Source organism: Myotis nattereri (assembly GCF_964212035.1).
Source record: "Myotis nattereri genome assembly, chromosome: 10".
Classification (NCBI taxonomy): Eukaryota; Metazoa; Chordata; class Mammalia; order Chiroptera; family Vespertilionidae; genus Myotis; species Myotis nattereri.
The window spans coordinates 47498968-47562698 of NC_138085.1; the positions used below are offsets into that span (position 1 = coordinate 47498968).

At 38.8% G+C, this 63731-nt stretch overlaps 1 protein-coding gene across 1 annotated transcript; it reads right to left on the reverse strand.

The window, feature by feature from the left end:
- Positions 1–9157: 9157 nt before the first annotated feature.
- Positions 9158–28883, reverse strand: MDH1 (malate dehydrogenase 1). Its single transcript, XM_081100590.1, has 9 exons — positions 27601–28883; positions 22393–22491; positions 21732–21828; positions 19479–19654; positions 17220–17342; positions 11638–11814; positions 11037–11150; positions 10368–10457; positions 9158–9500 (listed from the first exon to the last, which is right to left on the reverse strand). Exons 1-9 carry the CDS (start codon positions 27601–27603, stop codon positions 9375–9377), a joined length of 1005 nt encoding a protein of 334 aa, XP_080956716.1. The 5' UTR covers positions 27604–28883; the 3' UTR covers positions 9158–9374.
- Between the last annotated feature and the right edge of the window lie 34848 nt (positions 28884–63731).

The window sequence follows — 63731 nt, forward strand, 5'->3', positions numbered from 1 at the left end:
GCTCTTTGGCCCCTTGAGTGTGGCTCTTCCTAAGCCTTAGGAGGACCCTAACTAAGTTAATAACAATGTACCTACCTATATAGTTTAAGTTTAAAAAATTTGGCTCTCTAAAGAAATTTCAATCGTTGTACTATTGATATTTGGCTGTTGACTAATGAGTTTGCCTACCACTGCCTTAAGAGAAGGAACCAGTCCTCTCTCTCTCTCTCTCTCTCTCTCTCTCTCTCTCTCTCTCTCTCTCTCTCTTGTTCTTTCCTGCCTGCACCTTTCCTCCTCTCCTTCTTAGCTGAACTGAAGGACTGAGGTCTAATATCTGGTCCCATTTTGCTGTTAACAAAAAGGATTGACATTTGTTTTTCACCTACTAAGTGTCAAGCACCTATGTAAGTATTATCTAATTTAATTGTACCACAATCCTATGTAGGTATTATTAACCTTATGAAAACTCAAGATGCTATAATAGTGTCAATACAGCTTATAAAAAAAGTACCAGCCATTTTTTTTTTAGACTATTTTTCAAAGTGTGGACCATGTGCGTTTCTGGGTGGTCCAAAATGCAGGCAAGCTGTGTCCCAATAAACTCATATCTTGTATCAGGATAAGGTGAGGATTTAGCACAAAGTGGTTTCCGCTTACCTCCCCAACTCCATTTTTTTTTTAAAAATATATTTTATTGACTTTTTACAGAGAGGAAGGGAGAGAGATAGAGAGCTAGAAACATCGATCAGCTGCCTCCTGCACACCTCCTACTGGGGATGTGCCTGCAACCCAGGTACATGCCCTTGACCGGAATCAAACCTGGGACCTTTCAGTCCGCAGTCCACTGAGCCAAACCGGTTTCGGCCCCAACTCCATTTTGAGCCCCTTTATCCTACTCCACAGTTTGCTCCAGGTCTATGGCCTTTTCTTTCCTGGAAGAGGAAGAGTTCTTTTCAAGCAAAATGCTTTTCCATTTATTTCCTTTGTGGGGGTGAAGAAGGAATTTCCCCTCTCTCCTCTTATTCTTTAGGTCTAGGCCTGAAATATCAACTCCACAGAAAGTCTTAAAGAACCATTCCTATTTTAGTGGATCCTCACCCTTACTTTCTTAACATTTGCACTATTTCCTCCAAAGAATGTATTGTAATTTTAAGTGTGTTGTTTATAGTACGTTAAGCAAAAATAGAACTGAACAGTGAACCTGGGACTCACACAGTGCTTTGCACTGACTAATTTCTCTGTTGAACAGGGGAATATTGACTCTGAGAGGTTTTATTCTGGAAATTTCCAAGCTCAAGCCTGAGAATATTATTGTTAAGGCAATTCCAAGCCTGAAAAAAGGTAATGTCATGAATTCAGCTTTGTACTGACATAAATAAGGAAGCTTATTCTCAGGGCCATAAAACAAGAGAAGAAACAGGAGTGGAAAAGCATGCAGACATAAATCATGTGCAGAACCAGGTTTAATGCCCTCTCCCTTTGAGCATAAAATAATAGTGCTCCTCTGGGCTTCATTAGAACTCAGTAAGGCCAAGTGGATGAGTAGAGTGAATAACAATGATACTCTGCCCAGATCCCTTTAGCACCCACACTCCCACCCCCTTAAGCTTTCTTTTGCTTCCCAAAGTCAGCACCTGGGGTTCTTTTATGGAGGACTGAGCCTGGGCTGCTAGAGGCTGTCTTGTGGCAGCACAGAGAGTGGGAGATGTCTGGAAATAACCACCACCCATTCCTTTAACCCATGACTGAGAGGTTGGGGAGTATGAAAGCACTGGGCCCCTCACCTCAGGACAGGAGTCCCTGACTTGATCAGGTTGGAGTCATAATGGCTGGATGCACCATTGCTTGGCTTCCTCCTTTTCTCTGCCCCTGGTCTTCCCTCTTCCTTAGGGATTTCTCCTGGGAGCATTGCCCTATTAAGTTACATGCACTCAAATTCTGGAGACCTCAGCTTAAGATCTACTGCTGGAGAACTAATCTTAAGACAGTGGGACAGATGTTTTTAGAATTTTCCCTCTTAATCAGTAAGCACAGATTGACTATTTATAATGCACTGTAGAGAAATAGAGATCATTAGAAGAACAAAAAATATAGCAAAATAAAGTTATGTAACCATGAAAGTTAATAGCTGTCCAAGTAGTTTAATGCAGCAAGAGTGAAGGCACATTGGGGACAGGGAATGGCAGTTAAAGATGGGCTAGGAAGTGTCACTTGAGGCCAGATTATGATAGGTGTTGAAGTGATGCTAGGAAATTTAAAAGAGAGAAAAGGAAACTAACAAAGAAATCAAGCCCTTACAATTGCTCTCCATTTAATCCTCACAAAAACCTTATGAAGGAGATACTGTTATTATCCTCATTTTGTAACTAAGAGAATCATAGGGACACCTACAAAGAGCTAGGATCTAAACCCAGGTTTGTCTGATTTCCAAACACATGGGTTTTCTGTTCTACAGAAAATGGGAAGTAAAATATCATCCTTAACCAATAGCTCTAGTGCAAAGTCTGGATTGGACTGGGGAAGGAATAGACTCCAAAATGAGCTCATTACCATCTCTATTTTTTTAAAAAAATATATTTTATTGATTTTTCACAGAGAGGAAGGGAGAGGGATAGAGAGTTAGAAACATCAATGAGAGAGAAACATCGATCAGCTGCCTCCTGCACACCTCCTACTGGGGATGTGCCCGCAAACAAGGTACATGCCCCTGGCCGGAATCGAACCTGGGACCCTTCAGTCCACAGGCCAATGCTCTATCCACTGAGCCAAACCGGTTAGGGCTCACATCTCTATTGCAGTAGTCTTTTTGAAGTGATGATGGGGACCTGGACCAGAGCAATGGTGGTAGGGATATAAAGAAACTGGATGATTTAAACACATCTGTGCTGCTTGAAACTCAATTGCGTTACCCGGGTCAGACTGTTGGTTTAATTCAGCTCTAGGTCACAAGTATATTCCTACTGAGTTAGAGGGCAATAGAATTCATTCATTCAGTAAATATTCAACACTCACTATATTTTTAAGAAACTGTGTGCTGGGTGATACCAATTAGGGGACATTAATGGGAAAATGTCTCAAAGCCTACATACTCCTATTGAGTCAATAACCCTTTTTGTTTGTATCAGAACCAATGGATATTCAGAAATCAAAACATGGTTACATTTCTTGTTCTGTTAAGGATGTTTAAAGCCAAGAAGATCATAAAAATTATGAGTTCTTATCCTAATTTCAAAGGGACAACTAAGAACCTTGTGGAGAGCGGCTATAGCGTTTGGACAGGTTCAAGCCTCGGACTGATGAGAGGGCATGGTCCTCTCATGGCAAAGCCACGTACAGGTCCCCCACAATTATAGCCAAAGGCTATGGTTCAGGGGTGGGCAAACTTTTTGACTCGAGGGCCACAATGGGTTCTTAAACTGGACCGGAGGGCTGGAACAAAAGCATGGATGGAGTGTTTGTGTGAACTAATATAAATTCAAAGTAAACATCATTACATAAAAGGGTACGGCCTTTTTTTTTTTTTTTTTTTAGTTTTATTCATTTCAAACGGGCCGGATTCGGCCGTTGGGCTGTAGTTTGCCCGCGGCTGCTATGGTTGTAAGCTTGACCTTATGGTCCGAACCTGTGGTCCCAGGTGGCTGAGTGATGTGGGCTGCAGGAAGTGCAGCAAGTGCTGCCAAAACAAAGCTTGATAGAGTTCTCAGGTGCATGCAATTAAGTAGATTCAAAACTGGCAAGAACATTGTAAACATCTTGACCATGCCCTTGCTTTGCCTCATGGGATCTGACTATAAAATAAAGACTTGGTTTTCAGGCTGTGGCACTCTCTCCATCCGAGAACAGTGTCCTACCTAGCCCCAGCTATATTCTCTTGTCTGTTTTCTTTAATCCTTCACCGCCCCTCCTTAAGTTCACCACTGGCTGTGCTGAGTGCGGTTCAAACCTGTTCTGTTGCTTTTTGTTTTTCGTAGCCAAATTCTTAAGTTTATATACTAAAAAGGTACTTTTGTCTGACCAATGTGGCTCATGGTTGAACATCAACCAATGAACCAGGATATCACGGTTCAATTCTCAGTCAGGGCACATGCCCACATTGTGGGCTCAAACCCCAGTAGCGGGTGTGAAGGAGGCAGCCAACCAATGATTCTCTCTCATCATTGATGTTTTTATCTCTCTCTCCCTCTCCTCCCTTTCCTCTCTGAAAGCTATATATATATATATATATATTTAAAACACCTAGTTTTAAAATTTTTTTATCCCACATATACACGTAAGCATGTCTGAAATAACCTACTTACAAATATACAGTGGGGCTTTGACTTACGAGTGTCCCAACTAACGAGTTTTTTGAGATACCAGCTGTCTCTCGGCCGATTTTTTGCATTGAGTTGATAGAGTAATTTGAGTTAACGAGCTCTTTAACGAGCTCAGTCTCGGAACGAATTAAACTCATAAGTCAAGGCCCCACTGTAGTTCAGCATCTTTATAGTAGTAAAAAATTGTAAAGAACCTAAAAATTCCATTAATGGGTGAACAGCTATATAAATATGATATAGCCATTCAATGGAATATTATACAGCTGTTCAAATGAATGACGCAGCTCATTAATATAGCTCTAAGATATATTGAGGGGGAAAAATAGCAAAGTGCAGAATAGTGTATTAAATATGATTTATGTACAAAAAGATTACAAATACCCAAATACATACATACTTGGGTTGTACACTGAATATTTCTGTACTGTAGACAAGGAAACAAAAATGGGGTATAAGTGGGTGAGATTCAGGTAAGTAAAAGAAATTTCACTCTATATCTCTTCACTATATATTCATTCCTGGAAGGATTTAAAAAAAAGTTTCAAAAGTGTTTATCCTTGGGAGGACGGTTTTTAGTTTTCATTTAACACAATTTCACTGATTTTCTGACATGTATGTATTTTTACATAAAATGATTTAACTGGCAGTATGGTTATAGGGTTTTTCTCTCTATGCTTATCATTAAGGAAACATATCCACTTTTTTTTTTTTTAAGCCATCGCTGGCCATTTTTGTCTGTTTAGGAGACATTAACCGGGGTCATGATCTGCATAGGCCAAGGTTTATTAGCCTAAGGTTTATTTTATTCAGATTGCACCTTTTCTGGAACATTTTGAATCCAACTTTATTGCTTTAAAATGTAAGATCCTTTGCTCTATAATTCACCCATGTGCCATTTCTTCAAGTTCTAGTAAAATGCTTATGAAAGGCCTGGGCTTTTCACAAGCATTTTTCATGCTGCTTAAGGGCACGATTCCCTGGGCCTGGACTCTGTTCATTAGGAGAGGAGGCAATAAGATGCTTTGTTCTCGCCCTGACCGGTGTGGCTCAGTGGATAGAGCATCAGCCTGCGGATTCAAGGGTCCCGGGTTCGATTCCGGTCAAGGGCATGTACCTTGGTTGCGGGGCGCATTCGCAGTAGGGAGTGTGCAGGAGGCAGCTGATCGATGTTTCTCTCATCGATGTTTCTAACTCTCTAGCCCTCTTCCTTCCTCTCTGGAAAAATCAATAAAATATATTTAAAAAAAAAAGATGCTTTGTTCTCTTTTTACGGTGACAGAAGTAAATAGCATAAAGAGATAATAAATTTTCATGAGGATTCAAACACAAAAGCACAATTGGTGAGAAATCACATTTCTGTAAGTAATCTACCAGATCTCCCCGAAGTGTATTACCGTTTCGTTTGTGTATGTGATCCCTGATTTTGAAGGATTGGTGAGGTTAATTTACAGAATGAAATTAATAGGCTATTTTACACAAATGGATAATAAAGTAGAGATGAACACCTTTTGGAGTTAATTTAGCTTATACTGTATCTTCATGTAACATTTTCTTCTTACTTTTACATGAAATTACCTTATCTTTATGCTTCCAATTAATTTCTCTTCTCAAGATATGCTTAACTTTTCTTCTTTTTTTGGCTTATATAAAAAGTGAAGAGAAGGTAATGACAGGAAGCCAACGGAGAGGAGCAAGCACATGTTCTTCCTCAGCCTCCTCGTCTCCCTCTAGCATCCTTCACTGGCAGACTTTTAACAAGGAGCAGGGAGGGGCTGGAGGAGAAATGCTTGCGGAGGCCCAGTCCCAGTGTCATAAGCAGAGTGTGGAAGAATGTATTTGGAACCGAGAGAATATACAATTTTTAAATTAAACCTATATGAAATTTTATTTTTAATGCATCTAATTAATAGGAGTTATAAAAGTACTTTCCACTCATTTTTTCTTTTCTACATATGGAATATGAGATATAGGTAATTTAAAATAACATCCAACCAACTTTTTGAGCACCCACGCAGCACTATATATTAGGCCCTGGGAGATTTATATTGTCTACTAGAGGCCCAGTGCACAAAAATTTGTGCACTCGGGGGGAGAGGGGGACCCTCAGCCCGGCCTGTGTCCTCTCGCAGTCTGGGACCCCTTGGGAGATAACAACCTGCTGTCTTAGGCCTGCTCCCAGGTGGCAGAGGGCAGGCCCAATCCCTAGGTGCAGCCCCTGGTCGGGCTCAGAGCAGGGTTGATTGGGGAGTTGGGGTGCCGCACCTGTCATGCACAGAGCAGGGCGGATTGGGAGATTGCGATGCCACCCTCAGTCACGCTCAGGGTAGGGCCGATGGGGAGGTTGCAGCGCCACCCTGTCAGTCACGCACAGAGCAGGGTCGATCAGGGGGTTGGGGCGCTGCCCCCTGTCATGCACAGAGCAGGGCCCATCAGGGGATTGGGGCTCCGTACCGTCACACACAGAGCAGGGTCAATCAGGGGATTGGGGAGCTCCCCCGTCACGCACAGAGCAGGGTCATTCAGGGGATTGGGGAGCTCCCCCCTGTCACGCACAGAGCAGGGCCAATCAGGTGGTTGGGGCGCCGCACCCTGTCACACACAGAGCAGGGTGGATCAGGGGGTTGGGGCGCTGCAGCCTGTCACACACAGAGCCGCAGGGCGATCACGGGGTTGGGGAGCTCCCCCCTATCAGGCACAGAGCAGGGCTGATCAGGGGGTTGGGGCGCCTTCCCCTGTCACGAACAGAGCAGGGCCATAGGGAGATTGTGGCCCCGTCCCCTGTCACACACAGAACCGCAGGGCCATCAGGGGGTTTAGGCACTGCCCCGTCACGCTGATCCGGGTGCTTGGAGGCATATTACCCTTTTACTATATAGGACAGAGGCCTGGTGCATGGGTGGGGCTGGCTGGTTTGCCCTGAAGGGTGTCCTGGATCAGGGTGGGGGTCCCCACTGGGGTGCCTGGCCAGCCTGGATGAGGGGATGATGGCTGTTTGCAGCTGGTCACAAACCCTTCAGGGTGGGGGTTCCCACTGGGGTGCCTGGCCAGTCTGGGTGAGGGGCTGAGGGCTGTTTTCAGGCTGAAACTCCCAACCACTCCTTTTTTCTTTATTCTGGGCCAGCTTTAGCTCTGGCTCCAGCTCTTAGGCCTCCGCTGCTGAAAGCAGGTATCTGGTTTGTTTGGGTTCTATAATCGAAACTCTGTATCAACTCCAGCTCTGAGATCCAGGCTTGCTGAAAGCTGGTTTCTGGGGTTTTGTTTAGCTTCTATATTTGTTACAATGTTTCAAACTGCAAGCTCAGAGGCCAGCAAGGCAGGCGGGGAACGTTGCAGTCCTCCGTCACTGAAGCAAGCAAGCCTCATGTTAGCTTCCAGCTGCCTGGCTGCCGGCCGCCATCTTGGCTGGCAGTTAATTTGCATATTGCCCTGATTAGCCAATGGGAAGGGTAGCAGTTGTAAGCTAATTACCATGTTTCTCTTTTATTAGATAGGATTATGTAAAAGTTAAATACAAGGACAAAAGGATGGACAATTCCTGTCCTCATGGATTTTTTGGGGAAAAAATACCTTTTTTTTTTTAACAGCACTCACTGTGTTTCGAGTAATAAGCTTAGATTGAGAACAATCCCACGACCATAAATTCCTGGGCAGCTATTGGTTGTGAGATGAAAAGATTCCTTATGTGCTTTAGAGGAATACCTCAAGGGAAGACTTATTACCTTTTTCTTCTATCATGAAAATGATTCTTCTAATTTCATGCAACGGTATTAAACTATTAACAGAGTATTATCTGCAGCCTATTTAACAGCTAATGTTAAAATCAAATTATACACAAAGCATGAACTAACTTTTAAGTTTTTAAAAATATAATTGAGCGACGCCCCACCAAAGGTCTTCTAAGCCATTCTCAGAACCTATTGCACTGTGTTCTGTTGCAAACGTCTTTATATGGGAGAACATGTTTTTCCTTTCATGTGACTCCTTGGGATTGATTCTGAGATGATGTGTTTAGCACTTTAGTTCCTGTCATTTTACTCTTTTCTATTTCAAAACGTAAGCTAAAACTGGTCTACTACGTCTCTAGATATAAGCACAAGGACAAAAAAGTTGCTCATGACTGTTGAGACTTTGTCCCAGTGTACAGAATTCTGTAATTCTGACACTCTAGCTGTCTGTGAGGGGTTGCTGCCACCAGCCTTGCCCACGGTAACTTCTCCTCACCAAGGAGCGGCTAGATCGGGATGCCCAGCCCTGGTCAGAGCCTCTGGACGTTGCCATGAGAAACCAGAGGGCAGGTCTCCACAAAAGCCCCAGGCTCCCCTCTCTAGGGTTGGGAGACGGGGGATGCTGACAGCCCCTCTCACTGCAGCCTTTAGCACTTTGTTCCCCCTCCTGTGTCAGAGCACTGAGCTCCACCCTTTTCTGAGAAAGCATGTGGACTGAAGGTGGTTTAATGTTTTTTTAATTGTGTATCTTTTTGTATGATTAAAAAAACTATATTTAGTACTTAACCAGATATATTTTCACCCCAAGTAGGGGATATTCTTTGTAAAAAATAAATAAAGTTTTTTAATGGCAAAAAAATAAATAAATAAAAAATATATAACTGGTGCTTAATTAGCTAAAAAAGGTAAAGTTTAAAAATATATTCTGGAGTAGACTGATTCATTATCAAAGACTGACTTTTCTGTTCTATTTAAATATAAAAGAATTATGCCTTGCCTTGTGACATTTTTCATCTTTATTGCCTTCCTCTGGCTTAAAAAAAGTCACAACCCCTTCAGCAAGATAGGAAACATACAAGTTTGTTTTCTGAATGAATAGAAACAAAATATTAGTTAAAAATTAGAGTCTGAATCATCTTCACTTGAATATATATTTTATTTAGGATGTTGCAACACTAACACCATGTTAATAAACCGTCACAAATTTGTACCGAGAAGCACACAATCTTTAAAATGTGCTGTTTTTTCACAAGTGATTTAAGTATAGCATTATTATTACTTGGTACTAGAGTCAAAGACGACTTTTAGCTTCTTCAGCTTTGGGGTATCTAGTAACATCGAAATGATTGTCTAGTCAGGCAGAGGAAAGAAATTCAAAAGCAGTTTCTTTTTCTTCTGATAGTTCCTTTGCAGTAAGATCCATCTTCTCACGTGAGAAATCATTGATAGGAAGACCTTCAACAATCTTCCATGTCTTATTCTGTTTGAAAATAATTGCAAATAAGAGATTTACAATTACTGATCCTCTAGCAAGTAACAACTTAGTTTGAACTTCAATCTGTTTTAAAGTCTGATTCTAAAGAAGCAAATCAAAACCCAGATCTTAATTGACAGATAATTTTGATACAAACTCAACACTTGATTTTAAAACTTACTGTCTGTAGAAAAAAATTGTTTAAATGAGGATTAATTAGCAGACAAAAAAACTAATGATTTTATAACTGTAATAAACAGCAACAATATTGAGAACTTTTGTAGGTATCCAATATTAGAGGCATAACAAAATGTCTAGTGGGAGGAGTTGAATCTTGCTTTCCAGATTAATTTCAGTCTTTTATTGATCTGAAGTTGTGCTTTATACGACTTTAAAGCTGAGAATATTTTCTAATTTAGTAAAGGAACAATTTTCTAGATTACATTATGCCATTCTATATAATAAAAGCCTAATATGCAAATTGACCAAACAGCAGAAAGACCAGTGGAAGGACCAGTCACTATGATGCACACTGACCACCAGGGGGCAGACCCTCAATGCAGGAGCTGCCCCCAGCCCGCAAGCCTCAGGCCAGCCAAGGTGGGGGCCCCCAATTGCCCCACAAAGGAAGGCAACTGGTAGGGGGGTGGGAGTGGGGAGTCTGGAGGGCGGGGCTGGCGAGTGGCTGGCCAGGCACCGCCCACTTGCTGCTCTCCCCCTCCCCCCCAGTCGCCCCACAGATTGGCCCTGCCAGCCAGGCCTAGGGACCCTACCCATGCAAAAATTTTGTGCATTGGGCCTCTAATTATTAATAAAAACATACAATTACTTTCCCAGTAGGGAAAAGGGGGAAATAATTCCCGAATACCTTACCTTGATTGTAACAGGGAACGAGTACAGCAGATCATCGGGAACACCGTAGGAGTTGCCGTCAGAGATAATGCCCATGGACACGAACTCTCCCTGAAAAAACAACAATTTTTACATTCTCATGGTGCTTAGGAATTAGTTTATATAACCAACTAACACATGGACTAATGAAATTAAAACAGGTGACACATTCTTACTATATGCATAACTTCATTACTGTATAAGGAAACATCACCAGACACTTCTATGACAGGGTAACTTTCTTGGATATTATCTCATTCCACTCTTCCAATCAATGTATGAAGTAGGTCCAAGAAACAAAATCCTCATTTCATAAATGATGAAACTATGACCCAATATAGGCTTTAAGATGGAAAAATGTCTCCCCTACCATGTGTGCTAAGTACTTTATAAATATGTGTGTGTGTGTGTATATATATATATACATATATATATATATAAATAATCATCTCACTTATCCCTTACAACCCATGTAAAAGATGACAAGACAGCTCAGAAAGGTTAGATAACTTCTCCAGGGTTACTCAGCTAGTGGACAGCTAAGCCAGGATATGAACCTAACCTGCCTGACTGCTAAGGTTATGTGCTTGCACATTACAGCATAGAGGACAAAAGTGAAAGAAAGGCCTGTGCAAACCACTGAGTCCTCACCTCTGGGGTCCCAAACCAGATGTCCCTGATGTGGTCACAGATGGCTTTCGCAGCAGACATCGCACTGGATAGTTTTCGAGCCTTGATGACAGCAGCACCACGCTGCTGCACAGTCTGGGTAGAGTGGACAAAGACAGCAGTGTTACTTGATCATGACAGCAGCATTTTCCTCAATTCCAAACTGATCCTGGGGTGAAAGACTGCAACCATAGCTTAATGTAGCCCCTCCAAAATCAGGCAACTACCCAATGTTGGCCTTACTAACCCATTTTAGTTATAAGTACCAGTCTTGTTAAAAAAGAGAAAACTACAAATCTCCACAGAGAGTTTACCATATTTCATTCAAAAAGTTTGATCTCTGTATAAAGATAACCAGATGACTATCAATGCTGGCTACCACACAACAGATTAGATCAGAATGGATCATGACTGGCATAGTAGGACCCCAAAACAAAGTGTGCAGTCATTAGACAACTGAAGAAGACCTGCTCTCCTTGTGTCCCTCCCTCCCCCGAGCCCTGGAGCACAGCAGGTCAGTAATGTGGCGTCTCTCAGAGTTCTTTATGCTTGGCTGTTATGCAAGCTCCCAGATTTTTCTTACTGTGATGAATTCTCCCTTGAGCCAGCTGTCATTTTTCAGAGCTTCATAAACACCAACTTCCTTTCCTTGCAGTTTCACTTTGGCATGGTTGACATCTGGATACTGAGTTGAGGAATGGTTTCCCCAGATAATGACATTCTTTACATCCTCAGAAGTCACACCAAGTTTAAGAGCAATCTAGTTAAACAGAAAACAAATACATTACTTACATAAAGCTTTTCATTTCAAACTGTGACCTGTTTGTTTAGGAGTAGAGAGCATCATACAGTTTGTGGTTAACTTATTAGTATAGTGGGTTTATCAAATATAAAACACAAAGCAAGAGGTGAATATTGCTTGAATATGTAAATGTGACCCTAGTTTTGTTGTTATTACTTACTTAGAGACTTGCCTTAGCACTTCTGAGCAATTAGGTATTTAGAAAGTTTCTATTTGGCTGAAATGTTTATTATACACCAAATATAAATGAACTAATTTTCAAAAATTCCTAAATACGAAAATTTTACAGTTGGAAGGGACTTAGATGAACAAAGTCTGACTGTCCTGGTTTTACAGACTAGGAAACTGAAGGAAAAGAGTTTAAAATAACAAAATGCTAAAATTATAAACAGATGTAACAATCTCTAGCTGTAAGTTCAGAAAGCACTTTAGAATCCCGTGGGCCTTGTGGTTACATGAACATCAATTATATAGTACAGTGACCACAGAAAGGGTTTAAAAGTTATGTTTTGAAAGATTTAAGTAAACCCAGTTGTTTGATTTCCCTGATAAGGTAATATGCAGAAAAAACATTATGGTTAGTTATGTGCATAATTTGTTCCTAATTAGACAGAAGAATTTATGATGAACCAGAAAGAAATGTTGCAAAAAGGAATTTTTAAAAGCTGATGTGTTAGGGTGACACTGTGGGTGATTTTTCTTTCCTTATTATAATCATGGGAGAAAAAAAACAGTTGTGTCAGAGTCCATAGCTTTTGAATATTAAATAAAAGCAGCACTGCATCAAAGTTCCTTTTGAGCATTAACCATATAAGAAAGGGAAAACACTCTCGTATTTTAAAGAAATTTTAAAAACAAGGATGGTAATAGCCCCAGACTGGAAACAACCCCAAAGTCTTTGAAGAACAGTTAAACAAACGGTGGAACCTCCACACAATGAAAGAAACAGAGTAAATGGAAAAATAAGTGTAAGTGGAACATACAACAACTTGGATGGATATTAAAGGCATTAAACTGAGTGAATAAAAGCTAATCTCAAAAGATTACTTGCCCCATGATTCCATTTTTGTAACAGTCTCAAAATGACAGTTACAGAGATGAGAACAGATAAAGGTTTTCTGTGTTTTTAGGAGTTCTTTTGTGGGTTATGGGACAGTTCTGTGTTTTGATTATGGTGGTTATTTATAGTAATCTATATATATGATTAAAGGTCATAGAATCATTCATAAAGACATACAAAAAGGTAAGCACGGCAGAAATCTGAGTAACTCCTTAGCGGTAATGTGTGTAGTCTAGTCAATTTCCTGCTTTAATAATGCTATAGAGTTATGTAAGATGGCACCACTGAGTAAAGCCCGTGATAGGTACATGGGATTCTCTGTACTATTTTTGCAACTTCTTCTGCGTCTATAATTATTCCAAAATTAGAAAGTAAAAAACAATAAAAACAACACAAACAACCAAACAACAAAATAAGGATGAAAAAGGCCATTACCTAAAATGTTTGCAATGACTTTACTCATCTCACACTAATTTACTAAGTTAAGAAGTAAATTGTTTTTACTTTCATTATGACCCTTAAAATAAGTTGAGACTGCTTTAAAGAGATGTTTTTTTAAATATATTTTTATTGATTTCAGAGAGGATGGGAAAGGGTGAGACAGAAACATGAATGAGATAATCATTGATTGGCTGCCTCCTGCACACCCCCTACTGGGGATTGAGCCCACAACCAGGCACGTGCCCTTGACTGGAATAGAACCTGGGACCCTTAAGTCCGTAGGCCGATGCTCTAATTCACTGAGTCAAACCAGCTAGGGCTTTAAAAATATTTTTTAATTGATTGATTTTAGAGACAGAGAGGAAGGCGGGAGGGAGAGAACGGGAGGGGGCGAGAGAGAGAGAGACACCAATTGGTTACCTTCTGGAGACTGAACCCAAAACCCAGGTACGTGCCCTGACCGGCAACCTTTTGGTGCATAAGACAACACTCAACTGAGCCATTCTAGATGGGCTCATTGGTTGATTCTTATATGTGCCCTGACTGGGGATCGAACTCACAACCCTGGCATATCAGGACGATGCTCTAACACTAACCTACCCCACTAGTGCAAGGAGCCTGTTTTGTTAAATCTTAAAATAGATAATTTTAAGAATTAACTTAAAATCCTTATGGATTTTTTACTTTTTAAATTACTTCTGATCTAAACCCTGCTTCATCTAGAGTTCTGCAAGTATTACTATCATATCAGTCTTCACGAATTAGCTGGATGGTTGGTTTCTGGGGTACCCAGCTACTGACCTGCTTCCTGGCTGGGGTAGAGTGGTGTGCCATGCAATGAGTACCATTTTCTCTGTGTGCCATGATCTGAAAGGACTTGGGACGAACTGCCCTATTTATATTTAGCTGTCATTGTAGAGAAAAAGGAAAATTTATACCTGGGCAAGTAACCCAAGATGTATATTCTCAAGAACTCAGAACATTCTGTTGAATGTCAGCTTCAGCTGCTCCGAAGTACAGTGAAGACCCACTGCCTCTAGGCCCCTCCTCCCCACAGGAGGCTCCTCTTGCTTCTTCTGCCCTTTTGCCTGCCTGCCTCTTGTTCTTTTGATCTCTTGAGTTAATCCACTTCTGTCAGGACAGCAAAGTCCAGTACTTGGCACCCAGCAGATGTAAATTCTGAATATCATTCATGTCATGTCAGAGCTGGTTTAAATTAACACGTATGCAGGACAGCAGTTTCTTGTTCCCTTACACACTTTTGTACCTGCCACACAGATCTATTAAATAGTTTTTTACTAATTCTCCAGCCCTAGCAATTTTCTTCCTCTGGTGCCAGCTACCTGGTTTCACTGCCAAATTACCTTGTCAGCAGACACATAAGCAGTTCTGGGTTGCAAATACACAGGGGAGTTCTGCAGGTGATAAACAACTGCTGGGAAGCTAAGTCCTCTGAATTCCAAAACAAATCATGTATGACTAGTAACCATTCACGTAAGAAAAATTCCTCTTTGGGTTTGTTATTTGTCACTGGATTAAAGAAGAAACTGCTTCTTCAGAAACTTTCTAAAAGTCGTCACTGTGCCAGGCTGGCATGCTGAACACTTGCCAAAAGTTAAAGTTTGATGAGACAGCTTCTTCTTCCCTCTTTCCTCATTCAGACTTTCACCCCTACAAGGAAAATGGTTTCAGCCACTGGGACAAAGTGTCACTCAGTAGTACCTTTGGAAGCAGTATTTTCCAGAGCCTGCCTCCATCAAGGCCTCAGGTGAAACAGCAAAGATGGGAAATTTGTTGGTGGTGTCATTTTACCTTTATCTCCTTTTTACAATGAAATTAAGTAGCCATCCAGAATCTACAATGGCAACACCTATCTTTTCCTTAATTGTGAAATAGTACATGTTCTATAGTACCCAAATTAGAGGCCATGCCACTCTTCTGGGCTAGTGTCTATAGTACCTGAATCCCCTGCCTCCAGTCATTCAAATGCCTATTCCTTCCCAGCCACCAGACACTGGCTAAATAATAAGGAAAAAGACCCAGCCCACAGCCTAAATCTTCTCAGGAATTATTTGCAATTTAAGTTTGTTATCCAAGAACCTTCTAAATTAATTGGAATATTCAGGGAGATATTTCTGAGGTATGGCTCTTCTCAACTCTTGCATATATCCCTCTTAATAATACTAAAAATTAATAGCAGCCAACCTTTATTGTGTTTTGCAATGTGACAGGCACCACCATAAGGGCTTAACATAGATCTTATCTCATTTTACCCATATAACTACTCTGAGATAGATACAATTATTATTCCATTTTATGGCTTGAATATACTTTCTCAAGATGACACAGCTAGTAAGTTGACATAGGTCACTTGATCCCATTATGTAAGAATACACACAAGGGTTTGAACTTTGGCAAATCGAGGTGGCACCATCATTTATTAGCTATATGACTTTAAGCAGGTTCCCTGACTTTCCTGGGCTTCAGGTTTCTTATCTGTAAAATAGTGATAATAATGGATATTTCATACGGTTCCTATAAGAATTAAATGGTTGTGAGGGGATGGGTGGGAGCAGGGTGGAGGGGGGCCCATGAGGGATAAAGAGGGAACATCTATAATACTTTCAACAATAAAGATAAAATTTTAAAAAAGAATCAAATGGCAAATTACATGTAAAGTATTTAGCTTAGAGTAGAAGTTTAACAAATTATCTTCTCTTTCCCTGGTCTGAAAGATCAATTCTCAGCATACAGCAGATCTCACATCATCTTTTGGTAAAAATAGTTTTCTTGAAACTAAACAAAGTTGTCTTCTCTAGAAGAGGACTACACTCACAAACCTACCTGGCAGTGATGACCTGTGGATAAGGAGGGATGGCCAGAAAATGACTGGGGAAGAGAAAGAGCTTATGTCCCAGAACTAGAATTTTGCCATGACTTCTAGGCACCAGCATCGTCTAGATCTGAGAAAGCCCAGGAAACCAGCACAGATGAGTGGCATGGCCTTTAATTTTTAAAAAAGCTATGGCTAATACCCAGGTTACTGGCCCCTTGGCATAATGTAAGGCTCCAAGGGGTAAGAAAAAAATGATAATTAAAACTTAGCGAAGTAGTGAAAAGTAGGAAATTTTATGGAAACATATAAATATTAAAAAGACATAAAATTAAAAATGAGAATATAAAATTAACAATTAAAAATCTGAACTTGATTGCTTGGTTATAGGGGAAAAGGAAGCAGAACCACTCAAATACATAAAGCTAAAGATTTCATTTTACAATCTCCTTTATATCTGACAAAAAACAAAACAAAACCCTAAATATGTACCATTATGTGAATTATCTATACTAGTGAATACTTTTAAACCACTATCTTAAGAGGACATTAGCAACAACATTTAATTATAGGTAGCAAATGAGATATACTTGAGAAAATTAAGTAGGAAGTTCAGCTCTGGTCTTTATAAGACCAGATTTAAAGACTCCCTAACAAATTGGAATAGCTTCCTACTAAGCAAAAACAACAAAAAAGCACAAACTAAGCTTCATCGCCTTTAAAAGTGAAAGAAAAGCCCGGCCAGGTGTGGCTCAGTGGTTGAGCATCGACCTATGAACCAGAAGATCATGGGTCCATTCCCGGTCAGCATACAGGCCTGATTGCAGCTCGCTCCCCAGTGTGTGGTGTACAGGAGGCAGCAGGTTAATGATTCTCTCCCATCACTGATGTTTCTATCTTTCTCTCCCTCTCCCTTCCTTTCTGAAATTAATAAAAATATATTTTAAAAAATATAAAAAGACATAAAGTGAGAGAAAAAGGTTTTATAAAGTTGAACATTCATGAGACTTTAAAAGGCATTTTTCTTACCTGAGCTTTAGCTCGGTTATGATCCAAACGAGTCAAGCAACTGAAGTTCTCCTTGGGGATGGATGGTGCCGACTTAGAGGCAGTCAGGCAGTTGGTATTGGCTGGGTTTCCCACCACGATGACCTAGGATATAACCCATTACAGCCGTTATAGACCATATTCTGCTTAACTAAACTGTCTCAGCATGACTGACAAACGTGTAACATGTTGCCTTTGTATCAAGTTTGTGCCAGCTAAATATGTAGTTAACAGTTTAGCTTCTTGTAGGTTTCTATCCTCCCTTCTGAAAACTTTCCCCCCCCTTGTTAGGATACCCTGTGACTACTGAAAACATTTCTTTAATAAAACCACCATTATATATATAAGTCACTTTTCAGGTAGCGCTGCTGTCCAAGATCTAAGGTACATGTCTTTCTGTTTTGTTTTGTGCCAAAATAGACAGCATTTATCTACTTGTCATAAAGAAAAAGTAATCTGAGGCTCTATCTCTGAGTTTGATTTATGGATAAAATTTTCCTTCTTATAAAAGTAGTCCAAGAAAGAAATTCTACTCAAGCAGTTTACTTTCGGACAATGATTTGTTTTTATGAATGAAAAGTGTTTTTCCATCTTGCTAATCCTATGAATTAATGGAGATATTTGCCAAAATACAGATTTCCAAGTCCCATCCATTCTATATCTACTAAATCAATCTTTAGGAAAACGCATTTTAGGCTTTTTTTTTTTTTTTTTTAAATAGGGGAGACATGGGATATAATAAATTACAATACAGTATAGGAAAATGTATACAAGGACTTTTAAGTTTTAAAAATCTCTAATGAAATGATCATTTTTAAAAACGGTGGCCTGACTGGTGTGGCTCAGTGGTTGAGCATCAATCTATGAACCAGGAGGTCATGGTTCGATTCCTGGTCAGGGCACATGCCCTGATTACAGGCTCGATCCTCAGTAGGGGGTGTGCAGGAGGCAGCTGATCAATGATTCTCTCTCATCATTGATGTTTCTTTCTCTTTCTCCCTCTCCCTTCCTTTCTGAAATATATATATATATATATATATATATATATATATATATATATATATATTAAAAAAACCAAAACTGTGAAATAATATCAAACTTAAAGAAAAGATGAAAGTATATTAAAGAGACTAACTCCCACATCTCCTTTACCCAGATGCTCTAATTTGCTCTATTTCTCTCCCTCTCTTTACCCCATCCCCATCCCTTAGTGTTTTATTTTTGGCCCACTTGAGAGTAAGCTGCAGACATGATATCTTATGCCCATAAGTATTCCATATCAGTGTGTATGCCCCCCAAAAGGACACTTGGCTGAAGGGCGACTACTGTGCAAATAGTACTACAACTCCAAGCAGCCTAGATTTTAGCAATCCAAACAACCTTATAATTTTATGAACCAATGTCACCCCAATAAATTAAATTAAAAAACAAACAAACAAAACAAATAACCTTGTAATTTTTTACTAAGAGGTCTTTGGATTTCTACTCAGCTCATCTCTATTATTTTCTGCTAATGATTACAGAAAATAAAAGTTAATTATTTAAAATGAAGTCTACAGAAAGCAAACAATCAGATGTCTATGAAGTATTATAATAGAATATTATAACTCGCAACTTTAAAAATCTTATAAATTTATTTTACCTTTCTCTGAAGTCAGAATACAGAAGTAGCAGTATATCAAAATCCACAAAACCTCTAACCAGCAAGCCTTCTGCTGTTGGTAAAAGGAGGCTTCCTTGCAATATCAAGACAAATTTAGGAACTAAAATAGTTTGATCATAAGGAGAACAGAAAGTCATACTGACTCAACTCCTCGAGACAAGCATATCACAGAATGGAGAAAATCTGAGCATTCAGAAGCTACCATCTCCTATTGCTAAGAACGCAGTTTACAGCCACCTCCCTCTACAATCACATACAACCCAAATGTCTGAACAAATATTCCCAGTTAAAAGGCACCAGAAAATTCTATGCCTTGTGGATTTATAAAATAATATTAAAGTTACAAGTAACGGTAATAGGCAAAATATTTTCAAGCACCTCTAAATACAGATTTCTGCACCATCAGAGGAAAACCCAGAAAGGGAGAGCTTGTCAAGCAAAACTCTGTATCTGTATTTACTGGCTATTGCATAGACTGGGGGTGGGAAGCAAATAATTTTGTTGAACTTAAATGCTGAGAGCAGAAGTTTCAAATGCTAATAATGAAAAGCTCTATCAAATACTACTGCACTGGTCACCTTAACTGACTTCTTGGCATATTTGTCCAAGGCGGCACCCTGGGATTTGAAGATTTTCACATTAGCCTTGAGTAAATCTTTCCTCTCCATGCCATCTCTTCTTGGCATGGAGCCCACAAGAACAGCCACATCCAAGTCTTTGAAGGCAACCTCTTCTTTATCAGTTGCGATGACATCTGTGAACAACATGGCAATAAATATGCAAATACTTAAACACCAAAGTCTGAGGTTCTCTTTTTCATATTGAATCTATCCAGTAACTCCTTCACTCTGTAGCAAATGTTTCTTTTACATGTCACATTGATAAAAAGTTTTAGGGGCCTAAGAAAGACAATTTAGAATTCAACAATAACACCAGCAGAAATGTCAATGTTTATTTTATTTTCCAATGTCAATAATTATCTCAATTTCAAAAATTATGATACAAAGGTATAGTATGATAAGTTTCAAGGCAACATTTGTTATTCAGGCTAATAATCACAGATAACACAAAAAAAGAAATTAATTCACCTAATCTGTAAGTTAAAATTGCTTTAAGTATTAAAAGTAATTAAAAAGGTCATGACTAGAGTTATTGACTGAATGTCTGTGTCCTCCACAAAATCCCTATGTTGAAACTAGCCCTCCTGTGATGGCATTAAGAGGTGAGGCCTTTGGAAGGTGATTAGGTCATGAGGGTGAAGCCTTCACGAACGGGATTAGTGTCCTTAGCAGTGCCCCATCCCTTTCACCGTGCAGGGCGGTGAGAAGATGGCCATCTATGACCCAAGAATTGGGCTCTCATCAGACACCCAACCTGCTGGCTCTTTGCTCCCTGACTTCCCAGCCTCCAGAGCTGTGAGAAATAAGTTTCTGTAGTTTAAAAACCTCTCAGTCTATAGTATTTTTGTTAAAACAGCCCAAATGGACTAAGACAACCAGTATTAAGCATACATTTTTAGATTAGTGAACACTTGTCACAGTCAGGCTGCTAGAAGCCCCTAAAAAGGTATATGTATGAACTCTAGATGGAGAAAAATAAATCCATCTTTTTCCCAGCCATACATTTTTATTTGCTGAGCCTTCCCTTCCTGTCATACTCACAGTTGAGCAAGGACAAGCTGACTGTAACCTGGGCCCATTAGAGAGCAGAAGGAACTCATCAGAGAAAGGAATAAAAATGGGAAAAAAGCAACAGAGGAAGTTGATTTGTAAACAGGTGAAGAAAGGGAGCCAGTTGAATAGCTTGGGTAGGGTAATGTACTTTCTTATATAATTGTGCAACCTAATGATTTAGATGGCAGTATCCTTTCTAATAAATGTTTATTGAACATATACATGAATTCTGAACATGGCTTCCTTGGGTATATATTTTGCTTTGTGCAAACTTTTAGAAGAGTATTATTAATTAAATCCTCATCAAAAGAAAAAGATCATGATAAAGGTAAAGCTAAACAGTCAAATTAGTTTATGATTTGACTTAATATTTTAATAAACCTTTCAATCAAATTGAAGATTTCTGTCTTACATTTATATAATAGTTCAATGATTCTCAAAGGCTCTTTCTTATCAGAGCCTTGGTGGACTTTTTCAAACTATGTAGTAGATGATTATAACAATTTATACTATGTCTCATCAGATGACTGGCAGATGGGATGGGACTATCTATATATGAGGGATCAACCCATTTCCAGCCACATAGCAGCATATGGCTCTGGAAGACAGAGTTAAAAAAAGTTCTCCATTACAGGATGCTACTATTACTATTTAAATAGACTTTAAATAACAACACAGTGTAGACAATTTCAGGTATACAACCCTTGTGCAATACTATAGTTAATTAGTAAAATCTATAATAATAAAAGTATAATATGCTAATTAGACCTGACGCCCTTCTGGATGAAGCTGGGGCTGCGAGGGAAGCCGGATCCCAGGTGCCAGAGGGAAGCCAGCAGCCAGGGAAGGAAGGCCTACTCTTGCACGAATTTCATGCATCAGGCCTCTAGTAAGTTATATATAAGCATGGTGGATAAAAGTATAGTCTTTTACTTTACACTGGTTATTTCCCGCTTTTACCCTTATTTATTCTTGGTATATAATTATACTTACTTATTTTTGATATACATCTTACCAAGTAGTTGAAATTTCAGAAACAAAACCAAACGACGTTTATGAAATAATTTCTAATTGACAGGTTAACAAAAATCTGAAATCTAGTTTTTGAAAGACATAAAATACTAAAAAAATCCCTCTCTCTTCCACTCTCTAACGTACCTTTCAGGAGGGGAAGGGCACAGTCTTGCAGTTCCATTAGGACACCGTCCAGGACACCCATCATGGGAGTGATATCCAACAGCACAAGAATTATAGGCTGTCAAATAAATAGCAAGTTCAGTATCTGTCAGTGTAGGTTATGTCATTTAGTCACAAAAAAAGACCTTTTAAAAAGTTTTTGCTTATTTGTTGTGTATATGTGTATAATTCCCACTAATTAGTCATAATTATTTTAGGTCAGGTATCCAGTATGATGCCACTTTTGGAAAAATGAATGCTATAAAACCAGCAATGGCTGCTAACAGATATAGTAAGAGGAATCACTAATACTGAATTTTAAAGGAGAGATACATGGAATACATAAATACATGGAAGAAATATCAAACTGAAGTGACATGGCACCTGTATCTGTAGATCTGATTTGAGTTTATGAAAAGCTAAGTACAGTATTTGGCATGAAGGAAAAATTCACTATCCATGGATGAAGAAAATGGATAAATGAACACTTTAGAATGTATAAATACACATTTATAGCAGTGTGCCTAGTACATTAATTGGGATTACCCATTCCTTCACCATTTAAAACTTTCTTTGCACTACATAAATGCAGGGCTTTATTGACAATCTTATTAGTTTAAGATTTATAGGCAGTTGCCCTTACCTGGTCTTTACCAAAGACAGATCCATTTCCGATACTGTACAGCAGCGAATATGCGATTTGACCAGCTGCTCCAGTCACAAGGACTCTGACTGGTTCAGGCTGTCATGAAAGAGACCCATGAACATCTTATTAAAAAGTGCTATTTTACCCTAAAGATATTCAGGAGTTTCTCTATAGTAAGACAACAACATACTTTAAAAGTTAATGCAAATTTTTAAGTCTCTTTGTGTGTGGATTAGTAGAAAACTAACTTATCCCAGACCTGTCCCAGGAAATTCAGTGTACACAAATTAGCTAAGCAACTTCTTGAACCTATGTCCTTGGCTGCATATTTAGGTGGCATCATTTAACTCTCACTGTTATACTGGATTTACTTACGTAATCTCATCCATCTTTTAAAGGACATTTTACCACTAAAATAGGCCTACCAATGCTGAAGTGCATTGTGTGGTGATACAAACCCTGGCGGCCATTAGAACCCTACATATTCTCTTACGTAAGTAACTCCCCACTTCTATCTGCTCAACAGAATCTTTTACACCAGGAAAAGGAGTGACAGTGGTTAAAATTTTCCATTCACAATGAGCCTAAAAGTTTTAATAAAATTATTAATCATGATTCAACTTATCTACTTGGTAGAGGAAAAAGAAGCCTTTATTTTTTGAGAAAAATGAGAAAATAATAACATCTTAATTATTAGTATAATGTTTTAATATTAAATAACAACAGCAACATGTAATGACAGTTGACAACCTGATTCCAAAGGGAAATGAATTTTAAAAGGGAGGAAGGGGAAAAGTACAAAGAGCACACCTGTTACGAGAGAAGTTGCTTTATAGATCTCAACAGACCCCAAACAAAACAGGAACATGTGTACAAAAACAACTAATATTCAAAGTGATGATCCCAAGTCATGAAAATAAATTACGCTCAGAGAAAATTAAGCTCAAAGAATTAAAAAGAGAAATAGTTCTATTAAAAAGACCTAACAAAAATGTTTGGAAACAATGGGTAAGTTTAAGTAGATGGAAAGTTCAATCAAGTGGATTATTCCTTTGACAATGCTGGGTAAATGGACGTCTACTTGACACCTCTATTTCTACTTGTATGAGAGAAGTGGCCTACTGACTGGGATAGAAGCATTTGATTTTTTTTAATATTTAGAATTCCCTCTTCCAGAGGAGACATGCCTCTGGGATGGGAGGAGACTACCACCTTGAAGAATCTTTCTAACTTTCCAACCCTCACCTCTAAAGTTCAGGAAATAAGGGCCAAGTTGTAGAGAAATGAATCTGATCATAGCAAACTATGAGTGCAATCTCTTCCTCAAACATGTGGCCAGGATGGGAATGGAAAAAAAGGAGAAAACTACGGAGGTTTCTCCCTGACTCCCCATGTCTCTTTCCCATCCATATCTCTAAATATAGAATACGGTAATTCCCCAAATAAACAAATTTTAATGCAAACACACATCTATGTTCCCAAGTAGATTTTAGATTCATAAAGAACATTGTATATGGTTACTTTGTATAATATGGCATTCACATGTTTTTAATTTTGTCATTTCCCCTTCTCCACTTGGAGTAGGTGAGAAAAAGGGAGTGAGAAATTATTCCTCTTCCCTCTTTAGAATGCAAACTCCTTAATGACAGGGGCCTTGTCTATTTTATTTATTGTTGTATTCCAACTACCTAGAACAATGCCCTGAACACAACTGGAACGCAATTACTGAAGGAATAGCTGGATCTTGTAAAATTACTACCAAAAACTTGGAACTGTAAAATAATTGTTTGGAAGCAAACCTAACACACTTCAAAAGGTATTTAAGATATTTTATTACTTTATACTTTGAATACAGCATTGAGAAAGCTGGAAACTTAGTGACCACCGTAGTCCCTGGTATAGTTAGCAAAATTATTTTAGGTCACTAGTTCCAATGATATATATAGTCTTTTAAATCAATGGATGAACTGTTCTCACTTCATTTATTAAGCAATATACCACTGAACCTCTATTATGTGCCTGGTACTATTTTAGGGTTAGAGAGGCAGTAGACTGTAGTAAAGAGATGGCCTTTAGACTAGACTTCTGGATTCAAATCCTGACTCCACAACTCATTAGGTGTATCGTTATGTTCCTGGCAAGTTCCCTACAGTGAAATGGAGATAATAGCAGCTGCTTAACAAATAAGGTAGTTTAAGGATTAAGAATTAACATACAAAGCATTAATAACTGTGTAGCAAGAGCTATAATTACAGATCTCTGTCGCCACAGAATTTTCCTTTAAGGACTCTCATAGCCTGTGGTATCCTATTTACATGTCTGTTATTTTCTACTAGACTGTGAACCACTTCCACCCCCCACACCGGTCCATTTCAGACTGTGAACTGAAAGTGGTCCAACTTGGACTCAAATTTGCAGTCCATAGAGTGCTCAACAAATATTTGTTGACTGAATGAAAATAAGCATTAAGAAAACTATGAACACATACTACTTCAGTGCAAAGCAAGTTGGGATAAGAAATGAGGGGGAAGCCCTAGCTGGCTTTTGGCTCAATGGATACAACGTCAGCCTGCGGACTAAAGGGTCCCAGGTTCGATTCCAGCCAAGGGCACATGCCTGGGTTGTGGGCTCAATCCCCAGTAGGGGGCGTGCAGAGGCAGCCAATCAATGATTCTCATCATTGATGTTTCTATTGCTCTCTCCCTCTCCCTTCCTCTCTAAAATCAATAAAATATATATTTAAAAAAAAAAGAAAGAAATGAGGGGGAAGTAAATATCACTATCTGTAAAGCTTAATCTCTCAGAAAGTCAGGCAGATGGCTATAACAGAATGATGCAATCAATTTTAGGTATTAATTTTAGCTATTAAAAAGATGTGTTCACAGTATCACAGTCCTTAGTGAAGGCTCTGTAGCCAACTAATGAACAGCTAGTAATTCTACCTCAGCAGTTACCTTCTTCTGTATCTTTGAGTAAATTATTTTCACAGGTAGGTAATTCCATCTTGTTAAGAGTAGCATGAAGCCTAGTTAGTGTCTGAATGTTTGATGATCAAAAGGGAAAGAACAAACTGCACATCTGGTTCTTTCTGCTCTTCGGAACATTAGTGTTGAAAAGCAGGAGGGTGGGAGATTCCCGCGGACTTTTCACAAAGTTACAGTGTGAAGACAGGTTACTATTCTTTGCTTAGATATCTGGGCAGTTTGCCAAGATCCAAAGAAGAAATGTCTTTGCTCTTGGCAGGGCACTAATGACCTTCCTACAGATGCAGGCTCTGTCTACACATGTGTTCAAGTCTCACTTGTAAAGCTTGAATTTAAGTGTTCCTTCTGTTATTCTACAGAAACACCCATGTATTCTTTTGCTTTCTAATTTATATATATTTCTGTAACATAAAAGACAAACAGTATTATTCTGATTTCTTTATATAGTTTATTCTTACTGTCACTTCCTATGGAGGAGGAATGCAAGCAAAGAATTGTCTCCTTTAAAAAATTTTTTGCTTTGAATAGCTTACAGAAGATGGCTCTTTTCTAGCTCAGTGATTGTTCATACACTCTCCTGGGAAGGCAAGGAGATTCTGAGTCATGTGAGAATTTGCTGTCAGTTTCGGCAACTGGACAGGAGGATTGGTCCTCATAGAGGTCTCTGCGTTATCTGGTGCTCAGTGACCTTCCAGGGGTGAGGCTGGCTTGATCTACCGCATAGCAAATCAACACAAGAATGGGGATTTAAGATCTCTCTGTGACCTTGGGAAAATCATTTGACCTCACCAGGCTATATTTTAAGATTAAAGAATCTCCAAATTCCCTTCCAATTCTAGAATTCCAATATTCTGAATTGCAAGGAATAAAGCTATCAGGTAATATAAATGCTGATACCATACTTTAGTTTATATTTGCAGCATGAGCTTGCACCTTCATCTAGAACCTCAGCTACTAAAAACAAAACTTCAGAATGACCTGCTAAGTATCTGTATGACACAATACGGTAAAATGGAAAGAGTGCGAGACCCTTGAAGGCAAACTGTTGTGTGACCTTGAGCAAACCACATTCTCTTTGGGGTTCAATAAACTCAATTTTAAGATCTGAAGTGGGGAGATTTGTCAAAATAACCTTTAAAAGGTTCCATCAATTTTAAAATTATAAAGTCTGAAGTTCTCTGATAATAAACCTCTGCTTTCTTGCCAAGATTAGGTCAGGAACTAATGGGCCATTATTTAAATGATTAATTACGTTATTTGATGAAATAAGTAAGAAATCTAGGTTTAACTGAGAATTAGTAGCTGTCCCTACTTTTCAACTTGGTCTATCAATAGCATTTTCAGGTTCTGGAAAATTTCCAATTCATTCAAATATTTTCCCACACTCCCCACCCATTTCAGTATTTTGAGATAACGGAGGAAAAATAGTCTCAACTATAAATACAAGTACTGAAGCAATTTTTCAGTGTGATGTCAAATGTCACCTTCAAACAGCGGGCAGATCATTACTACGTCAGAGTTCCCTCACCATCCCCCCTTCTCCTTTCAGCAGAGACAAGGTTACGCGGTAATCTACGCATCCAGATCTTCATGACACGATGGTTAAGTTGTGTAACATTTAAAAGTAGTAGCTCTCGATTTCAAAACATACAGAGCAGTAAAGAATATCTGCACCAGTTATTGGGCTACTGATGCTGTCACTGCAGCACGTCCCAGTATTACACAGGATCAATGAGCAGGTTTTAAATGACATTAAATTAGATATGGCTGAAACTCGTCTCCCGAAAGCGTAGATCGTAATCTGGAGCACCAGGTAAACACTATCTTTACAGTCGAGGGTCTTCGGCTTTCAAGGGCTTTCTGACAAAAGCCCTTAAAAACACTGTGGGCATAAGAGTAGAAAAAAGGTTAGGGAACCTCCCCCCCCCCCCCCCCCCAGTATCAAACCCCATTTCTTGCTTGTAGACAATCCACCGCTTCATATTTTTGTACCCCCGCCATGCAGTAGGACTGAGATCACACCTTCCGAAGAACCCCCGCCCCAGGTGGAAACCAACCCCTTCCCAATTACTGGGTCACTGCGACAGTCCTCAGAAGATGAGTCGGGGTTTTCCAAAGGGCGCGAAGGACAGTGCTTTGCACAGCCATCCCCCAAAAGTCCTCCAAGCGCAAGAATCACCACATAAGGGAATAAAGGCACAATCTAGGGGCCCACACTCACCATGATTGGAAACTGCGCGGACAATTCCAGCACCTGCACAATGAGACTCGGGGAGTCAGGTCACCTCTACGGTGGGGCTGAATGGGGAAGAGCGAGCGCCGAGAAAGAGAGAGAAAAGGCTCCGCTCCCGACCGCGGCGCCCTCTGGGAATTGTAGTTTAGGCTGCCCCGATTCCAGCGCAGTCTCCAGCCGAATTTCTTCAGGTGTTGGACTACACTTCCCGAGGCCACAGTGACGTCTCACGCTCTTCTCTCTGCGCTTCTCGCCGGTGGAAAAGTAGTCCCCGGGGGCGAGCCGCTGTGATTGGAGAACCGCGGCCGGCGGATGGTTTGGGCAGCAGATGGTGGGAGGGGCGGCGTGCGTAAATGGAGGGAGTGGAGTCAGACCACTGAGCTACCTCATGCACACGTGCGCCCCTGAGACTTTATCCAACCCCCGAGGTCAATGTGGGAGGTAAAGAGACCTTCCGCTACGCACGGCCCCCCTCGACCCGGAAACACAATCTTTTAAAAAACTATTCACACTCTGGAGGGGCGGGAGGAATTGACGTGTCCGGAAGACTGGACGGCTTCTAGTGTTGCTAAGCGACGAGGCGGGGGAGTAAACGCATTCACCCGCCGCGGGGGGGAACCTGAGGAATCTGTGGCTGCAGCTGCTTGGAGATAGACCAAGTCAGCGCGCCGCGCCCTCCCGGGTCCTACTTCCCCAGCCAGGGGACCCTGCGCCCCAGGGAGTGTCCGGCGACGAAGTGAGGGGTTTGCGGGACGCCCCGTCCGAGGCTCCGGAGCCACGCGTCTTCCCCACTCCGGAGGCAGGTGAGCCCGGGACGGAGGACAAGGGGTTTTCCTTTAAACTTTAGGGTCCGGGATGCAATTGTGCGCCGTCCAGCGTTGCCTTCTCTCCCCGAGTGTTGATACACCGGGCGGGTGCCGCTCGCCGGTCCTCCTCCGCTCAGAGTTCCGTAGGGTCCCCTCTACTCAGTTCTAAGATGCAACTCTTTTAAAGTTAAATGACAAAAACTGAACGCCTGGTTTGTGGGAGGTGAACCCCTCGGGTCCTGGAGCTCATGGTCCACGGATCTAACTTTTTCTCTACGCCCTTTGTGGATGTTGACAATTTTGCCCATTCTCTTTTGGAAACTGTTATGTTCTTTAAACCATCTTTGCCTTAAAATGATGCCACACCTGCATTTCTGAGGAAAGCGTGGGAGTGGAATGGGAGACACTGATTGTTTCAGGCAGTCTCAGCTGGTGAGACAACTTACGAGGTTTTCATTTATAATTAATGCTGCCCAAGAGAATTGCTGTGCTCGCCGAAACCCTGCTTCACGTGGATTTAAAAATGAAGACGTATTGTTCTGCAATAGCATGTATGTAATGAATATGAATGAAATATCTATACCAGATAACAGTATAACTTCTGGTTTTCCTTTATCGTTGGTGAATGAACTCCAAGTGGTGTCTTTCAGTTTTTTGTTCTTCAGTTTTGGAGGGTTTGCTGTTGTGGAAAAGAAAAATAATACCTTACTTTTCAACTTGATCTATCAATAGCATTTATGGCCGAATGACTCTCTCCCCCTTGACTTGCTTTCAGCCATACTTTTCTGGTTTTCCTCTTACGTTACTGCTTGCTTGCTCCTTCCCAGTGTTCCTCGCAAGTTCTTTTTACTTCTGACCTCTTAACACTGCAGTGCCTGGATTCTTTGCATGAGTTGCATGGTCGTGGTTTCAAACGCCACTTCTATGTCAGAAAACTCCCAACATGCAAACATATTCTTTTAAGTTCCTGATTTTTTTTTAAAAAAAAATAGGTTCTAGAACTGTGTTGCCCAAGACTGTAGAAGTGGTTTTTAAAATTTTAATTAACAAAAATGAATTAAAATTAAAAATCCATTTCATGAGTCACACTAACTACATTTCAAGTGCTCAGTAAGTAACCCGTGTGACAGAATGTGGAATAGTTCCCTCATCACAGAAAGTTCTGTTGCACAGCTGCTAGAATTTAGTGGAAACAAGGCATCCACCAGAGCAGGAGCAGCTGCAACATGTTTTTGTTGGGGCATTTCTTTTGGCATGTGTTCCCGATAGAGTGCATAGCTGTTTCTGATACTGACTGACTACACAGGAAGAGCCCTGTCAAAGGCAAGAAAGAAACCCAATTCTTGTCGCAACCACTAACTTTTTATCGTGGAAGAACACACATTAGCAGTCTTTGTGTGTCAGTTCGAAAGAATGTTTACAAACATTACATTATCTTGGATCTTGAGCAAGCCCAAGTCTTCAGGAGGTTTGGGAAAGAAGAGTCATTCCCTGGGTAACACTGAGCATCATTTGTCCACTATTTTGGAATACCTTTGTCACTGGAAAAGCATGTGCTATATGTAGAGGCTTGAAATAGCGTGACAGGTGTAGACTCTATCAGTAATGGGGGTTAGGAGAGAAATTCAGTTGGGTGTCTATATTTTAATGTGTGTAACATCCACGGTGCAATGAGTACCCTTTTTGTAGTCTGAGTTCAGTTAAGAAACAGAAATATAGGTTATTTGAAAATTGAATATGGTGAATTGTTAAGCAGAACAAGAGAAGGAGTGGTTAACTATTCACTGGAGTAAAAGAGCTCTCAGTCTCAGGGTCCAAGCAGTAGCAGATGCAAAGTGTAGTTTCTCCTTTTAGGATGTGGAAGCAAAATCCCATGGGAGAGAGCTCTTCTTCCTAAAATACGGAAACAAACGTCTTCGGAAAGGGCATCTCTGCCATGGCTACATGGTCTGTAGAAGTGACCACTGTCAGGGGATACTGGGACCTGAGGCCACAGCTGGAACCTGTCTCTTCCCAAAGCCCTTGGCTTTCATGTTGAATAATAATAATGGAGGGCCGGATTCTGGAAGGGGAGTGTCTCTGCTGCTACCTCCTTACAGGGTCATTCCATTGCCCTCTCTTAAGGTGGTAGAGGAGAAATGTTTAGAGTCTCATTCCAGAGTCACAAAGCAGGGCAAAGGAAGGTAGATTTAGAGCTGAGAGATAATCAATTGATAATTGGCACACCCATATGCCCAACACCTAATTTCTACAACTGTTAGGCATTTTGCCATATTTACTTTATCATATATCTATATATCCTTTCATTCCTCAGCCTAATGATCACTCTTAGTTTTAAATTTTGGATTTAAAAGTTATCTACAAAACTAATTTTTGATTTAAAAAAATCACAGTAGTTGGGATGAGGATTGACTGGGAATGGGTATAAGGGAAACTTTTTGGTGACAATGTTCTCTGCCTTGATAGGAGTTTGGGTTACAGAGGCATAAGCATTTGTACAAATCTGCAAATGGTACACTTAAGATTTGTGCATTTCATGTTTGTAAATTTTAAGAACCATTAAAATTTAAACTCTAGTTAATGGTAGATATGGTAAAGTATTTAGGGGTGACACATACTTATGCCTGCAACTTTCTTTGAAATTTATTAAAAATATAAGATGAATTGATGATGTATAGACAGGTGAATAGTTATGTACATAAAAATAAAATATAGATAAAGCAAATATAGTAATAAGAGGAAATACTGTATAGTAAAATGTTAATTGTGCTAGGTGCTGTTCACTGTATAGTACACTGTATAGTGTTCCTGTATCAATGATAAGATTGATAATTTCCTTGAGTTCAGAGACTGTCTTATACATTTGTATATACTTCATAGAACACAACATGATATCTTCACAGTGGGTATAAGCAAAATGCCTTTAAAATTTCCACTGTGGAAGTTGGAAAAATAATATCAGCTTAATGAACCTAATCAGTTTCAAACTTTCCTAGCTTAGCAGAAACTTTACAAATATAAATTAAACTAAATATTGGAAAATGATTGGAAGAAGTTGCAAAATACTGAGCATATTAATAACTTTATAGATATAATTGGACACTTTAATAAAATTTTATGTATTATCAATTTTTTGGTAAATACCTTATTATTAAATTATTTATCAAATCATTTAGTTAAATTATCAGGCTGAACCTTTAGGCAGGATTAAGCACAGTTTAGAATATAAAATATATACTTAGCGAAATTATCTTTTATTCCAGTATGATGTATTATCTAGTATGCTTGGTTTGCCTGGAGAATATTCAGTAATTGGCTCCATCTAAATGGACTTACTGAGAACTGTAGATAAAGGCCCCCCAAATGGGCATAAATTTCATAATCTTGCTACAGGCCTTAGAATTTATGTTGCAAAATGCTTATTATAAATTTAAGAAGTTGCAAACTGTCCCCCAAACATGGGATTGAGTGGGTAAGGATTGCCCTTCAAAGATTGCTTCTGAATCTAAATTCCCTGCTTCTTTTTTATTGAACATTTCAGTGCCTTAGTTCCCAAATCTGTTTTTGTAATACCCTCCCATATTTGCTGCTTAATTTTAAAGAATTGTGGCACATAGGGGATTTCATTATTTATGTGTCCGATTTAAAATATAGACCCTGGAAATGAATCAGGTTTTCATGACTGACAGCTGGGGTTTGTCATTTGACATCTTCCTTGGTCTGTCTAGTTCATATAAAAAGGACTTAAAATTAAGGGAGGTGTTATTTTTCTAGGCCCTCATAAATTTAATTATATTGTATTACATTTTACAAAAAGCATATATATGTGTGCGTGTGTGTGTATGAGTTTATAGTATCTAGTGAATACATATTGAACATATATGTAATTTACTCTTGAAGTAGAATGAATATTATGCTCATTTTACAATTTAGGAAACTCATTTTCAAAGGTACAAGCTCTTCCAGCCATGTTTAGGAAACTAAGACCTTCTTATTCATTTTTTAAAACCACATATCCCCTCTCACCTTTTTAAATTAACATTTAAAATGCATCATGTTTATACAGTTGTAAAGGTTCTAATTTTCAACTCACTATAAATTATTGAATTTTTAAACAAAACTGTCCTTCAAAAAATATCCAATGTAATCTAAATATCTTACTATGACCATCCATTGAAAAAATAGGTAAATATATTTTCTTTGACATTTAGAAGTAGAAGTTTCTATTCATCCTTAATCTCAAACTTCCAATACATTTTCCTGCATAATTTTATTTTACTTTAATAGATTTTCATACTAAAAAACTCTTTTATGATCATACTATCATCATTTTTATCACAAAAATATGAATATAAATTGAAATCAAATTTTTGTTTTTTTAATCTGTCACAGCTATAAGTGTAATGAACTTTGTATCATTAGAATTCTTAGTGTAGACAATCTATCAAAACAAATACATTACAAATTTAGATACCTCCTTTCTCCTAACAGCTTCATATGCCTACCAGTGTGTTTTTTAGTTCCTACTTTCTTTTTGATAAACAGAATTTCCTCCTCTTTCTTGCAAGCTCACCTATTTTAAATTTACTGCAGAATTGTTAGAATAGTCACTTCTGACAGCAAATATATGGGTTTTCTATACCAAACAATGATCCGGTTTTCCTCAGACACCAACTGGATGTTCTACAATTCACTTCAATTCTGACTGTATGGGAGTTAGCAGGACCTCCAAGTTAAGGGCTCAGTCCCACAAGACTGCCATCATTTCAGAGCCATCACAAGTCCAGGTCTCCCTTCCCTTACATCTTGACCAACTGGCTATAAATTGGAAGTTTCTATGATCCCACCTCAGGTTCAGTAATTTGCTAGAATGGCTCACAGAACTGAGAAAACCGTTTATTTGCTATTGCTGTTTTATCATAAAACGTATAACTCAGGAACAGCCAAGTGGAAGAGATGTATAGGGCAAGGCATGGGGGAGGGGTACGGAAACTTCCATGCTTTCTCTGGGCGTGTCACCCTCCCAACACCTTGATGCGTTCAGAAACCCTTCAGTTCTCCAACCCTGTAGTTGAGAAATTATCTCATTATGTCGGCATACTTGATTAAACCATTGGCCATTATTGATGAACTCACTCCCCAGCTGCTCTCTCCTCTTCAGAGACCCTGAGGTGCAGCTGAAAGTTCCAACTCTAATCAGGCCTTGGTCTTTCTGGAGACTAGCACCCATCCTGCAGGTACCTAGGAGCTCTTCAGCCAAGAGTCATCTCATACCGAAGGCACTCATCACTCAGGAAACGCCAAGCGTTTTAAATGTTCTTGTGCCAGAAACCAGGATGCAGATACACATTGCCAGCTAGACCCTCTAGGGCAGCGGTTCTCAACCTGTGGGTCGCGACCCCTTTGGGGGTCGAACGACCCTTTCACAGGAGTCGCCTAAGACCATCGGAAAACACATATATAATTACATATTGTTTTTGTGATTAATCACTATGCTTTAATTATGTTCAATTTGTTACAATGAAAATACATCCTGTATATCAGATATTTACATTACGATTCATAACAGTAGCAAAATTACAGTTATGAAGTAGCAACGAAAATAATTTTATGGTTGGGGGTCACCACAACATGAGGAACTGTATTAAAGGGTCGCGGCATTAGGAAGGTTGAGAACCACTGCTCTAGGGTAACCACTTAGGGAACCCACCCTCTCCCCCAGCCATACTGACAAGGGGCGCTGGCCACAAGATCTTCCAATGAAAAGGATTAATATGTGTTCTGAAAACCATGATTCTTCTCCAACTACCTGCCAGAGCAGAGCCTTACTTTGTCTTAGACAATGTAAGCTAATTGATTTACTTTGAGTTATTTTCAGAATATTAATATGTGGCATTTATTTTGATTTATTTTAAATAATGGTAATGCTGAAAATTGGTATAAAACTAGGACAAGGATTTCAATAATTTAATATCTTGCATTATTCACTAAAAATATTGTGAAACCATGACTGTTAAGTCTGTTGTATGAATTTGGCCTGATTAAGTGGTATAAACATAACTCAGAATATTTTCTTATAGTTTTATATTATCACAGCATCATCGTTTAGTATTATTCTTGAAAGAGCTATTCAGCACTTTGTGAATATCTGTGTAGACTAGCAGTTCGCATTTTCCAGAAGCCAGAACTAGACTTCCCACAATGTACAATTTGCCTTTGAAAATTTCCTGCATTGAGTATCAATTTTTCATGTATTCTTGTTATTTAATATGACTGAAATATTAATAATTGCTTAAAGTACAGTATTTCAGTTAATTCCATGTATAATTAAAAAATTTAAATACATTAACATTTCACAACATAGTCTGTGATCGGGATTAGGACTGTTTGTGTTTGCTGTTCAAATACTCAGTATAATATTTGATATTTGGATAAAATGCCGCTTTTCATATCAAGTATATTTGTTTAAAATTTTAGAGGGGATATACTAGGGATCTTGGAAAATTTGCATTTAACATAAAATTATTTGATTATTTTCAGATATTAAAAATACAGGGCAGTTGTTTGGACTCTCACAGGTTTCAGTGACCATTAGATTGTGCAGGTTTGCATCCTTTAATGATATGTTTCTTTTTCTGTCATAGATAAAACATTTGATCTCTAGGTCATGCTGGAAATGAGATAAAGGAAGGGAAAAGTTAGATGAGACATCCTCTCAATTATTTTTTAGAGAACATAAAATTATCCCATTTCCTTTAAGCAGACACCCAAATGATTAACTTTATTTCACAAGAAGAAAACATCTTTATTTTAAAGTACAATACTTTCCTTGTACATTGTGTGAATTCTTAACTGTGTTGGCATTTTAAAAGCTGTCTAACAGAACCAACTATTTACAACAAGCCCAGGCCAGCCAGAACCACTTTAGAAGGGCACATAGACTCACTGAAGTTAAAACTACCACAAGGTAAGATTATTCAAGAGACATGAAGTCTGGCTTTTGACTTCAGGAAATATCACTTTGGAAATTGTTCTCTAGGTAGGATTAAATATGAAAGTTTGAAATATGCACTAAAATGAATTAAGTTACCATACTGAATAGAACTGATTACAAAGGAATTTTTAAAAAGCACTTTGGTTACTATTATTTGAAACTACTTTGAAATGCTTTAGAGTAAAAGCTTTAAAAGATCATGGTCTTTTCTGATTATGAAAATCTGATATTATTATTTTAAAATCTTTAAGTATTACATATGTCTCCCCCTCCCCATTGACCCCCTCTGGCCTGCCCCTGTGATTTTATTATTATAAGTTGATTATGAGAAAGCTATTAACTTGTGGTACGTATTCAATCTATGTCAAATAAAAAAGATAAAAATTGCTTAACTGCATGCCTATGAAAAGAAAATAAACTCTTAATGCCAAATTAATTGTGCTGTTCATTGTAATACACAACTAGGTGAGAGTTAAAATACAGAAGTCAGGATTCATAGTTATTTTCTGGATTCTTAATCTAATTGGTGGAAATAATTATCCATTTAATATTAGGATAGTTCTCAATTTTATGCCAACTATAGCATATATATGTGCATATACACATATGCACATTCTGTATGCTGTGTGCTATGTATGTGAATAGTAATGTAAGTTTATATATACTAAGTATTGTATAAGACATATAGCCTACAGTATATGTATACTGTGTACTATATAGTATATATGTGTGCACATATATACATATATATAGTGTGCATGTGTAGAGGGACAGACATAGTGTCTAGTAGAGAACACTGCATTTCTAGGTTATTTTTGTCATGTAATATAAAGAAATAATTACTGTATCAGTAATACTAAGTCTCTTTAGTTAGAGCAGTTCTAAGCATCTCTCCTTTGTCATATTTTTAAATATTGTATTATAGAATTATTGGTGGCAGTGGTATATATTCGTCTTTTCATTTTAAAGAGAATATGATCATGACTTTTATACAAATATAAAATGAACATGAGTCAAATATTTTTTTTTAGAATATATTTTATTGATTTTTTACAGAGAGGAAGGGAGAGAGACAGAGAGTCAGAAACATCGATGAGAGAGAAACATCGATCAGCTGCCTCCTGCACACTCCCCACTGGGGATGTGCCCGCAACCCAGGTACATGCCCTTGACCGGAATCGAACCTGGGACCCTTCAGTCCACAGGCCAATGCTCTATCCACTGAGCCAAACCGGTTTCGGCTGAATATTTTATTTAACTCATTAATTATGATATTATGATATTGTTGCCAGTTTGAAGTACCACATATTTATAGTCTAATAAGGAATGCTGAAATGAATTTACAAGTCAATGTAGAATAGGCAAAATTGATTACTATGCACTAGACAATAATCAGGACCAATTTGCATTTCTGTAGACAGGAATCATTTGTATTATTATCAATTTTCTACAAGTTAACCTCTCTCTTTACAGACTTATTTAAAAAGCCTTGACAATGACAGACAAATGGCTGGGCTAGCCTAGGCACCCATTAAGTTTCAGTCTTTCACAATTTTCCGTACTATCAGTACTGATTTTTTTCTCTGGTACTTATATTAGCTTGATTTTAGTAATTGCAAGAAAGAAACTGTTTCATGTCCACAGAATTATTTCAGTTTAATCATGTAAATTCTCTGAGGGTGTGCACCCCAAAATGCATAAACCTATAAATCAATAATATGTTCTAGGTATACATACAAAAGTTGGATAGTTAAAGCCTGTTTTCTGCTTCAGGAAGTAGAAAAAATAGGGATTTTTATCAATTTAATCTTATTTTATTTGCAGTGGAGGAGCCAACTATTTGAAGGAATCCAAAATGAAAACTTTTCAAAAGCACGAGTCCTCTTCTAATGCAATTAATTCCTCCTTGCCTTATTTGTTTTGTGAGAGCTTTGTACATCAGATTTTAAGTAAGTTATAACTAACTGCAAAATAATTAGAAGCACTGAACTATAAGAGAATCAATAATGTTATTTTTGTGAAATCTTTATATTGTACGATTTTTTTCTGATGTTTGCTCCCTTGCCAATCATTTATGCTCTCCATTTTATAATAAAAATATAGTAGAGCTAACAGTTGCATATCCTTCTTATTTGGGGGGAATATTAAATATGGTGAGGTAGGATCTACCTGTCTACTTTTGGTAGTTAGACTGTGAATGAATCAGACAATCTTGCCCAGGACACTGACTCTTAAGGAAATGATGTTAAATTGCTTAGATGACGCAGCTGTGGAGAGTATGCCTGTATGAGGGTGGAGAATGGGGATGAGTATTCAGTGGGTTCCAAGGCTATGGGATCTGAGTATATGATTTAGAATTTTCATCATACTTTGCCTACTTTGTTTTTTTCTGGAGCCTGATTCTCTAAGTTTCCATTGATTCTGTGATCTACCTGGTTTTCATGCAATAAGTTTCTTTTCAGTTAAAGTTAACTGGAGTTGGTTTCTCTTTATTAAACAAATGAAAAGAAAAAAAAGAAAACTCTAGTAGAAGAAACAGCCAATTACATGGTTATTTTTCTAGGTGTATGACCATTATCACATTTACATAAGACAAAGTGAAGTGTATTGTATGTGAGGAAAAATAGAAATAATGCTGATACAATTTAGCTTGCTAAATTATAATCTGATAGACTACATGAATCAACTTATGGAATAAGAGTGACAACTATGAATATATAATTTGAATTATTATAATCCATCTTTTACCTATGGTTACATGTCCAAGAATATCCTTTGAATATTTAAAACATTTCTGGCATCTTAAAATGTTAGCTGCTTCTAGTAATAGTGGAGTAGCTCGTATTGAACTAATCCTCCTGCAAAAAACCATTATAAATTCTGGACAAAACGCAAAAAACCCACAACTCTCTGGAGGCACTGGAGAGTGACCATAAGCAGGAAGAAATTGAAGGGAAGTCAACACTTGGGAAGAGAGAATAACATTGTACAAACAAAAATGAGACTTTGTTGCCAGCAAAAAATGCTAAAGGTAGTTCTTCAGGCTAAAGGGAAAGGATACCAGATTGAAAGTTGATCATCTGGAGGAATGAAGAGCACCAGAAATGGAAACTATGTTGCTGTTATTAATTCCATTTTGCCCTGAGGAAAGTGAGGCATGGTGGTGTTAAATAATTTATTCAAGATTTTATAACTAATAAGTATCAGAGCCAAGATTTGAACCCAGGATGCCTGACTTTAGAGCTTGTCCTCCTAACTCCTAGATTATACTTCCTCAGAAAATGAAACCTAAGTTAAGCTTCATGATCAGTATATTGCAAGTAAAATGTGCTATATGAATAACACTAAGGTAAAGGTAAAGTATTTGTTAAAATATGAAATACGAGAAACCTTCAATTCCCATTTTTAATGTACTTGGTATTCTATTTTCCCCATATATAATCTACACACTTTACTCCCTCCTATGTAAACTTGATAATGATAATCTACCTATATGCATTTCCCTGGTCAATCCCTGGGAAGATAATTTCTATCCCACATTCTTCATCTGTTGGCTTTATTTGTCCTTTAGCCCTTTCTTTACTCTCATGGCTACTTTTTGCAATATACCTGCCTGAAAAACAAGAGCTTCCCATAGCCTAGAGTAGGACAATTAAGTGCAGTGTTGGTGAGATGAAGGCTGAGAGGAAGAGAGAAGAATCACACTGTTTGGTAGGGAAGGACATAAGCATATTTTGAATTCCTTCTGTGTATCAGGTCCATAAAAACATTCCATATTTTTGCCCTCTACTATTTCTGTTTGGTGATATATTATGTAGTTATATTTTCAAGCTTTTTTTTGTTAAATAGCAAATAACATTTTTTTCCTAAGTTAACATCAGTAGATGAGTGGATAAAAAGTTATGCTACATTTACACCATGGAATACTATACTATATAATAAAAGCCTAGGTGGAGTCATGCCCTCGCACGATGTCATCACAAGAGGGCCACCACAAGATGGCTGCCCTCACGTCATCACAATATGGCTGCCATAAGATGGCGGGCAGGGGAGGGCAGTTGGGGGCGATCAGACTGGCAGGGGAGGACAGTTGGGGACAAACAGGCCAACAGGGGATGACAGTTGGGGGTGATCAGGCCAGCAGGGGAGCGGTTAGGGGGCGATCAGGCTGATAGGCAGAAGTGGTTAGGGGCAGTCAGGCAGGCAGACAGGCGAGCAGTTAGGAGCCAGCAGTCCCAGATTGTGAGAGGGATGTCTGACTGCCGGTTTAGGCCCATAGGGATTGGGCCTAAACTGGCAGTTGGACATTCCCCAAGGGGTCCCAGATTGGAAAGGGTACAGGCCTGGCTGAGGGACACCACTCCTGTGCATGAATTTTGTGCACTGGGCCTCTAGTGTAGCTATAAAAAAGAAGGATCTCTTACCCTTTTTTATAGCATGGATGGACCCGGAGAGTATTATGCTAAGTGAAATAAGCCAGTCAGAGAAAGACAAATATCCCATGATCTCATTTACATGTGGAACCTAGTGAACTGGTTGAATAAACTGATGAATAAAATAGATACAGAGCCATAGATGCATGGGAACAGACTGACAGATCTTAGAGCAGCCGTGGGCAAACTACAGCCCGCGGGCCGGATTCAGCCCGTTTGAAATGAATAAAACTAAAAAAAAAAAAGACCGTACCCTTTTATGTAATGATGTTTACTTTGAATTTATATTAGTTCACACAAGCACTCCATCCATGCTTTTGTTCCAACCCTCCCGTCCAGTTTAAGAACCCATTGTGGCCCTCGAGTCAAAAAGTTTGCCCACCCTGTCTTAGAGGGAAGGGGAATGGGTAGAATGGGAAGAGATTAACCAAAGAACTTGTATTCATATATGCATAGCCCCTGGACACAGACAATAATGTGGTGAAAGCCTGAAGTGGGGGAGGCGTTGGTTGGAGGGGGAAATGGGGGATACCTGTAATACTGTCAACAATAAAAAATATTTAAAAACATTTTATTGCAATATATAGAACAAAAGTGATATTTATATGGATGTTTTTGTAAGTTCACATTTGTAATGTTTGTATCAAGTCAATGAGATTAATCATGTTTGCTAAAAGCAAAGTTTGGAAATGAGAATTGTAGATAATTTTGATCTTAGCTTTTGCACCCAGTTATTTCTATATGATTTTAGTTGCTCAGTATTGAGATAAATGATGAAAAATGGCCCTACTAACAGAGGGGTGGAGAGACAATCATGCAACCACATCCCCACTCCTTTTCTTGGGTTTATCTTAAGTGGTTATAATTACATACAGATTAGACACTTGAGGTTTAAGGCATATGAGAGAGTCTGAAGGGTCTTTTTGAATTGTTCACTTGGGTTACCTCCTCTGTTGTAGTCAAGTAGCTTATTTTGAGGGAAAGAGCCTTGTGTGTTTGGGACCCAAAAGAAGCTGGAGAGGCTAAGCTTTAGCAAGGTGTGGGATCAGTGAAGTTGAAGAACTTGGAAAAGTACATGCAGGGGTTGCAGGCCAAGTAGAAAGGACAACAGATGGGAATTTTCCATGGATTTGATGCTGGAGAGGGGCAGGATTCATCTTAAAGGATCTGCCTGCAGCACCGAGAAGCTATTGGATATAGATTAGTTGGGGAGGCGGTAATTAGTTGTGTTGGTGGCAGATAGTGGTGGCGCTGGAGATGGAGAGAAGTAGACAATCAGAAATAGACAGGACGGTGGGTGATGGTTATATTTGCACTTGTGGATAGAGAGAGAGAGGGAGGTGTTTTTAGTTTATCAGCCTTCTTTCTTAACTTTTAAATTGTGTTTGTAGTTTTTTTATTCATTACTAGTGGCCCGGTGCATGAAATTCATGCACATCAAAAGGGAATTAATTAGAGGAAATACTTTAATATTGCTTTGTCCTTTCTCTGTAATAGAAGTGTCCAGCCAGCCCCACCCCCATTGGGTGACACCAAGACCCAACTGGCCCCACTCCCTTCAAGCCCTGCTGGGCAGGGGACACAGCCTCATGTCCCGGCACCGGGGGGCGCGGCCTCAGGTCCCCTGACCCCGGCGTGATGGTGTGTCAACCATTTGCATATTAGCTCATTATTATATAGGATGCCCAACCAGGTTTACAACTTTTCGCTATAGTTGTATAACTTGTGATAGAAATTAGTGCTTTTCAAATATAGATGCTTAAATAATGTGGGGTTCCTGGTTATATATACACCAGTTTCCTGCTTGCTTTTTAGGTCAGGTAGTAATATAATAATTTATTAAATCTTTGAGATTTTACAATGAGCAAGGCACTGATTAGACCAGCGGTTCTCAACCTGTGGCTCGCGACCCCTTTGGGGGTCGAACGACCCTTTCACAGGGGTTGCCTAAGACCATTGGAAAACACATATATAATTACATATTGTTTTTGTGGTTAATCACTATGCTTTAATTGTGTTCAATTTGTAACAATGAAATTGGGGGTCACCACAACATGAGGAACTGTATTAAAGGGTCGCGGCATTAGGAAGGTTGAGAACCACTGGATTAGACACTGTGAGCGATTCAGAAATGAATTGAACATAGGCATAATGCTGACTCACAGGCACCTTATTTTCCTTAGATGGTTCCTGGATGTCTTACTACAATTCATACCCTGTGGGGTTGGAATATTCCTTTAATTTCCTCAGTTTATTTAAAATATTTACTCTGTATCTTCAGGGTTTATATCTTCTAGCCTATTTTTTATTGGTTCTGACCAATGGTCATCCCTACATTCATTTAAACTCTTATTGAACTTAATTGTGCTTTTGACCATGTTTTATAAATGACAAGTTCATTGGTTTCTGCTCATTAAAAAATACAATACTAACTTTTTACGAGGGGTCTGAAAGACAATCTTCTATAAGTTTTGAGGGTTGCAGTTTTTAATTCTAATATTTTAGGATTTAATACTTATTCCATACTCAGCCTGTTTGTGGCCATTAAGTCTTAGGATAAATGCTAACCCATTTTGCTTTTGTCATTTAGACAGAAGTAGTCTTGTCTTTTTTATCTATATTTTTACAAAAATGGTATCTTCTTGATTGTGTTACTTGCTGCTAAAGGGACTTTGAGCAGGTCTGTTATTTCCTTTTTGGTTTATTTGATGGTAATTTCAGCCAATTATCTGTGTCATGGCTGAAAATACTTAGCTAACACTGGGCCTAGAACCAGTTCTTAAGTGTTTATTATTTCCCTTTGGATAATTCTTATCCATTGGTAACACTTAGGAATTTAATTATAAGTAGTTTGTAACCACCTATTAGATATGTGCTAAATGAAACCTGAAAGACTTCCTAAAATTTCTCTTTTGTTTCTATTTTTAAAAAGTGTGTTGCTTAGTATCCTATTTTTTGTAATATATTTTGGTTTTTTTCCTTTACTTTTCTAGAGGTAAAAGTTAGGTTAGTGAGCATGTAACTTTCAGAATCATTGAATCTAATGTCCTACCTTCAGCATTCTGTGTCCCAATGGAATTTTCTTAGTTAAGCACTTTTCTAAGTTTTTTGTTTGTTTATTTTTATAAATTCTTTTGAATGATAAATATTAACTCAGTTCTTTTAGCATCACACGATGCCTGTCATTGAACTTTTAGATTTAAAAAAGATCAATTAACTCATCTTTAATTAGGCCTTTGCTTGTTTGTACTTGATTTTCTATCCAAACAATCATATTTCTTGTTTGTGTTTTAATTTTTGTTTTGGAAAAGCAAATCATCTCTGTCTTTAGGGCGTGAAGGTTTTTGTGTAGTTTATGGTCTTCTGAATTTCCTAACCACTATTTCTTCTTAAATGACTGTGGCTAAATTTGAGATCTTATGTAAGTTAATAGTTTCCCAAAGTTAATAGCTGAGTGCATGTGTAAGCTTTAATAACTTCAGAAGTATAAATGCTATAGACTTAGAAAAAACTTCATTTGAAATTTTAATTATTTAAATTTCTCCTATCCTTACATTTTTATAAATTTTGAATAACAAAATTTTCATTTTACTCCTTTTGATTGATGATGGCAGGCATTGAAGAAAAAGTTCCTTGTGCCCTTGGTTAGCTGAAGTCAGGTTCATGTTTACAGTAAGAAGAAAATTCACTTCCTATTATGAGAAGGATGCTCCCCACAGAAAGTTAATTAACTACTGGATGAAAAAGTCAAAGACTCAGGGCTTAGTTTACAACAAGCCTGGATCTGGGAGATGCCAGCAAAGCAGAGACTATAGCTGGAACTGAATCGGTGTTGGCAAGAAGTCCCAGAAACATGCACTGCACATCTGCTGAATCCAATATTCCAGAAACCACAGACTACAGAATTCTAATAGGGAACTCCCAAAGCATGCCTACATGTTCAAATGCTATAAGATTACCATGCTAAGTTAGATTACTGTCAACTAATGAAGTGAAAAATTAAAAATTCCAATTATATTCTTGACAAGTTGACCTTTTCTGATGAAGCACCTTTCCTCCTGCGTGGCACTATTGTCTATCACATGTCATTGTGTTTGGTGTACAGAAAAGCCTTCAAAAATTTGGCAACACAAGAATCTTCAAAAGTTTACATTTGGTGTGCTACTAGGAAGTCCTGCCTTATTGGCCCTCTCTTTACTTCTCCTTTTTTTGTTTTGTTAATCCTCACCCAAGGATATTTTTGCATTGATTTTTAGGGAGTGTGGAAGAGAGAAGGAAAGAGAGAGAGAAACATTGATGTGAGAGAAACACATCGATTGGTTGCCTCCTGCATAGGCCCTGACCAGGGCCCGGGACTGGGAAGGAGCCTGCAACCAGGTACATGCCCTTGACTGAAATCAAACCCAGGATCTTTTGGTCTGCAGGTCGATGCTCTATTCACTGAGCCAAACCAGCTAGGGCTGGCCCTCCCTTTTTTATTGAGAAACTAGAGGCCCAGTGCACAAAAATTTGTGCACTCAGGGAGGAGGGGGGGTCCCTCAGCCCGGCCTGTGCCTTCTCGCAGTCTGGGACCCCTCTGGAGATAACGACTTGCTGGCTTAGGACTGCTCCTGGGTGGCAGAGGGCAGGCCCAATCCCTAGGTGCAGCCCCTGGTTGGGCTCAGAACAGGGCCGAATGGGGAGTTGGGGCGCCGCCCCCTGTCATGCACAGAGCAGGGTCCATCAGGGGGTTGGGGAGCTCCCCCCTGTCACTCACAGAGTAGGGTCGATAGGGGAGTTGGGGCACCGCCCCCTGTCACACTCAGGGCAGGGCGGATTAGGGGGTTGGGGCGTCTCCCTCTATCACCCACAGAGCAGGGCCGATCAGGGGGTTGGGGCGCCGCCACTCTCACACTCAGGGCAGGGCCGATGGGGAGGTTATGGCTCTACCCCGTCACACACAGAGCAAGGCCCATGTGGGGGGGGTTGGGGCGCCGCCCTCTATCACCCACAGAGCAGGGCCGATCAGGTGGTTGGGGCGCCGCCACTCTCACACTCAGGGCAGGGCCGATGGGGAGGTTATGGCTCTACCCTGTCACACACTGAGCAGGGCCCGTGGGGGGGGGGGTTGGGGGCGCCGCACCCTGTCACACACAGAGCAGGGTGGATCAGGGGGTTGGGGCGCCACAGCCTGTCACACACAGAGCCGCAGGGCGATCAGGGGGTTGGGCAGCTCCCCTCTATCAGGCACAGAGCAGGGCTGATCAGGGGTTGGGGCGCCTTCCCCTGTCACGAACAGAGCAGGGCGGATAGGGAGGTTGTGGCCCCGCCCCCTGTCACACACAGAGCCGCAGGGCCATCAGGGGGTTTGGGCGCTGCCCCCTGCCACGCTGATCCCGGTGCCGGGAGGCCTCTCGGCTCCGCTGATCCCGGTGCTGTGAGGCATATTAACCTTTTACTATATAGGATAGAGGCCTGGTGCATTGGTGGGGCTGGCTGGTTTGCCCTGAAGGGTGTCCTGGATCAGGGTGGGGTTCCCCACTGGGGTGCCTGGCCAGCCTGGATGAGGGGATGATGGCTGTTTGCAGCTGGTCACACACCCTTCAGGGTGGGGGTCCCCACTGGGGTGCCTGGCCAGCCTGGGTGAGGGGCTGAGGGCTGTGTTCAGGCCGACCGAAACTCCCAACTGCTCCTTTTTTTCTTTTTTTTTTTTATTCTGGGCCAGCTTTATCTCTGGCTCCAGCTCTGAGGCCTCTGCTGCTGAAAGCAGGTATCTGGTTTGTTTTGGTTCTATAATCGAAACAATGTATAACTCCAGCTCTGAGATCCCGGGCTCGCTGAAAGCAGGTTTCTGGGGTTTTGTTTAGCTTCTATATTTGTTACAATGTTTCGTAAACTGCAAGCTCAGAGGCCGGCAAGGCAGGCAGGGAACGTTGGAGTCCTCCGTCACTGAAGCAACCAAGCCTCATGTTAGTTTCAAGCTGCCTGGCTGCCGGCTGCCATCTTGGCTGGCAGTTAATTTGCATATCTCGCTGATTAGCCAATGGGAAGGGTAGCGGTTGAATGCCAATTACCATGTTTCTCTTTTATTAGATAGGATAATTCACATATAAAATTCAACCTTTTAAAGTATACAGTTCAGTGGTTTTTAGTATACTCATAACGTTTGCAACCATCACCACTAAGTCAGAAGATTTTCATCACCTCAAAAAGAAATTTCATAGCAGACATTCCCTATTTTTCCTTCGTTCTAGTTCCTGGCAACGAATCTTTTTGTCTCTATGGATTTACATAGTCTATATGGTTTGTATAAATGGGATTATACAATCTGTGGCCTTTTGTGTCTTTGATTTTTTTTTTTTTTAATAATCTACAAATCAGTGATGGATCTTATTTAGCAGTATTTTAGAATGTTTTTCATTTTCACATTGCAGTAATTAATTAAATAATACCCTTTTTCAACAAGACAGAACAACTGTTATTATGAAATGCATGTGTGACAGTTTCAGCATGGCATTTTCTCAGACTAGTGGATCACTAGAGAAGGTCTTCTTACTTGCCTTCTTCCCTCACCTGTTCTATCTTTATTAGACTTTTCTTTGTGAGGTTGTGTGAAAACCATTTTATATGTATCAAAACCTTTTTCTTTGGCCCTAGCCAGTTTGGCTCAGTGGATAGAGCGTCGGCCTGCAAACTGAAGGGTCCTAGTTTCAGTTCCGGTCAGGGCCACATGCTCAGGTTGTGGGCTCTATCCCCAGTGGGGAGTGTGCAGGAGGCAGCCAATCAATGATTCTCTCTCATCATTGATGTTTCTCTCTCTCTCTCTTCCTCTTCCTCCTTCTCTGAAATCAATAAACATATATTTAAAAAGAAAAAAACAAACAAAACCTTTTTTCTTTGGATGATTGTAAGACCAGAATTACAAATGCAATTTTTTCAGCCACTGAAACCTCAGTAGGCTATATATGTGTATGTATATGTGTGTAATTGTGTGTATACCAGGGGTGGGCAAACTTTTTGACTCGAGGGCCACAATGGGTTCTTAAACTGGACCGGAGGGCCGGAACAAAAGCATGGATGGAGTGTTTGTGTGAACTAATATAAATTCAAAGTAAACATCATTACATAAAAGGGTACTGTCTTTTTTTTTTTTAGTTTTATTCATTTCAAACGGGCTGTAGTTTGCCCACGGCTGGTATATACCTACATAAATTTCCTAGCTCTGACCCCTAAAAGGGCCTGGAAGGAATGACAGTCTAGTAACAGTGAATACACTAGTGCTTGCTCAGATCTTGGTTTCTAAATATCATTTTCCATTAAAAGGAATCAGCACTCCTTGGAGAAATGGCTGCTTGTGCCAGAAATCAATGAAGTGTTGAAAGAATGATAAAAACCATGTTAAAAGTACACAGGCTTGAAGGAGCTCTCCCAGCCAAATCAGTAACATGTTGAACATCAAAACAAATGATAGATTGAACTCATTGAATACATTGAAATGCATGAGTACATACTGATGTAAATAAATGAATAAATAAATGGGGTTAAATGGAATGCTCTATGTTATAGGAGAATACCAACTAATAAATCTAGATAAATGTTGGAATTTGAAAATCACCTTTGGCAACCCTCATAGTAATAACTGCTTTAGGCAAAATCATCAATGGATGCTGTAACTAGTGAGTGAAAGTTTGATGAGAAACAGGATATTTGCATAGTTTCAAAATATCTTCCTACAAAATACTTATTATGTTTTAATAAGTATCAAATACTTATTAACTTTACTGAGGGAAATTTTGGTAGGCGCCATCTTAACCAGGTGATAGAAATTACCAACCCCAATAATGGGACAAGTGAACATTGTGTGCCTTCTGATATAAACCTAGAAGAGCACTGGGTCAGTGCTGTGGTATTCCTGCCAAAAATACACAAGTCACATCTAATCACAAGGAAACATGAGAAAGATCTAAATTGAGCAACATTGTATAAAGTAACCAGCATTTATGCTTCAGAAACGTCAAGGTCATGAAAGAGGAAGTATTCCACATTGAAGGGCACCAAAGAGACATGACAGTGAAATGCAAAACATGAAAAACATGATCTGGATCAGGTCATGGACATTAATTATTGGAATTATTGGTGAAATTTGAATTAAGTCTCTGCTTTTAAATAGTAAGATCATGTTGATATTAATTTCTTGATTTTGATGATTGTACTGTGGTTATGTAGTGTCCTTGATTTTAGGAAATATACACTGAAGTGTTAGGGGATAATGGGCATCATGTTTGTAACTTAATTACTAATAGTTCAGAAAAAAATTGTGTGTGTGTTTGGGAGAATGTAAGTTTATTGAGGATAACTGTTAAGCTGGAGCAAGGGTGTATATGAGATCTTCATACTATTCTTGCAACTTTTTCTTAATTTCAAATTATTCTACAGTAGTTTTTTTATGTCCTCTTCTAAAGTTGAGTATCTCTATGGCCCAATTCACATAGGTTGTTTTATTTAACCAGGAAAACGTTTTTGGTGTTTTTTTTTTTGTTTTGTTTTGTTTTTTTTTTTTAAGATCAGATTGATATAAAGGTGAGTTCAAACTCACCTTTATAGAACATAGGTGAATTTAAGCTTATGATTTGAATAAATCAAGGTTGACATGAGCATTTTTAAATAGAGATGCTTGAAGGATAAATAGTATTCTGAATGACAAAACACTCTAGGCATTTATCTCCTGACCTAACCAAATGACAAACCTTGAAGCAAGTTCAAAGCTGCAAAAATAACTGGCTCAGACATGTACCAAGATTGGGGGAAATGCTTCCTATAACCTTGAAATAAATACTTAGTCATTAACGAGAATAAAAGAAAGAATAGTATCGGATTTCATAAATATAAAAATAGAATTTAACAGTTGAATAGTTCACATTATTAATTTTTTATTTTTTGTTACTTGGGGAAAGCTTGTAAATTAAATCAAGCTTTTTAAAAAAATCCTCACCTGAGATATTTTATTGATTATAGAGGAAGAAGGAGAGAAAGAGATGGATGGCATCCCATATGTGCACTGACCAGGGAATGTGTCCTGATTGGGAATCAAACCAGCAAGCTTTTGGTGCATAGGACAACCTCCAATCAATGGAGCCACACCGGCTCTGGCTGAAGCTCATTTTTATATCCATTCTTCATCTCCTCATCCTCACCCCACCTCCTTCAGGTGGTGTGCAAGGGAATTAAAAGCTCTTAATATAGTCATCACTTTCCCCAGTGTCAGTGAAAGTCTATTGGATGCTTTTATCTTTTAAGTACTTGTTACTTAACACATTTCGTACTGCTCAGGAGTTTTCTCGTGTTTCGCGCGCCATCTGTTAAGGACCGCTCACGAGTGTTCTCGTTTTTCACGCCCATGGAAAAAGGAGTGAATCTAGATACTTACGTAAATTTTGTTTGGTCCCTCTTCATAGAGGAAAATGTTTTACGCAGTACCATACGTTAAAAAAATACTAGGAACTTTAATTGTTTAATTGTTTTTGTAAATAAAAATGTTATAATTATTGAAAAACAACACCTAAAGTGCATTATGATGATTTAAATAACGTGCAGTTTGCCCAAAAGCATGCGGTCCCTGGCGTATGTCTTAGAGATTTCTATGTGGTACGCAATGTGTTAATATGGATATAAATCTTTTAAAATTGACATTTTATTTTGCTTCCTGGCAACTGTTTACATTTAAAATTATTTTAAAAAATGAATTAGAGTAGTTAAATTTCTTTCTCTGTGAATAACTGGAAAAAACAGCTTAAAAGAAAATGGGTAGAGTCCTAACTGGTTTGGCTCAGTGGATAGAGCATCGGCCTGCGGACTGAAGGGTCCCAGGTTTGATTCCGGTCAAGGGCATGTACCTTGGTTGCGGGCACATCCCGAGTGGGGAATGTGCAGGAGGCAGCTGAATCAATGTTTCTCTCTCATCGATGCTTCTAACTTTATCCCTCTCCCTTCCTCTCTGTAAAAAATCAATAAAATATATTTTAAAAAGAATATGGGTAGAGAAAATTTATCTTATATAATGGAAGTCACTGTCTCTTAACATTCTGTTTAAGAATGCCCAAATACAGGTTGAATATACTAGTGGAAAAATTTTCACAGTTTTCGTTGGGTAATATAATGCAGCACTTGCCTTTTAAATAGAATATAAAATGTTTTAAAGAAAGGAAAAAGTACTCATGCTTACCTGTATACTAGGACTAGAGGCCTGGTGCATGAATTTAGTGCACCGGGTGGGAGAGGTGTCTCCTTCAGCAAAGCCTGCACCCTTTCCAATCTGGGACATCCCTCTCACAATCCTGGACCGCTGGCTGCTAATCGCTCACCTGCCTCCCTGCCTGATGGCCCCTACCTGCCCACCCCCCACCAGCCTGATACCCCTAACCGCCTCTGCCTACTGGCCTTATTGCCCCTAAGTACCCCTCCCCCTGCTGGCCTGGTTACCCCCAACTGCCACCCCCCCCCCTCCCCTGGGCCTGGTTGCCCCTCACTGCCCCCCCTGCTGGCCTGGTCGCTCCACGCAGCCTGCTGTTCGATCATTGCATGAGGGTGTCCCGACCAATTTGCATATTCCTCTATTAGTATACTAATATTAGTATACTATTAGTATTACTTAGTATAGATAAGTATAGTTAATAAAGAAAGAATATGTTGGAGATAGGTTAAAAAAGAACAACTAGAAATCTAGAAAAATTAGTGCCTTTTATTTGAACAAATAATTTGCATGTGTGTATTTGGCTTTAGAGAGCCAAAATATGCCAGCATTTTGCTTTTACTATATTTAGGGCCAATTGATGTAATGTTATTTAAGATCAGTGTGGTCAAGATTCCTTGCTATTATAGTAGTTATATTTTTGATCAGCCAGATTTTTTTAGAAAACATTTTTTTATTGATTTTTTTTTTTTTTTTTTTTTTTTTTAGACAGGACGAGAGAGGGATAGAGAGATGGAAACATTAATGAGAGAGAAACATCGGTTGGCTGCCTTCTTCATGCTCCCTACTGGGGATTGAGCCTGCAACCCAGGCATGTGACCCGGAATCTAACTGGGGACCTCTTGGTTCATGGGTTGATGCTCAACTACTGAGTCACACTGGCTGGGTTGATCAGCCAATTAAAAAAAAACAAAAAAACTGTGTGTGGTTTTTCTTAATTGATTTCAGAGAGAGGAAGAGAGAGGGAAAGAGAGATAGAAACATCAATGATGAGAGAGAATCATCAATTGGTTGCTTCCTGCATGTCCCCTACTGGGGATCAAGTTGGCAACCCAGGCACATTCCCTGACTGAAAATCAAACCATGACCTCCTGTTTCATAGGTCGACACTCAACCTCTGAGCCACATTTCCAGGCTAAATAGCCAAAGCTTTCCATATGAGAAATTTATTTTTTCTTTTTCAGCTATTAATTATTTTTGAAAAGTAATAGGCATCTGTAAACTCACTGTTGAGGGGAAAAAAGCAGTGATTTTGGTAACAATCCACATCTTAATATATTGTTAAGGTTTATCCATATTGTTGGGTTTCACTGTGGCTCATTTGTTTTAACTGCTGTATAGTATTGATTGGATATTCCATGGTTTATTCATTTACTCTCCTGTTGATGGGCATTTGTATTGTTTTCAGGTTTTTGGTATTCTGAAGATACATATTCATAGGCATCTCTCCTGTGCAACTTTTGGGGAATGCATATCTATAAGTAGAAATGCTGGGCCATATGGTATATAAATGCTCCGTTTTAGGAGATACATAATGCCTAATTAAACTGTTTTCCAAAGTATTTGTCCCTTTGAGTTGGCTCCTGAGTCATTTTTATATAATCCCAGTAGCATTTGAGAGCTTTTTTGTATGACAAGCTGTTAAAGGATCATCTTACACATTTTTTTTTGTTCCAGATCTGACACTAGCCTTCTTTCTAAGGACGCCTGGTTCTTTTGGAAATATATATGTAGAGGCCACAATTTGGGCACTAAGTGTGCCCACTGTTGGGTTGGTCAATGCTTGTAGGCCTTCTTATTGGATAAAGATAAGAAACATGTATGTTTTAGGAGAATAATACACCAGGAATTCATACTGATATTTTTGATTCAATAATATAGGGTTTTAGCTTGTTTGATTTTATTTATTACTAGAGGCCTGGTGCACGAAATTTGTGCAGGGGGGGGGTCCCCTCAGCCCAGCCTGCACCCTCTCCAATCTGGGACCCCTCGTGAGAGCAGTTGGACATCCCTCTCACAATCCTGGACCGCTGGCTCCTAAGTGCTCACCTGCCTGCCTGCCTGGTTGCCCCTAACTGCCCTCCCTGCTTTTCCTGTCGGCCTGATCATCCCTCACTGCCTCAGTGTGCCGGCCTGATCACCCCCAACTGCCCCCTCTGCCGGCCTAGTCGCCCCTCACTGCCCCCCCTGCCAGCCTGATCACTCCCAACTGCACCCCCCTGCCGACCTGGTCACCCCCAACTACCCCTCCTGCCGGCCTGGTCGCCCCTCACGGTCCCGTCCCCCCCCCCCCCCAGCCTATTGTTCAGTTGTTTGATCATCCATCACTAACCCTCCTACTGGCCTGGTCGCCCCACTCAGCCTGCTTGTTCATTCGTTTGGTCATCCCTCACTAACCCCCCTGCCGGCCTGGTCATAGGCAGCCATCTTGTGAGGGTATGAGGGTTAATTTGCATATTACCTCTTTATTATATAGGATATCTCTTTTCTCATGTTGAAACTTCAAGTGATTTTAAAACACAGGAAGTTAAGTGTATACAGACGGATATAGAAATAAATGGAAGCTAACCTAATTCTTATGAAAGTAGGAAAAGTTTATATTGTATATAAGAAATAATGAATTTTAGGGTCTTGGTTTTTGAAATCTTAGAATAAATGCTGGTACTTCATTGAAGAGATTTAGGTCAATTTGAAAGACATAAAGTAGAATTTAGTGGATAGTGATTGATTGGATTTAAGTAGCAAGGGAGAAGGAGTAAAGAAGAATATGTAAGTTTTTTCCTTGAGCAGTGAAGTGAATGGTAGTACCATTCAAGAAAATTGAAACTGTAGGGAGATGGAGAAGTTTGCTTGGTGAAGATAGTAAATGAAGTGAGAGGAGAAGAAGACCTAGAACACAATTTTGAGGAATACTAAGTATAAGCCAAACAAACAAACAAAAAAGATGCTCTTAAGCAAGAGTGGTCAGAAGGCTAGGAAGTAAAGTAGTCTGGGGAGCATAGGGGAAAAGAATTATTCCTGAAAGAGGGGATGGTTAATACCTCTCATTTTCCCCCACCCCCCAGTCTCCAGTAACTACCATTTACTTTCTGTTTGAGTCTGACTTTTTTTATTTTATTTTATTTATTTATTTTTTAAAATATATTTTATTGATTTTTTACAGAGAGGAAGGGAGAGAGATAGAGAGTCAGAAACATCGATGAGAGAGAAACATCAATCAGCTGCCTCCTGCACATCTCCTACTGGGGATATGCCCACAACCCAGGCACATGCCCCTGACCGGAATCGAACCCGGGACCTTTCAGTCCGCAGGCCGATGCTCTATCCACTGAGCCAAACCGGCTTCAGCGAGTCTGACTTTTTTTAAAAAAGTTTCCACATATAAGTGAGATTATGTGATATCTGTCTTTCTGCTTGTGGCTTATTTCACTTCAGCATAATGTCCTCTAGATTCTTCCATGTCATTGCACATAGGAGAATTTTATTTTTTAAGGTTGAATAATATTCCATTATGTATATATTCTAGACTTTCTTTATCCACCCATCTATTGATGGATGGACATGTCTTGGCTATTGTCAATAATGTTACTTTGCAGTCCTTTTATTTTTAACTTGTTTAGGTGGGTATTTAGCACAAATTATATTTTTTGTTATTGTTTATTTCAAAACACAACATTTAATCTGAGTTTTTTTCTTTTACTCATGGTTATTTAGAAACTAGAGGCCTGGTGCATGAAATTTGTGCACGGGTAGGGTCCCTAGGCAATCAGGGCTGATCTGTGGGGCAACCAGCGGGGCGGTCTGGGCCCCTGCTCACACCCGCCTTGGCCTGGCGCCACCCACTCACCTGCTCCATCATCCTGCCTTGGTCCGGTTCTCGTTGGGCCCATCAGGACTGGCAGCACCTCCACTGCCGTCTGCTGCCAGTGCACGTCTAACTCCCAGTTGGTTGAACTCCCGCTTGTGGGGACAATTTGCATATTAGCCTTTTACTATATAGGATGTGTTTCTTGATGACTTACATTATGGTTTATTTCTATTTTTGTTGTTGATTTCTAGCTTAATTGGTCAGAGAATGTGTTTTGCATTATCTTATAATATTTGTTAAGACTTGTTTTGGCCCATTTGATTTCTTTATTTCCAAATTGAGTTAGAAAAGAGTGTATATTCTACAGCCTCTGAGTGTAATGTTCTCTGTATGCCCTTTGGGACAAGTTTGTTAATGGTGTTTTATATCTCTACTAGAGGCCCAGTGCACAAAAATTTGTGCACTGGCGGGGGGTGGTGTCCCTCAGCCCCACTTGTGCCCTCTCACAGTATGGGACCCCTCAGGAGATGACCACCTGCTGGCTTAGGCCCGCTCCCGGGTGGCAGAGGGCAGGCCCAATCCCTAGGTGCAGCCCCTGGTCGGACTCAGAGCAGGGCCAATTGGGGAGTTGGGGCGCTGCCTCCTGTCATGCACAGAGCAGGTCGGATTGGGAGGTTGCGATGCCACCCCCAGTCACGCTCAGGGTAGGGCCAATTGGGGGGTTGGGGCACTGCCCCCTGTCACACTCAAGGCAGGGTCGATGGGGAGGTTGCGGCACCACCCCCTGTCACACACAGAGCAGGGCCCATCAGGAGGGTTGGGGCTCCGTACCCTATCACACACACAGCAGGGCCGATCAGAGGGTTGGGGAGCTCCTCCCTGTCACAGAGTAGGGTCGATAGGGGAGTTGGGGCACCGCCCCCTGTCACCCACAGAGCAGCGTGGATCAGGGGGTTGGGGCGCCGCCCCCTGTCACCCACAGAGCAGGGCCCATCAGGGGGTTGGGGAGCTCCCACCTATCAGGCACAGAGCAGGGCTGATCAGGGGGTTGGGGTGCCTTCCCCTGTCATGAACAGAGCAGGGCGGATAGGGAGGGTGTGGCCCCGCCCCCTGTCACACACAGAGCCGCAGGGCGATCAGGGAGTTTGGGTGCTGCCCCCTGTCACGCTGCTCCAGGGGCCAGGAGGCCTCGCGTTTCCGCTGATCCCAGTGCTGGGAGGCCTCGTGACTCCTCTTGACACCGGGGCAGTGAGGCCTCGCTGCTCAGCTGATCCTGGTGCTAGGAGGCCTCGCGGCTCTGCTTGACCCAAGGGCAGTGAGGCCTCGCTGCTCCGCTGATACTGGTGCTGGGAGGCCTTGCTGCTGTGCTGATCCCAGTGCCGGGAGGCCTTACGGCTCTGCTGATCCTGGGGCGTGAGGCCACGCGGCTCCACTGATTCCGGTGCTGGGAGGCATATTACCTTTTTACTATATAGGATAGAGGCATGGTGCACGGGTGGGGGCCAGCTGGTTTGCCCTGAAGGGTGTCCTGGATCAGGGTGGGGGTCCCGCTTTGGTGCCTGGCCAGCCTGGATGAGGGGCTGATGGCTGTTTGCAGGCTGGCGGGTGACTGAAGCTCCCAACCTCTCCTTTTTTTTATTCTGGGATTTATTTACCTTCTATGGTTGTCACTGGAGCTGAGAGCCGGCTTTAGCTCTGAGGCTCGGCTCCAGGTGCTCTGAGACCTCGGCTGCTGAAAGCAGGTATCTGGTTTGTTTGGCTTCTATAATTGAAACACTGTTGCAACTCCAGCTCTGGCCGGCTGGCTGAAAGCATGGGGATTGTTTAGCCTCTATAATTGCAACATTGTTTCTTAGAGTGCAAGCTCAGCGCCCAGCAGCGGCAGCTGCCATCTTGGTTGGCAGTTAATTTGCATATCGCCCTGATTAGCCAATGGGAAGCATGTCGGAGGTCTGGTTAATTACCATGTTTGTCTATTATTCGATAGGATTCTCTGATTTTCTCCCTGGTTATTCAATTGGAAACAGTAGATTTATTTATTTGTTCTTTTAGTTCTGTTGCTTTTTAAAAATATATGTTGAGGTTGTGTTTTTGGATATATACTCATCATAAATTATTTTTTCATGGTGAACTGAAAGTTTATCATTAGGAATTGACCCTCTCTTTCTCTAGAAATACTTTTTAAAGTGTTTTTTGGCTAATATTCATGACTGCACCAGGCATCTTTTGGTTAGCATTTTCATGATAAATCTATTTTCCTTCTTCTTACTTTGAATTTTTGTGTATCCTTATATTTTAGATGTATCTCTTTTAAATATGATGTTTGGTTTGCTTTTTATTTGTTTTTTAATTTAGTCTGATCTCCATCTTTTAGCTAGATTACTTAATCCATTTGCATTTGATAGAATTACTTATATTTGAGGTTTATAGTTACCATCTTATTTTGTGAATTTTATTTGTTCTTCCTGTTTATATTTGTTTTTCTTGCCTTCTTTTGCATTACTTGGAAAAATACTGTATTTTTTCGAGCAGTTTTAGGTTCACAGCAAATTGAGCAGAAGGTACAGAGTTCTCATAAATCCACTGTCTCCCGTCACATACCACCTTCTTGACCAGAATAGTACATTGCTTACAATTGAGGAACCCACACTGACACATCATCATCCAAAGTTTACATTAGGATTAACTCTTGGTGTTGTACACTCTATGAGTTTTGACAAATGTACTATGGTACTTATCTACTATCAAAGTATACTACAGAATAGTTTAATTGCCATAAAAATCCTGTGTGCTTTGCCTATTCAACTCTTCCTCCCCCAACCCACAGCAACCATTGATCTTTTATATTATCTTCCTTTTCCAGAATGCCGTAGTTGGAATCATTAGTATGTTAGCCTTTTCAGATTGGCTTCTTTCACTTAGTAATATGCACTTTAGGTTCCTCCATGTCTTTTCATGGCTTGGTAGCTCATTTCTTTTTCATACTGAATACCTAGTCCATTGTCTGTATGTGCTGTGGTTCACTTATCCACTCACCTACGAAAAGATACCTTGGTTGCTTCCAAGTTTTGGCAATTATGATTAAAGCTGTTGTAAATATCCGTGTATAGGTTTTTGTGTCAACAAGCATTTTCATTTCTTTTGGGTAAATACTAAAGAGCATGATTGCTGGATTATTGTAAGAGTATATTTTATTTTGTAAGAAACTGCTAACCTGTCTTCCAAAGTGGTGGTATTCCACCAGCAATGAATGAAAGTCCTTGTTTCACATCCTCACTAACATTTGGTGTTGTCAGTGTTTTAGATCTTCACCATTCTAATAGGTGCGTACTGATATCTCATTGTTGGATTGATATTTTCTTCTCAACTTTCTCCTTCCATTAGTTTGGAAGTTACTCATTTCTGTTATTGTCGTGGTTACCCTAAACATTAAAAAATATTAACTTTTTAAGATCTAAGATTGATTAATACCACTGATTTCTTCTCAGAATTCTCATTAAAATGACCTCAGAATTTTTAAATTACTTTTGCCTACTTCATGGCTTATGTGCTTTTGCTGGTTTGTATTTCAATTCTGTCTTATTTTTGAGACCTCAAAAGGTATTATTATTATGGGTTTAATACGGGATTTCACACTTGTGTTTCTCACTTTTCTTTTTTCCTTTTTGCATTTCCAATATGTCCATGGAGACATTTGGTCCGTGCCAAAAGGTCCTTGAAATTTGGTCTTGTCCAAGATGTCCACAGAGACATTTAGTCCATCTATAATAATAAAAGTGTAATATGCTAATTAGATCGGACATCCTTCTGGAGCTGCTGCTTCTGGGGTGGCAGCCGGGGCTGCCGCCTCGGACCTCGGAGCCCCTTGCATGAATTTCGTGCATCGGGCCTCCAGTAGTTAATATAAACCTGCTCTTCTGTAATATTCTACACCCAACCCACCTGTCTAACCTATGTGCCATTACCAGCTAGGTTACTGAGGCAGAAAGGTTTATTATTGGCAATATGGCCACAACACAACTATTGACGAATAAAATATGATAGTATATTTTATGTATTAATCTTATAAACCAAAAGTAGAAATAAATATTAGGGGCTATTTGAACCCAGGGTCATTGTCTTAATCTGGATGTTTTGAACGGGACCAAATGTCCACTGATCTCAGATTGCCATCTGGTATTACTTTCCTTCTGCTTAAAGTATATTCATACTTAAATAGATCACAAAGTCTAAAATTTTGTTGTATCTCAAACTATCGAACTTTTATAAGTGGGACAAAGATAAGTTAAAGTTTGGATGGCAGTTGTAGTGTGGTGGTATCATGATGGTGATGGTAATTTTTATTTTGTTTTAAATACTGAGAGCTTTACTGAATTTGTAGTACTATTGGCTAATAAACACTAGGTGGTGCAATTGTGCAAGGACCATATAATGAAGTATGTGGAAAATTTATTTTTTTATTTTTATTTTTTGGAAGGCAGGAGGGTGAAATAAAAATTCTGGTTGAGGAAACTCTTTGTAAGTAAGAATTCTTAAAATATTAAAATGAATGGATAAATCTTTCTGTTTTATTAACTGTTCCACGATTTAAATGGGGGGGCCTTTCTTTTGATTTAGACAAAGGTCTCAAAGTTTGAATATTGTTTATATTGCATTTTAAGCTCAACTAACTACAGAAAGAAAAAAATAATAAAAAACAGAAAACTGATTCAGTTTGGTTCTCTATAAGTATTTAAATATTGACTTGCTCTGTGACTACAGTTAAATAGGCTTACCCTATACTACCTCACATCACTCTAAATGCCGTAGGATTTGAGCAATTATCCGTAATGTTATATGTTTCATCTTATCAAGTGATTGTTGATCAGTTAGAACTTGAAAAGTAGCTTTCCTCTTGGCATGTTTTGTCTTATATCCTTTAAATTAAAAAAAAAACCCACAACCCTTACATTCCTATGTAAGTTCAGGTCATTAAATTATTAAATTGAAGATTTAGTTTCTACAATGAAAATTATTATTGATTTACTTGTATAATAAAGAAAATAACTTCTATGCAGATAATTATTTGAAGTCTTAATTCTTAATTTTGAAAGTCGTCTCCCCCGCTTCTATTTTTCCAATTTGGGATACAGTTCTTTTTGGAAATTAAAAGAAAGTCTTGTCTTCCAGCACTTTAATAAATTACATCATTTCAGTTACATTTATATTTAAATATCTTTCAATATTTTAGAAGCACAAAATGAAGCTATCTTACCATTTTAAAATATTCACTGATAATCACAGAAAAATCAGAATCTATTTAAGTACTTTAGTAGGCTATCTGACAGAATTATACAAACTATATGTGTATTTTTCTAACCGTGAATCATATATCCTCTATCAAACACAGAGTTAAAACTGATTTTTACATTTTACTAATGAAGTGAAACAACTTAGGATTTTAAAACTTATTTTCCATGTACAAACAACTATACAAAAATTATATTTTTAGAAATTTAGAAATTTGTTTTATAAAATTCTTTACTTCTAATGTTAAATTACTTCAAGACTATCACATTTAGTATTTTTCTTTTGCGTTTTTGGTATTATACTTGGAAGTAATATTGTTTTATTATTTATGAATACGTTATTTTAGAATATTTAAGCTTCTCTTATATAATACCATAGGTTATATCTGTAATTAGCAGAGTAAGTTTGAAGGGCAGAGTAAATTTCCTTCTGTTTGTGAAATAGGGGTATATGTGTGCACAGACGCACAGACATACATGCATTAGAGATGGTTTGGGATTACTGTGAGTCCAAGCAGTTGGGCCATTGCTCGTAGCTTATTTGATGATATATAGTATTTTCATTTTTAATTTATTTTCAGTTCCCTTTGAAACTTTTGGAATGTAATGTGTAATTAATATTCTATTGAAAAAATATAGATTTAGTATTTGAGTCATGCAAGCTAGTTTTAGATAAAAGTTATAGAAATAATTTATGGAATTAAAAAATCAATATTTTTATAGTAGTTGGAAGCCTTTATAAAATGACTTGCTGCTCTTGCAGATATATCCATTTTCACAATTGTCACTATTTAATGGCACCCATTTTAGCTACATTAGCCAGGGGGCTGAATAGCCATGAAAATGGGAGTAACCTCCGACCTCAGAAAATCATTCTTTTAAAAGAGAATTGAAACATTGGTGATAGGAAATTTGAATTGCTCTCGCAGCTGCAGTGTTTGTTCTGTGAATACTTAATTTAGTTTAGAGCTATACTTTTTCTCCCAAATATGTCAGAGTTTCAGAAGCATCAGATTCCTTTCAGGAAGAAAAAAATGCTTCCTTCCCAGGCCTATAGCATTTGGATGCGATATTCAGGCTTCAAACAGTTTCATTTAGGTAATACATATAGTCTTAAGAATGGGAATCCTCACATTGGACACGCTCTGTTAAACATATAGCTTATTCAGGCCTCAACCAAGATATTGCTATGCAGGCACTTATTTTAGATAATCCTTTTAATGACTGTAACTCAACTTCTTAGCTGTGTAGAAGACTGCTAGAGTGTTGGAGATACAGGCACGCATGCACGTGTGTGAGTATATGTGTGTGTGGTGTAGATATATTACTAATGTATAAATATGCATGTATATATATTATATAAATTTGTTAAGATTTTATAAGGAACTTGGATTTTGTACTATATGTGTACATATTTATTTAGATATTTGAAAGATAAACTGTGCAAGCCTTATTTTTAATGCATGGAGAGTTACACATAGAATACTCATTAGGGTAAAAGGATTGCTATGGCCGATTCTCACATGCCGACTACAAATTTAGCCCAAAGAGATTTAAAAGTGATGTCAAAAAAAGGCCAGTTGTTCTGTGGTCTCATTAGTTAGCAGTTACTAACTGATCTGGCTTTACACAACTCTTCTACCCTTACTTTTAAACATTTAATAATACAATTGTTGATCAGAGAATGAGGGGGAAGAAAGGAGCAGAAACCCAATATTTGCTGCTTTAATACCAACTGAGGCAAAAGTGAAACATTTGCTATATATTTTAATATCTGTTCCTCTGTTTTTTCATAATGTTAAGTGATTTTGAAATAAAATAAGAAAGAACATTACGTTAAAAAATTTATGGAAGTAATCTGAAGTTGTTTTTAACATATACAATTAAAAATGTGAAATAAAATATTATGTATGATTATAACTTAATTATACACTATATTGAATTATAAATCCTAACAGTAAAATCTGTGTGTAGTTTTGAAACAAAATCATAGTGTTTAAATTGTTTAAAAAATGGGTCCAATTAAAAGCTGAAATATATAATTTAATTGTTTTAATTAGGAAAATATGTAATATAGTTCTAGCTTGCTGCTTTTTTTGCATTTAACATAATCACATAGAGACATCATTATTTTCATGTACAATGTAAAACACTCTCATGTGTTTCCTGTTCCACTGTTAGCATTTCTTTATTTCTGAATGGTTGGGGGTGCCTCTTGCAAGCACCAAGCCCATTCCTTAGTCAACCATAAGAGAGTTCTGTACCAACAAGCTACTCGCTCCACATAAAAATCTGCTCTTAAAGTGAATTCATTATTCACTTTAATGAATTAAAATTCATGTAATGAATTTTCTGAATTCCATGCCTTTTTAATTCCATAGATTAATTTGTTTGCACTTGTTGTAAATACTCTGACTTTATAGTTTAACCTCATTATAAGAGAAAAACAAATATTTTGATGTTTTATAAGAATGTTATTATCAGAGGCCAAGTAAATGTTTATGCCTGTTGTTTATAAAAATAATTTTAGTAAGTGAAATATTGTTTCTTAACATAGAGAACTTATTTTTGTCTTGGCTAGAATTGTTCAGACCATCTTTAAGCTACCTTTAAATAGTGATATAGAGAACAGTTTCTATATAGTTTTTAAAAGTCTAATTTTTAAAATTTGTTTTTCAAAATAATACTCATTACAAAGCTTCTGGGACAGAACCTTTTATAGAATATCTTGCTTCTATTTAGAATACAGGTAAAAATGATGAAATTGCTAGACTATTAAAGAAATAAAAAATATATAAAGCATTCTCTGAATCACTCAAGAAATGATTTATCAAGTCTATAAACAAATTACAATACTTATTAGAATTATTGGTTCAAATTCTTTGCTTATATATAATATTTCAACTATTAGAAAGGAATATACTATTAAAATTAATTTGATACTAGTTGGAATAATCAAAGTCTTACCAGAATTTTTTCTTTTTAACCATCATGTGTGGAGCAGATACTATTTAACATACTCATTTTACTCAAACAACATGTTACAGAAGCTTTAGCAATGCAAAAGAATTTTATCTGCTTTCGCCTTGTAATACATGCACAATTTTGACTTCAAATGAAAAGGGAGGCTTTAGGTGTCAAAAAATTATCCAGATTACCATGAGTTAATACAATTTTCTATATGTATAAATTGTGGATTAAAGTCTTAGAAGTTAGTATAAATTTTTTAAAAAGTAACTGCATATTTTGGGAAATTTTTACTTTATCAAATGTATTGTTGCTAAAATAGGTTTCCTTTAAATATTTTAGCAACAGATGTTGACACAATATTTTTTAACAGTTTATTAGAGTTCTAGCCAACTTGGGCTCAATAATTAAAATGGGGGAAATTGAGAAAAGTCTGAGAAATATACACCAGCCCATGATTCCAGTGATTAGCACCGTATTGTTTTGAAAATATCACACTATCCACAGTTATTTTGCATTTCACTTCATGTGATTTTTTTTCAGAACAAAATAAAAGAGACTGATTTCCATGACTAAATAATTTACTTTTCTTAAATGTTACTACTTCATTAGAAGTGATAGAATTCTGACTTTCAGAATCATTAGTGAAATTCTATCAGGCTAGTTCATCTTTTATGCCAGCTTTATTACTTTAAAAAAATGTAAGCCCATATAATTGTGGAGTTCTTGTCAGTTTGAAAATACATGTCAAAATAATATATGCTTTAAAAACATTTTCCTTGAATAATATATCAGTGAATGTTTTTAAAGGAGGTGTTGACACGAGTGATTTGATGGTTGATATTAAACTATAAAGAAAATATACAGGGTGATGTATATTTAAAGCAGACTTATGTCATATATGCTAAAATTGTTGGGTATGGAAATCATTTTCATGCTTGTATGAATTTCTTTCCCTTTGAATACCCAAAGCAATTTGTCAAAAGCAAATTTTTTATTTGGAGAAATGGTTTAAAATATTTTTAAATGATAAAAACTTTAAGTAGGTTACAACATCCCAATTCTACAGGATAGTCATATTTCTCCATGTTTTTTATTTTTCTATACTGGCATATTAATGAACCAATTCATGCATAGTGAGTTTTTACTTTAACATCTTATTTTGGATTCTGTACATCTAATTTTATAATTTCACATGTTATTTTAAATAATATTTCCAACAATAATTTATAATTGTTATATGTAATTAAGACTTTGATTATATTTTACTTGCCTAAAGGCAGAGGTCTGGACTGAATGACTCTTGAGGTTTCTTTCCTAGCATTTTGAGCTGTACTTTTACAATTTATCAGAGTCAGATTTTGCCATTGGGGGACGTATGTTCTTGTTTAGCAGAGATAAGTATCATTCATTCATTCATTTATTCGACAATGAATGTTTATAAAACATCTAGTGTGTTCTATAAGTGTAAGTACGGTGCCTGTGGTGGCTCAAGTTGCTCACAGTCTTGTGGTTGAGACAGACAAGTAAATAGGTAATTAAAATCTAAATGTAAGTTGATGAGTGCTATGACTGGGAAAGCAAACAGTATTCTG

Excerpts from the sequence above, each read along its gene's own strand:
- MDH1 (XM_081100590.1), bottom strand. Across the intron at positions 17,343-19,478 it reads ATGCCAAGAAGTCAGTTAAG|GTCATCGTGGTGGGAAACCC; the intron begins GTGACCAGTGCA and ends GTTATATCCTAG. Across the intron at positions 11,815-17,219 it reads ATAACCGAGCTAAAGCTCAG|ATTGCTCTTAAACTTGGTGT; the intron begins GTAAGAAAAATG and ends CTGTTTAACTAG.